The sequence below is a fragment of the Leuciscus leuciscus genome, assembly GCF_965113295.1.
Source record: "Leuciscus leuciscus genome assembly, chromosome: 22".
Lineage (NCBI taxonomy): Eukaryota > Metazoa > Chordata > Actinopteri > Cypriniformes > Leuciscidae > Leuciscus > Leuciscus leuciscus.
Genome location: NC_138746.1, coordinates 6,418,655 through 6,479,602, shown reverse-complemented (window position 1 = coordinate 6,479,602; position 60,948 = coordinate 6,418,655). Strand labels below are relative to the sequence as shown.

General features: G+C 37.1%; 2 protein-coding genes across 2 annotated transcripts; one reads left to right on the top strand and one right to left on the bottom strand.

The window, feature by feature from the left end:
- Positions 1 to 331: 331 nt before the first annotated feature.
- On the top strand, positions 332 to 19,485 carry prkg2l (protein kinase cGMP-dependent 2, like). Its single transcript, XM_082153527.1, has 19 exons — positions 332 to 425; positions 1,908 to 2,437; positions 3,413 to 3,579; positions 3,689 to 3,802; positions 4,471 to 4,576; positions 4,917 to 4,980; positions 5,087 to 5,164; positions 7,410 to 7,504; positions 8,079 to 8,147; positions 8,915 to 9,013; positions 9,108 to 9,258; positions 9,396 to 9,535; positions 12,637 to 12,726; positions 12,912 to 13,053; positions 14,022 to 14,185; positions 14,985 to 15,107; positions 16,118 to 16,180; positions 17,948 to 18,014; positions 18,484 to 19,485. The coding sequence occupies exons 2-19, from the start codon at positions 1,950 to 1,952 to the stop codon at positions 18,577 to 18,579; spliced, it is 2,316 nt and encodes a 771-aa protein (XP_082009653.1). The 5' UTR covers positions 332 to 425; positions 1,908 to 1,949; the 3' UTR covers positions 18,580 to 19,485.
- Positions 19,486 to 29,252: 9,767 nt separating this feature from the next.
- On the bottom strand, positions 29,253 to 59,235 carry LOC309486172 (uncharacterized protein). The gene is made up of 8 exons (XM_082153401.1): positions 58,849 to 59,235; positions 50,474 to 51,273; positions 43,698 to 43,862; positions 37,816 to 37,984; positions 37,004 to 37,131; positions 36,043 to 36,164; positions 32,814 to 32,917; positions 29,253 to 31,635 (listed from the first exon to the last, which is right to left on the bottom strand). Exons 1-7 carry the CDS (start codon positions 58,925 to 58,927, stop codon positions 32,824 to 32,826), a joined length of 1,557 nt encoding a protein of 518 aa, XP_082009527.1. The 5' UTR covers positions 58,928 to 59,235; the 3' UTR covers positions 29,253 to 31,635; positions 32,814 to 32,823.
- Positions 59,236 to 60,948: the final 1,713 nt, after the last annotated feature.

The window sequence follows — 60,948 nt, the reverse complement described above, 5'->3', positions numbered from 1 at the left end:
ACAGTACTATTTTCATTTTTGGGTGAATTATTCCTTTAAGGCATGCTTTTGACACAATAAGAAACATTAAAAAAAGAAATCCAAAGACAAAATTTGTCATGAAGAAAATAATGTTCCAAAAAAAAGAAAATTCTAAAGATGTATTCATAAAAAATTGCGCGAGAACATAATCTCTTATGACAATAGCTGAAAGCTACAATGAAACGTTTCCCGTGTCGTGTGTAATGCTACACTGCCACCGCTAGATGTCAGTAGAATCCACAGTTCCGCATCAGCGCTCAGTCTCGTGAAGACAGTCCTGTTGCTGCTGCATCCTGTCAGCGCGCGACTCAGACTCAGACCGATCGCTCATATGAGGACAAGCAGCGTTTCTCAATTATCCACAAATAAACAGCTGTGGAAACTCTATTACACCCTGACAGGTGGTAAGTAGTAATTCAACATTTGCCTGTCCGCTGCGTTTAATTTCGTTTAATATCAAATTTGCAGAAACTGTATGTCATATTTTATTCAATTTGTTCGTTTGTTAAGGTCTTTCAAGTTCATGGTCTTAAATGACAGTCTAATTGTTCCTTCATCTTAAATCAAATCTCTCGCTAATGCCAGGTGTAGTCTTGATTAATTCAATTTCGAATGAACATATTCAGCTGCTCAGTTCAAAGAATTATCCTCCATTCATAGTCAGTAATGTTGTTATTGGTCTTTTTTTCATTAATGTCACATCATTATTGTCATGTGTTTTAAATGTTATATATTTACACAATTTATTATTTACGATATTACGTAGGCTATATTTTCCCCTGGACAATAGCAGTGTAAAATTACAGTGTTAATAGTTGTTTTTCGTGTAGTATTTACACAAAATGTAGAAAAAAACATTCAGTCTCATGCTTCTAAATAATATTTGATCAAATAATTTGTTTTAAGGAAACTGGTAGCACTTTATTTTACAGTCATGTTCCGCATGTACATACTATGTACTTATTATTACAATTACAATAACTGGGTTATAACTAGGCACTAACCCTGAACCTGTACCCTTAAACTTAGGCTATATTACCCAGTACTTTCTTAGGCAAGTACATGTACTGTAAAATAAAGGGTTACAATTTATGGTTACACTTTATTTTAAGGTGTCTTTGTTACACTGTAATTATACATTTAAGTATTAAGTAATATTGAGTAACTACATGTAACTACAATAGGGTTAGGATTAGGGGTAACACTTTATTTTACAGTGTCCTTGTTACATATTTTACATGTACTTACCATAGTAATAACAGTAAATAAGGCATAATTACATGCAACTACCCCTCAACCAAACCCTAATCCTACTCTAACCCTATAGTAAGTACATGTTGTTAAATAATATTACTCAGTACTTAAATATACAATTACACTGTAACAATGACACCTTCAAATAAAGTGTAACCGGATTAGGTTTGGTTTGGTTTAGGGTTAGTTGCATGTAATTATGCACAATTTATAGTTATTACTATAGTAACTACATGCAAAATATGTAACAATAACACTGTAAAATAAAGTGTTACACACTTTTATTTTGAGGTGTCAGTGTTACCGTCTAATTATGCATTTAAGTACTGTGTAATAACAATTAACCACATGTACTTACTATAGGGTTAGGGTTAGCCGCATGTAATTATGCATAATTTATAGTTATTTCTACAGTAACTACATGTAATGTGTAACAAGGGCACTAAAATAAAGCGTTACCAAGTAAAGTGTAACCAGGAAACATAATATAGCCTAGTATTTATAAATGTTTCCTTTTTTTTAAATAATTTTATTAAATATAATTTAGAAGCATGAGACTTAAGTAGTGTATATTAAATTGACATGCCCTGTCTAGATAACCAGAAAATCTGTATTTTGTCTTCTGATTGCAGTGGCCAACCAGTGAACACATTTAAAAGCCCAAAGGCCTCTCTATGGTTCCTAGTCACTCTCTGATCATGGGGAACGGTTCGATCAAAGCTCCTCGACTAGAGGAGACCTGCCTGTCCTCCGGTATAAAAGAAGCCCCTATATGGGAATCTGTGGAGCCCCTGAAGATGAGGATCGCCCATCTGGAGGAAGAGTTGGCACGGAGGGACCAGGAGTTCCGTGCGCAGGAGAAGCGGTTACAGAGCCTCCAAAGGGAACTAGAGGCAAAAGTTTCCCAGATCGATAAGCTCCAGGATGCCATCGGGTATAACAGCCTCGGGCGCTCCCCGCCGGCACCACTGAGGCACAGCCGCAGACTCCTGAGTGTGATCAACCAGGGCTCCACACGCTTTCACAGAGTGGCTGTGGAGGTGCATCGACGCCTTAAAGCTAAGGAGGGCGTTTCAGCCGAACCTACATCGAGAAACTTCTGTCATGACCACAGGGTCCATCACATCTCCACTGAGAGACCTCACATCCGCAAAGACTCCAGGTGAGTGTGCGGAAACTGACTGCACCACTGGATTGTTTGTTTCATTATGGAGTCACTGGAATACTGACTCCCCTGGAAAGGTGGAGATAGGAGTAAGGTTTAGCCAAGCCTTTGTAGTGTCTCCAACCCCCGAGCGGGCTTGAAAGCCTTGATTTCCATAACACACTCTGAAGGGGATGGAGTGGCTAAAGAGAACACAAACCGTGGGCTATTTGTATGCATGGACAGGAATCATTACTGTTTTAATTAAACACGCTCTTGATGGCAGTCTACAAATCTCCAGCACTAATTCATTCATAAGATCCATTTGAGGACAGTAGAGAGTTTCAGATGTGATAATGAGAATCAGCCATAGTATAGTACTGAAGACAAAAAAAGCATCTGAAACTGACATGTAAAATGTGGACGTGTCCCCAAGTCAAGATTTTTCAGCCCTGCAAAAGAAGGAATGAAAAATGTATGCTTTGTTATGCCACAGGAAGTAAATTTATCCAAGAAGTAAAATTCCTCAAATTAAGTCTATTTACACATTTATACATTAAACATATAATTCCAAACTCGTATACTGGCAAAAAACACCAATAAGTATAAAAACTTGCCCATATTTTAGATTTATGTACTGCATTCCGAGTCATGTGATGGCTTTGTGTGAGGAACAGAACAAAACTGAGTAAGAATTAATAAGAATAGGAATTGTTCTTATAATAAGTAATAATAATTTCATAATTTCTCTCTGATCATCTTCCCCTCCGCCTCATCATGTATTTTCGTTCGAAATTAAACATATGCTGCCATATAATATTTAGACATTCTTGCACCAGATTTGAATTTTTTACTTAAGTTGATTTCAGTTTAGTTTGTTCCTCACACAAAAGTTGAGAACACTTGAAATGTAAAGCATGTATCGTAGCACTTTAGACAATACAGATTTTTTACAATACAATATACAATACAGCATTGCTTCTTTTCCTGTAGCACTAAGAAACTGATCAATGAAGCCATCATGAACAATGACTTTCTGAAGAAGCTGGAGCCTCAGCACACTCGAGAGATGGTGGACTGCATGTATGAGAAGATCTTCCCCGCTGAGCAGCTGGTTATTCAGGAAGGAGAGCCGGGGAACTACCTCTATGTGCTTGCTGGTAAACTCCAGATGTTTTTGTTGCCTGCTTTTCATACTTTTCGTATTTTTGAAATCAAAATATTTCACTGTACTCTTTTTTTTTCTCTGATTTGATTATCTGTGTTTAGAGGGTTTATTAGAGGTCATTCAAAATGGAAAGCTCCTGGGTCAGATGCGTCCTGGGACAGCCTTCGGAGAGTTGGCCATTCTCTATAACTGTAAAAGAACAGCCACAGTCAAAGGTGTGTGTGTGTTCCTGTTTTGGTGTATTTTTGTTTAATAGTTTACAGCAAGATACTAAAAAACAATTGTATGAGTAAAAAAGTATAATTTTTTTTTAAATTGTGGACTGAACTATTCCTTTAAGGATCATTAAGTAAAAATTCTGTCATCTTTTATTATCATCAACATTTTTTTATTTTTTTTACAATGAAAGTCAATGTGGTCTAGTGTTGTTTAGACCACAAAGTCTATGGACAAAAACAATTGAAGCTTTCTTCAAAATATCTTCTTTTGTGCTTTTATCAATCCTTTTAAGAATACTAATAAATCTGGCTAAATGTGAGCGCAGTTCATAATACAGTTCATATTTTGATCTTTTAGCATATGTGCCTTGTAGACTGTTTGAGTGTATTGCAATGCTGCAGTGATACTGGTTGAAAAGTTAATAAAAATTGCAATGTCAATGTAATAATTAAATCCTCATTTATTTTATTTTTTCATAAAACATTTACTTTTTACTTAATACAAGTCCAAAGCATTACATTTGGATGCAGTCTGCAAAAAAATTGGGTTATATCAAACATGACCTTTTTTCTATTATTGTTGACCCACTTTTATTGCAAACATTGGATTTGTGTCATAGTTATAGATTTGTGAAGTGGAACTGATGGTGATTGCATTTCATTAGCTGTGACTCAGTCCCACATCTGGGCTCTGGACCGGCAGACGTTCCAGACTATCATGATGAGATCCACTCAGGCCAGACATGAGGAATACTTCAGCTTCCTGCGCAGGTACATTCATGCCACTAACATTTGTGCATATTTATCAGTTGTCAACTTCACACACACTAACAAACACACACTTCTCTGCGTGGCTGTTTCAACACACATTCAGCGCTTATTTAAATGCGTATTGTAGACCTACAGTAGTCACAAATGCGTATCAGTGCATCATAAACTGATGTAAAAATGTAACTGTTAAAATAATGTTGGTTGGCGCAAGGGTTGAATGTGTTATAATGAAGAATTTCTGTCGTTATTTTTTGTGCACCTTTTGACATAATTTTTACGAATTCGATTGTATGCTGTTTACCTTTAATGCTGATTAAACATATTGTTACTTTTTTTTTAGTGTGTCTTTGTTGAAGGATCTACCAGAGGAGAAACTTGCCAAAATAATTGACTGTCTAGAAGTTGTAAGTTCTGCTATGACTGTCTATAGCATTGTCATTCGTTGGTAATGCATATTTATTTCTGAAATTAAATTAAACAAAATCATATTCATGTTTCAATCTTTTTTAGGATTATTTTGACAAAGGAGAGTACATTATTCGTGAGGGCGAGGAAGGAAACACTTTCTTTATCATTGCTAAAGGAGAGGTATGCATTATTGCATTAAGTATTAATTTATATATAATCCATTAAATATTATTTTATTTCAATATTGTAGCATTGTGCAATCTATCTGCTTTGCCAACATGAATATGCCTATAGGAGTCAGCAGACACACGGCCCATAGAAGCCCCAATTAACTAGTGCTTAAATGGGAGTCTATGGCAGATACCTGTACCATTGATTGTAATGGAGCAAAGATTGAGGTTAATTGAATAAGAGACTGGAGATTAATTATTTTGAGTCCCACCCAGAAGCCATATTTCACTAGTAACCTGTATGAGTATGACTGTTACTTGCATGGGATAAGAGGTTTTTTCATTGGACATTGAGCTGTCAATCCATATATTTTAGAGAAGTCTGGCTTCTCTATATGATCATAGGTGTCAGAGTTCTGTGTAGTTTCATTGTGTTTTCTGTTCATGTGTCTTAGTTTATTGTATATCCTTTTATTTTGGCATTCTTCGGGACCTCCTTAGTCACTGATTATTGTCACCTGTGTCTTGTTTAGTTTCCTTGTTTGTTTTTGTGTATTTATACCCCTGGTTCTGTTCAGTTCTTTGTCAGTTCACATCTGATGTTAAGTTTGTTTAGTAGTATTGTTCTCTGTGTATTTGATAATCTCTGTGTTTATTGAAAGTTTCTTTGATCGATAGTCTGTGCCAGGCTTCTGCTTAATACCACTGTGTATGCGTCAGATAAACCATAATGAAGAAGGACTCTTATCTCCAGAATTCCTTACGCTGGAGGAATATGTTGCGGGCTTCGTGGATCTATACAATGAGTCACACTGGGACGATGAAACTCTAACTCTGAAATGAAACGCGGTGAAACTCTGCTGCTGTTCCATCGATAGCAGCAATCTTACTGGCCGCTCCAGACAGGACTAGTGATCCCAGCCCGGAGTGTCGCAGATGGCATGAGAGATCTTCCGCTATGGAACTGAGTTCGACGCCCGAGCCCACCATGAAGATTGAGCCCGAGCCAACACACGCCACGGACCATATGTGACACTTGCCAGCGAATGGGTCTGTCCTGGAGCTAGAGCCGGAAGCCTCCTCCATTCTGAGACTGGAGCCCACTACCAGGTCCCTCCTGGAGCCATGCCGTAGGGTCAGTTCTTTCCTGATCCGGTAGAAGTGTGCTGGTTCATCCACCTTATCATGGAGCCATCTCCCACCCTTGTCCCCACCCCTGAACTTTTCCCAGAGACTTCTCTAGATTATCCTATTCTCTCTTCGCACCTTCCCACTCCGATGTCCCCATCACCATTGCTGGCTCCATCCAGTACCCAGGACTCACTTGCTCCACTGGTTTCGCACAGTTCCTTGGCTCCGCCCCCACCACAGAATCCCACCTACTCCCTGGCTCTGCCTCAGGTCTCCTCTCCGTCTGCCAAGCTCTTCAATAAGGTTCCCCTGGCTTCACCTCAGGCCTCCAGGCCCATGACTCCACCTCGGCCTGTCAGCCCATCGGCTTCAGCGGGTTCCTCCTTCCTTCTGATTCAGCTTTGGTCCTCTCTCTTTCGGGTCTCTCCCCGTTCTGCCAAGCCCCCATTGTTGCCTTGGTACCATAAGCCGCCTTCCAGCCCTGCGATCGGGTCCGTCGGCCCTTCAGTTATGCTGGGGTATGCCCAAGGCTCTGTCCATGAAACCCAGCACAGCTCTGCCTTGACTCCTCCCTCCGTCAACTCCGCCATGGTGTTCCCATCGATCAGCTCCTCCTGTTTCCTGTCCTCCGCCCGCCCCTCGTCTTCCTCCTAAACCCTCTCCCTGAGTTCTGTCAACCTTCTGTCAGGGTTCTGTGTAGTTTTATTGTGTTTCTTTTCATGTGTCTTGGTTTCTTCTATATAATTTTTAGCGTTTTTCATGACCTCAATTACTCCCTGTTTGTTTATATAGTTACTCATTATTGTCAACTGTGTCTTGTTTATTTAAACCGCTGGTTCAGTTCAGTTCTTTGCTGGTTCACATCTAATGTTAAGGTTGGTAGTGGTATTGTCCTTAGTGTATTCAACTGTGGTATGTGGTATTCAACTAATGTATGTATTTATTAAAAGTATCTTTAATTGATAGTCTGCATCATGCATCTTCTGAATATCACTGCGTAATATGACAGTAAGGAGATTTCAGATGTAGGACAGTAATTCCAATTGTGATGGCGGTGAATTTTCTTATTCATACAAACAAGAAGTAAAATGTACAGTAAGATGTTTTTGTGTGTTCTTTTCCAGGTGTCAGTAACACAGACTACAGAGGGCTTTTCAGAACCACAGGAGATTAAGACTCTTGGAGTGGGTGATTACTTTGGGGAAAAGGCTCTCATAAGGTTTGGAGAGGGTATCATTTTGAAATGTTTTTAACAATATTGAACACAACCAACAATGACTCCTTTGTGACTGTGGACTTCCTGTAGGCCAGGAAAAAGACTTATTACATATCTCTACAATGTCCACAGATTGTTCGCTAAGAGCTGTAAGAAACAGATTCTGTAGGAGTGGATGTGGGAGGTGGAATGTCAGTCATCTGAAAAGATGTTCATTCTCAATGTACCATTGTTGAAGAGCACACTCAGTACTGAAACAACCACAGAGATGCTCACATAGGCCACTTAGACACAGGAGAGCCACTTTTCATATTCACTAATTTGTAATAATGATTTAGATTAATTTGAAGCTGAGATGAAATGCTCTCAATATGGAACAAGAAAATGTTTTTCTGGATGCTTTCAGTCACTGTTCATATATATATATGTATGTATATATATATATGTATGTATGTATATATATATATATATATATATATATATATATATATATATATATATATATATATATATATATATATATATATTATCCAAACTGGCACAACATCATTACATATGTCTTATAATTCCATTTCAGTGAGGATGTCCGCTCGGCTAATATCATTGCAAAGGAAAATGACACACAGTGTTTGGTGGTGGATAGAGAGTAAGTGATGATTCTTCCACACTAACAAGTAGGGTTATCACCATATCATAATTTGAATATCACACATATCGTAAGTTGTCAATACCAATTTTGATACCACAGAGAAAAATAAATAAAAATGTTATTAAACATCCTGTGTTATTTAAAAAAATCTAATATTAATGCCGTGTCATGTAGCCTTCAGGTATTTCTTGATTAGGTATATCTTGTTTCAGATTTTTCAAATAATTATCAAAGAAAACTGTTTATTTTACAGTAATAAAATAAAAGAACAAATAAAAAAATAATAAATACATAATAATAAAAGGATAATAATAATAGAATGATAAAAATAAAAAAGATGAAATTGTCTTTGTTATTACTCTATTGGATACATGTCACTAATAAATTGGTGGTTGTCTGGTATAACTTTTAAATTATAATTTTATAGCTTTTTTGCAGCTTTTAAATTAGTCTTAATTATTAAGAATCACTGATTAACCTTTTTATTTTAATATAGACTACTGCTACATCCCTACTAACAACATACAGTCAAAATAAATGGGTATAGGATTTACTTTGTTTGAAACAATTTTCCCTCAGGAATTGAAAGTAAATTTTACAAATAATTACAAAGAAATGAAAATAAAAAACAAAACAAAAAAAACATTGAATTAAACTGTAATCTTTGTTTTATTTACAACTTTGAAAAATAAAATTTTACAGCATACTATTATTCTACCTATGACTAAAACAGTTACTATCACTGTCTCCGGATTTTTAAACAGTAACTTCAATCAGATGGTGGGAACCTATGAGGAACTGCAAGCCTATCTGAGGGAGTATGTGGAGCAGCTTTCTCTGAGTGATGAGATGAGGAATGCCATGTAAGAACACACCTAATGGAAACAGAAACAGCTAACTACTGTAGGCCTACTCTATTCCTGTATGTGACAGTCACAATCATTTCCCCACATGCAGGCCTCAGTCGCCTCTTTACGAACGCTCTCCAGAGGCTGCAGAGTTCAGGAGGCTGAAGGAGAAGGCTGCTGGTTTGTCCAGTTACTCGTTCATGAAAGAACTTCAAGTAGTGGCCACACTAGGGATGGGAGGCTTTGGACGAGTGGAGCTGGTTAGATTTCATTTATACAGAATACATATAACTCTGATGTGTGAATATGTCTAGTAAAAAGTTTTGCACCAATGGCATGTAAAAAAAAAAAAAAAAAAGTGTTTTATATTGTTTATTACATGTATTTTGTGTCTTAGGTCAAGCTTAAAGATTCAGAAGATACTGCGTTTGCTTTAAAGTGTATTAAGAAAAAGCACATTGTGGACACCAGGCAGCAGGAGCACATCTATTCAGAAAAGGACATCCTCCAACAGACCCGTTCTAACTTTATTGTCAGGTCAGTCTAATGAGCATATCTTTCCTGCCGCATACTGACATATTGTTATTGGAGAAGTGTAAACACACAGGAATAATAGTACAATTTATATTCATATAATCCTCAAGAGTGATGAACGTATCTGTAAACAGATTGGGCTCAAGAACAAGACTTAAGTTCCCCCTGAAGGCCACTAAATTAATTAATGAATTAGTTAAATCAATATAATGGACTGAATGAATGGCTTGCTGCTAGACCGCAAGACCGGTGGGAGAAACGTAGGTAAACAGACTGTTGTTTGCTGTTTGTTAATTAAGGTCTGATGGATGAACTTGCCCTTCGATTAGACTTGTTTATTAGATAATGTTGTGTCAATTATGATAAGACTTTCCGGTGTTTTGGAAGCTGGCAACTTTGATATTTACTTATGTCACTGTCACTAGGGCTACAGACACTATTTACGGAGATCATAGCTGTACATAGAAAATGGCCAAACAGAAAATGGTCTTGACTTTGATTATGTGTTCATACAGGGGTCAATGACATGATGCTAATTTCTTTTTATCTGGATTTATTAATTTACTCAAAAATACATAAAACATGTAGTTCATCATACATACAATGACATAAACACTCTATGAACAAATAGAATTTCTGAATATGTTTTTTAAATATATATATATATATATATATATATATATATATATAAATTCTAAAGTGTCTAATTAAAAGGATGATATTCTTTTTTAAATAAAACCTTATTAAGTAGTTTGGCATTTTAATTTATTATTATTCATTGATTACTATTGATTTCATATTATTGATTATTATTCCTAAAAGTAATTAAGCAGTATTGTTCAAGTTGTATATATATATATACAGCGGGGGAAATAAGTATTGAACACGTCATCATTTATCTCAGTAAATATATTTCCAAAGGTGCTATTGACATGAAATTTTCACCAGATGTTGGTAACAACTCAAGTAAGCCATACATACAAAGAAACAAACAAAAATAAGTTCAGAAATTAAGTTATGTGTAATAATGTGAAATGACACAGGGAAAAAGTATTGAACACATGAAGAAAGGGAGGCGCAAAAAGGCATGGAAAGCCAAGACAACTGCTGAAAACTTACAGTAATTAAAAAGCAATCCAGCCCCCTGTCAGTGGAAATTAATAACAGCTGGTTCAGTCCCAAATGATGGCCTACAAAAAGGTCTCATTGCCAAGGTGTCACACAAGACACATCTCATGATGGGTAAAAGCAAAGAGCTGTCTCAAGACCTTCGCAACCTAATTGTTGCAAAACATAATGATGGCATTGGTTATAGGCGCCATTCTAAGCTTCTGAATGGTCCAGTGAGCACTTTTGGGGCCATAATACGGAAGTGGAAAGACAATAATTTCACCATAAATTTGCCTTGACCAGTGCTCCTCGCAAGATTTCTGATAGAGGAGTGAAAAGAATAATCAGAAGAGTGGTCCAAGAGCCAAGGATCACTTGTGGAGAGCTTCAAAAAGACCTGCAGACAGCAGGTACTGTTGTCTCAAAGAAAACAGTAAGTAATGCACTCCACCGCCATGGCCTGTATGCACGCTCACCACGCAAGACTCCATTACTGAAAAAAAAAGCATGTTGAAGCTCATTTAAAGTTTGCTGCACAACATTTGGAAAAGCCAGTGAAATACTGGGAGAATATAGTGTGGTCACATGAGAGCAAAATTGAACTGTTTGGATGCCATAATACACACCATATTTGGAGGAGAAATGGCAGTGCACATTACCCTAAAAACACCATACAACTTGGTGTTGGCTCTTGGACAACTCTTCTGATTATTCTTTTCACTCCTCTATCAGAAATCTTGCGAGGAGCACTGGTCAAGGCAAATTTATGGTGAAATTATTGTCTTTCCACTTCCGTATTATGGCCCCAAAAGTGCTCACTGGACCATTCAGAAGCTTAGAATGGCGCCTATAACCAATGCCATCATTATGTTTTGCAACAATTAGGTTGCGAAGGTCTTGAGACAGCTCTTTGCTTTTACCCATCATGGGATGTGTCTTGTGTGACACCTTGGCAATGAGACCTTTTTGTAGGCCATCATTTGGGATTGAACCAGCTGTTATTAATTTCCACTGACAGGGGACTGGATTGCTTTTTAATTACTGTAAGTTTTCAGCAGTTGTCTTGGCTTTCCATGCCTTTTTGCGCCTCCCTTTCTTCATGTGTTCAATACTTTTTCCCTGTGTCATTTCACATTATTACACATAACTTAATTTCTGAACTTATTTTTGTTTGTTTCTTTGTATGTATGGCTTACTTGGGTTGTTACCAACATCTGGTGAACATTTCATGTCAATAGCACCTTTGGAAATATATTTACTGAGAAAAATGATGACGTGTTCAATACTTATTTCCCCCGCTGTGTATATATATTTAATTTGTTTGCCAAATCTGAGGTTTTTAACCCCCCCACGCCACATGACATTTTTAGAGCCATTAAAATAAACTTGTTGAAAATGGTATAAAAGCTTTCAATACGTCAACTGGTACATTTCTACAAACTTGGCACATGTGTTTTAAACCAAAAGATTTGTCCTTTTCTTCATCTTTTTTTTTTCACATGATTGGAACTGCTGAGTGTGCTTAATGCATTAAATCTGCATTCAATCTAACTATTTAAATCTACACATTAAACCTGAAATTTGTCGTTTAGCAGACACTTTTTTCCAAAGTGACTGGAGGCCACAGTGGTCTCAGAGCTCAGTAACCTGCTCCTTTCCTTCAAACAATGTGGTGGAGCAGACAGAGTCATACTGACACACTAGACATTTGTCTTATATCTGTCACAGTGGTGTCAGTGCCATTGTGCTTTTCATCTGTGTCAGAAAAGGGGCTTCTACTTTGCATGTTTCTAGGAAACTCCTCAGGGAATCTCAAACCATGCTTATATCCCTGTCTGAGTGTGTGCTCTAGCTCATTTTATTGCCTCTCTGGCATTTGTAGACGAAAAGCTAGCACAGCTTTACATGCAAGTCTAGTTCTCTATGAAAGCTAGCAGTAAGAAATGCTAAAGAGACACTAATCGAGTGTGTCAGGCTGCCCTTGTGTGTTTCAGGTTGTTCCGGACATTCCGGGATGATAAGTGTGTTTACATGCTGCTTGAGGTTTGCTTGGGAGGAGAGCTGTGGAGTGTGCTAAGGGACATGTGAGTGTAGGTTGTTTTGACACTGTGCATATTGCATATCACAGCCCACCATCTTTGATAAACATGTATTTTTATCACATACACGGTTATTACTGACTTATCGCTAATTGATTCATAGCTGCTAATAGATGTAGAATACGTAAGTCTCTTAATTTAGGACGTCATGATGTTTTGATTTCATTTAGGAGTTGCTTTGACGAGCACACTGCCCGTTTCTGTACTGGATGTGTGCTGGAAGCTTTTGATTACCTGCACGGCAGAGGCATCGTGTACCGAGACCTGAAGCCAGAGAATCTTCTTCTGGACGGGGAAGGCTATGTCAAAATGGTCATTTTACATACATCCCTAAATACCATGGTGAAAGGTCCAAAAGTCTGAGGCCACATTAAAAAATGTTTTAATGTGGTAATAAAACAAAAAATAATAATAATTATGTAACATGAATAAGAATTATTTCAGATTTTTTACTATTTCAAGGCCTCGAAGCCAGTGATGGTCTTATTATCGGGATATACGAGGGTCCGTGGCTCTACCGTTGGAGAAAGCATAACGGCTAACTTGGATCACGTGTGCCTTGATAACCAATCACATTGCACCATTGACGTCATTGAATTTCGTTCAGAGTTGTGCTTCAGTCAGTCACTGTTTGCGGATACCATAACAATATATGAGAAGTGTGTAAACTGAATCATACCTGTCGCGCAATTGTCTGTGACCTCATATAAAACAGCTTTTTTTTCAGTGTAAACTCTAAAAATTAATTAATCCAAAACGAACGTTTAAGAGCAAGCATGTTGAAGATTAGCCGATGGGCTATCGATTCATAAAATAAGCCGTTTTCTCACAAAATCAGTTTATATTTAGCGTGGTGACATCACATCACTCCTTCATTGACATCCAATTTTTTTTTTAAACGGCCTCTGTTTTTTGCTAACCTTGCAGGCTTGCCTTCAAGTTGCTTTGTCGCTGCTCTTAACTAATTTTTAACTGATCATGTGACTACAGACGGTAAGATGTTTTAACTTCTATTGAAAAACAAGATGCTCTTTGGATCATTCTCAAATAATTCTGGAGAACAATATCATCAGGTTTTACTTCTTTTTTTTTAAGTATATTTTCAATTAAACTTTTCACGCAGAAATGATAATATCATTTGTGATTATTTATAATAAAATAATTTTCACTAGTGGTCTCAGACTTTTGTACCTCACTCTGTATGGGAGTCTGCAATATGTAGCGATGTCTCAGACATCTGAGCATCCTTATTATCTATGCTGTTTTTTTTTTTTTTTCAGACTGACTTTGGCTTTGCCAAAAAGATCGGACTAGGTAAGAAGACTTGGACGTTCTGTGGCACTCCTGAGTATGTGGCTCCTGAGGTCATCATGAATAAGGGTCATGACTTTGGAGCTGACTGCTGGTCCATGGGCATCCTCATCTTTGAGCTCCTAATGGGCAGGTAATCATGTGTGTTTCATATCATGTGTTTCATCCACCAAATGCTTCCACAGGACTGAGTTTGTAGGCTGACTTCCCAAAAATGGAAATATTGAAAAAAATGAAAACTTTTAAAGCAACTTCTGGTTCAACCAATACTGGGACGGACAAACAATGGAAAGTGTTTGGTAGAAATAATCAGTTTCGCATTTCCATTTGGTGCCACTAGTGGCGCAGAAAATTGCACATTTCACCTTTAAAGAGCACAGATTTCCCAGACCTTCAGAGAATCGGTTCGGTAGCTGAATTGGCACGGCCTTCCCTGTGCCTCTGCCAATACTCTCTGCACCATGTTCAACATCCGTTTTATAAAGGGCAGGGCTCTCTTGACCAGAGCAAATGGTCCTCTACAGCGAAATTAGCCGTCATGGCTTTCACTGTGTACTCTATTGCCTCAAGCTTCAGTCAGCATCACCATGACAACAGAGTATTGGGGATGGGACTATGTAATATATGCAGTTGCAGTGTGATTAACCAGCTGGATGAAATCGTTATGATGTAATGCCACATGAAGTTTACATCTTCTCAAAGCTTACTGATGCATACTGTTAGCTGAGCTCATTTATTTACATTCTTGTGCACAGTTGCGTTATGCATTTTTGTGACATTAATCATGTATTGTTTTCTTCAAATTCACAAAGTGAAATACATTTTAGGCATTGTCTGCCTTATGGTTTAATTTGAGATGTCTAAGTGGCTTAAATTATGATAAATGACCTTTGATTATGTTTGAAATATAACATCTCCCAAACGACTGTCAGCCCTCCATTCACAGGCTCTGATCCGATCCGGATCTACACTATGGTTCTTCATGGGATAGAGAAGGTAGACATTCCCAAGAGGATCAGCAAGCGTCCAGAGGATCTCATACGGAGACTTTGCAAGTATGTTTCTATTATGTTTCTATTATGTAGTATTATGTATTATGCAAGTATGTACATTACTGTGCATTTCTTTTGAAACATGTTGTCATGTATTTAAATATAATGATAAAGTTGCAAGATTACATTTAATATTATATTAACTTTAAATGTAATATCAAATATTATAATGAAGTACTTTACATGTGCTTTTGTATGTTAGTCAACACATCAAAATAAGTGTACTTCTTTAAAGCACAACAAATTATTATAAAAATATGATTTAAAATGTAAAGTAAAACATTTAATATGCCATTTTTACAAAGTGCACTCTTTAAAAGTGTACTTAAGTGTGTTAAGAAGAAATATGGTCATAAAAGAGCACATTTAAGCCGATTTCTAATCCGTCCAAATCGAGGCACCAATCAGAAACGTTGAGGCGGGCTTTACACAATGACGATCGCTCTGATTGGTTTTAGGTCTATCCAATTGCGCCCAGAGGCATTTGAGCGACGTCCGTTGGTGACGCCCCTTTGGAAATGAGTTATTAATGAAGCTTTGCCAGACCATAACTCAGTTACTACTGAGAATGGTCTGGTTTTAACCAGGCTATCTTTGTCCACCAATTTTAATCAATTCTTTCTGAGCTTGTCACAGTAGATTGCTAACTTGAAGCATATGTGCGGTGCTGCCATAAAATTGGGCATAACATAGTCTTCTTGACTGGAGTGTGCTATTGAGGCCTTTTTATGCTGCCTATGTAGGGAGCTTACTAGATTTAATACTTACCCTAAACTTGACAAACTGTAAACTTGTTTCTCAAATCTGATTGGTTGATTAGAAGGTTTGTATCAGGATCAAAAAATATGTTGCACTTGATGAAATAAGATTCTGCATGTATCATGCATGTGTCAGTATCAATGTGTCCCTGTCAATGTATGGTATATACAGTATGTTTATTGTTGTGACTTTTTCTCTTGCTTGGCCTGTATGAGAACAGTCAGAAACTCACTCATCTTCCTCACTGTCTCCAGACTCAATCCAGCAGAACGGCTTGGGAATAAAAAGAATGGCATCATCGACATCAAGAAACACAAGTAGGTCAATTCACAAGTTCACTTAATCATATAATCATGTGAAAAATATAGTTAAACAGGTTAGGTGTGCTGTCCTTGGTTAAAGGACACTACAAGTGAAGATTAAATACAATTAAGTGTACTTTTTTATTACTATTTATTCTTACTTAAGAATGTTTCTTAATATTGATTTCATTAGGTTTAGTGTCATAACTCCGTCTCTGTAGCCAATGTTATGAATCCACCAATCCTGGCCATACATTTTTGTTAATATTAACTTTATTTGTCTCACTGTACACTGCAGGCCTTACACTCTCATATTCTCATGTAAGTGTTTCATTTTTCAGCATTAAAGAACATTAGACACACCCGGGAGTAGACTGAACCACTGATCCATGTGTCTGATTACGGGTTGTGCATTGTTGAGTCTGTTTTGCTGCTGGTCTGTTCGCTCTTTTGTATGTCACAGCACAATGGGTAGCTGAGCTAGCCTGTCAAATTAGCCTCAGTGCATTCACAGGGGGAGCAATTAGTGACCAAAATGAGACGCACAGCTGTTGTCATCTTCCACAGAGCAGTGAAGCCGCAGACAGCAAGGTGAAGCACTGTCCTTTAATAGTCACACAAGCGATAGAGCCTAAAATGCATGTGCACTGATGATGCTCACTGGACCAATAACAATCAAATGGGACTCACCACACCTATTATGTTACTAACTCTGTGTGTTTGTACTGAAAAACTGTTGTTTTTATATTCATTATGCTTGAGTATTCTTATCACGCAGGGGTGATTCAGGTAACATACACAAAGAGCTCAACATCATTTCTATTATGTCTCTAAATTATGTTCAGAGCATTATGCAAATGAAGGCGCATGCTCTTGATACAGGCATGAATATGCATGTGCAGGTAACAATGTGTCGTCAGACGAGTGAGATCTGAGATATAAAACCGTTCAAAAGTCAGATCATTTTTACAAATAAAAACCCTGCAAGGACACGTTAAACTGGTCAAAAGTGAAGACATTTATAATGTCTTAATATACTGTTTTCAACATTGATAATAAGAAATGTTTCTTGAGCAGCAGATCAGCATATTAGAATGATTTGTGAAGGATCATGTGACTCTGAAGACTGGAGTAATGATGCTGAAAATTCAGCTTTGCCATCACAGGACTAAATTACATTTTAAAATATAGTAAAATACTGATGTATTTACAGTATCGGTATTTTTAATCAAATTAATTCAGTCTTGGTGAGCTTCTTTCAAAAACCTAAAAAAATATTACCGACCCCAAACTTTTGAACGGTAGTGTATCTTCAGAATTTTATAGTCATATTATGAGGAATCAAAATGTTTGTCTATGAAAATATACAGTAACTTTCAGAACTCAAAACATCCTCCCCCGTGCAAAAAAGACCATTAAACTGCAAACATGCAAAGAGGCTGTTATGGGGCAGTTTAAAACTATTGAAAAAGAGAGCGTGTGAAGAGAGCACTTAATACGAATGCATCTTAAAGGAACCATAGCAAAAATAAAAGTGCACATGGCCTGTTAAATTCTAAAGGTTAGTGAGAGTGTGGAAATGGGCATCAAAATTAAATAAATTTTGAAGCAGTAAAACATTTTCTAACAATAATAGTGGACAACAGGGGAAAGAAAAATAATAATGTACAATATGTTCCCTTGAAAAATGTTCTCACTACACGGAAAGTGATAGATGAGGCTGAAGATGTGTGCAAATGCTGTTACTGTGGAGGTTTAGTTTGTTCCACTGTTTTCTCACAGGTGGTTTCAAGGCTTCAACTGGGAGGGACTCAGACGGCGGAAGCTGATGTCTCCTCTGAGGAGAGAGGTGAAGCATTGCTCCAACAGATTTTCGGCTGTATCCCAAATCGCATACTCTCTTGAGTAGGTGCTTATTTTGAATAAGTAATTACTTTGCAAACTCTAAAAAGTAAGTTATATACAGTATGAATGCGTGTAGTATGAATGTAATCCGGACGTACTGTATTCGCCATGTTGTCATTATCATGTCAGTTGTGTCGCTTCCCTGACATTCATAAATCCTCTCCTATGGCCTCGTGGGATAGTAAAGTGTCCATTGACTGCACACTTCAGAATCTCGCCGGAAGTAGTAGGTCATCCAGGCACTTTTTGCCTTATCTTTTATAAGTACTGAGAATTCGGACACACTACTTCTGTCACATAATTATTTTGCCTCCTATATAGCAGGGAGATTTGCAATTTAGGATGCAGCCAATGTTTTTACATATGTCTTGAGAAATGAAAGCCAGTTATCCTAAACTTCTGGTATTTTCCAGCTAAAAGGACCTCTGGATCACAGCCATTTCGACATGTTTCCCCCTGAGCTTGAAGAGCCTCCAGATGAAGTCTCTGGCTGGGATAAAGACTTCTGAAATCAAGCTGTTTCTATGAGCCTGTTCTGCAGAGCATCGCTGTGCTCTCAACTAACTATTTTCAGACCGCTTCACTGACCAGTTTGCCTTTATAAGATCTAATATAAAGTGATGGTGGACAGTGTCTGGACTGGAGAAGTCTCAGTATTACCTCGATGTGCTTTATGGAGCATTCTGCAACCTACTGACTTGTTCAGGTGGACAAGAATCTTGTAAAATCTCATTTTACAAAATGAAAGGTTATTGCAGTGATATCTCATTATATAGATAAATCACTGATGCCTTAAATCTGTCTATTTGTGACATTTAAACTTCATTTTTTTAAGACCTAATATGTCATTTATACATTTTGATGGAAACGTCCTTTCTTTAAATTATAACTTTATTACACTAACAATATTTTATGTACAGATGTAAATAATTTATTTTCTGTTGTACTTATTGTGGTTTGTCTAAATTAGTGTATTTCATTCTTTGGATCAGAGTCTAGATATTTCACTAATGAGAAAAACAACACTGTCATCTACTGGTAAAAATCTGCAAGCACAAGCAAGAGAGACTTCACCAATGTGTTTCTAAGTAGCACTCAAAGTAATCAGTGTTCGTAAAGGTTGCGCAGATGGATCACTTAAGATGTAGTACACACACGGTTTTGTGCTTTTTATGCTGGTCTTCCACATGCAGGTGCTCAGACCTGCGCAGATTCTGTGGCATGTGCTTTTAAGAGAAGCTTCATTTTTTTCTAACATAAGAGAGACTGGTATAACATAATAGTTGAATATTTCTACATTCCGTGAATCACACAAAAAATCTGACCAAGTCAAATATCATCGCAAAATAAAAAGAAATAAATTAATAAATTTAAATTAAGCACATTGTCCCACCAAATTAGATTATTGTAATGCATCCACGTAGCCTAATGGTTCCCATTGTCTAATTAAATAGACTCCAAATAAATACAATACAATAATGCAGAGACCGTGTGGTTAAGCTTTCGAGTGATGAAGTTTTAATATTTATCACAATAATACAATAGTATTGCAGTATTCAAATTACTACCATAATTTTAAAAGAGAAGATGAAAAAACACATGTAAGCCAGTGCTTGTGTAAACTTAAAATTCATAAACTCACACGACACATGAAATATCCTCTCAGAGCACCGGAGACTATCAGGACCACCACAGGAGGGAGACACAGAGCAAAGATGACATGTTCACTACAGTAAAGTACGCCCCCACTGTAGTCTAATACAACAGTTAATTATACCCTTACCGGACACTTTGCTTGTACCGAAATGGACACCCTTTGCCTTCAGAACTGCCTTAATTATTCGTGGCATAGATTAAACAACGTGCTGGACACATTCCTCAGAGATTTTAGTCCATATTGACATGATAGCATCACACAGTTGCTGCAGATTTGTCAGCTGCAGATACATCAATCGAATCTTCCGTTCCACCACATCACAAAGGTGCTCTTGGACTGAGATCTGGTGACTGTGGCCATTTGAGAATAGTGAACTCATGTTATTTCAAGAAACCAGATTGAGATGAATTTGAGCTTTGTGACATGTAGCGTTATCCTGCTGGAAGTAGCCATCAGAAGATTGGGTACACACTGTGCTCATAAAGAGATGGACATGTTCAGCAACAATACTCTTTGGCTTTGATGTTTAAACGATGCTCAATTGGTCCAAAAGTGTTGCAAATATCCTCCACACCATTACACCAGCAGCAGCCTGGACCGCTGATACAAGGCAGGATGGGTCCATGCTTTCATATGTATGCCAAATTCTGACCCTACCATCTGAAAGTTGCAGCAGAAATCGAGACTCATCAGATCAGGCTACGTTTTTCCAATCTTCTATTGTCCTATTTTGGTGAGCCTGTGTGAACTGTTTCTTATCTGACAGGAGTGGCACAAGTGTGTTTTCTGCTTCTGTATCAAGGTTTGATGTGTTGAGCGTTCAGAGATGTTCTTCTGCAGACCTCGGTTGTATTTGAGTTACTGTCAGCTGAACCAGTCTGGCCATTCTCTTCTGAACTCTTGCATCAAGAAGCCATTTTAACCCACATAACTGCTGCTCACTGGGTATTTTCTCTTCTTCGGACCAGTAGATCAGCAGTTTCTGAAATACTCACACCAGCCTATCTGGCACCAACAACCATGCCACGTTCAAAGTCACTTAAATTGCCTATTCTGATTAGGGCTGTCAACGAATATTCTAAATTCGAATATATATTCGAATAGTTTTAAAAAACAGAAATTCGAACGTGAAAATTAATATTCGAATGTGAATTTCGAATATGGAAAAACACGCCCGCGGAAGCAGAGGCGCGGCTGTCTCCTTTGCGAGTGGGCGCGAGTCTCCGCAGACTGCGCGCGCACCTCCCCCAAACGGACGAGGCGTTTATACTCGACGCGCTCGCCGTTGTACTATTCTTTGAAACGATAGGGGGCGATTCGCGCTCGTGCGGACGCGTCGAGTATAAACAAGACTTGAGGGACAGGTCACACGAGTCGCACTGTCTAGCACAGCGTCACTGCTGAAAGTTGACAGTGCACTAAAAGACAATGGAATAAATTGCAGTAAGTTTTTCCTTTTTTTAATACAAGCACCAATAATGTAAGTAGCCTTTTTCTTTTTTAAAAGCACTTTATTTTTTATGAACCTCAGGGTAAAAGTTCTTTGTTGTCACATTTCTCGGAATTGTGTGCCTCATTTTATTTAAAGTTAAACAGAAAAGTTCCATGTTTACCACAGCACAGCTCGCTCGGAGCTTTCAATGTCGGTTCTATACTGTAAAACTTCAATTAATGTTAATACATTTGTTTCAATCACTGAATGAAGCCTGCTATATTTGGGGCAAGAGTCGCGACCTTAAATTGCTTGCACAAAACTCTTGATCAGCACTCAACATGTGCTTATTGTTGTTCATTTAAACCGTTATGAGCAGAGAGAGCGTGAGCGCGAGGGCGCGAGAGAGAGAGAGAGAGAGAGTGCCTGCGAGTGAGCGAGACTGAGGTCTGCGGTCTTGGCCATTAGTTTATTTACTTGGTTTTGTGTTGGTAATACATTGTCAAATTATGTTTAAACTTAAATTAACTACCTATACAAGTTATGTATGTCTCTTTGTATTAATTTGTCCTGTTATTGACGTAATGCGCGTCATTGAAAAAATGCGCAACCAGATGTTCGAATAGTTCGAATATTCGTGTGTTTTTTAGAGGGAATATTCGAACGTCATTTTTGAGCAATTTTGACAGCCCTAATTCTGATACTCAGTTTGAACTTCAGTAGATTGTCTTGACTATGGCTGCTTTGACAAAATGACTGCTTTTCCAAAACTTTGGCAGCTGACTTGTTGCCTCACTGCCTTATCAGGCAATGACTTTGTAGGCAGTGTTTGCGCATAAAGATACCTCACAAAACTGATTTCAGATAAACTTCTGAGGCAGCGTTATAGTTTAACTCAACTTTCACGGAATGAAACGCAAAGGGTTGTGGGATATCAAAGGAGACATCCTGCCTTCAAAAATCTATCAGATGAAGGTATATCTCATGAGACAGGAAGTGAAACTTACAATGGATTCGGACGGGCCTTAAAGGGATAGTTCACCCAAAAAAGAAAATTCTGTTTATATTACTCACCCTCATGTTGTTCCAACCCTGTAAGACCTTCGTTCATCTTCGGAACACAAATTAAGATATTTTTTATTTAATCTGAGAGCTGGATCACTCCTCCATAGGCTTCTAAGGGATTGAAACTTGCTGGCCCAGCAAAGTTTATTAAAGACATCGTTAATACAGTCCAAGTGACTACAGTGGCTCAATCTTAAGTTTATAAAGCGACGAGAATACTTTTTGTGCACAAAAAGTAAACAAAAATAACAACTTTATTCCACTATTCATTTCCTTCTCTGTGGGCCTCGAGTGAGTTCACATAGTAAAACTGCGCAGCGCTTCTGTGTTGTACGTCACACGCATCACACACATGACCAGCGTCGGCCAATAGTGAGCCTTCATACCTTGGAATGCATCCTCCGAAGGCAGCATTTTTAAGCTTTCGGACACAGGCACAGCCCATGTCTACTAATGCATTGAGTAGCTGCCATGTGATTGGATGATTACATATTTGCGTTAACAAGCAGTTGAACAGGTAGACCTAATAAAGTGTATATTACTTATGCCGCGTTTCCACCTTAGGAACTTTACCCAGGAACTAGGAACTTTGGGGTGGTACTCGGTGTGTTTACGCCGCAGGAACCAGGGTCTAAATGAAGTTCCGGGTAAATATTTCCCCCTCTGTAAGTCCCTGCTGGCCAGGTAGTACTTTTTTAAAGTTCCGGAACTTTCGGGGGTGGGACTTGTGCGCTGAACATGCTGACTGGTTGAGTTCATGCTGCATTGTGATTGGTTGACTTCACGCAGCATTTTATTTTAGACCGTTCTTGGCTTCGTGCAGTAAGAGTTGTCTGTTGTCTTCTGCAGTAAGAGTTGTCAATATGGAATTTAATAAAAAATATGACCGCTGGACTGACGTCGAGGTCCAGGCTTTAATAAGCATATTTGCGGAAGAGGAAATCCAGCGGGAACTGGAAACGGCATTCCGCAATGAAAAGGAATACCTGAAAATATCGATATTATTTTGATGGATTCATTTCTTACCAATCTTGTTCTTTCTGCCCGATGGCGCGTGTTCGTCCCAGCCATCTCACGGCAATGTCCGCAATAGCTGATAACATACGTTGTCTAATTTTATATCTAGCATTACAAGCTTTCTGAATACGCTTTAGTATCAGTGCTCGTCTCTTTTCTGCCGTTTTGTTAATTACCTCGTTAGTAAACCAATACATCACTCACAAAAGCAGCACAGCTTGAATCTCCTCCATACTTAAAACTCAAAAGGCGCTCAAAACTGATTACTGTCCGTTGCAGATTGAGAAGAGCAGTCGCGCGTAGTAGTTCAACATCACCAATTTGCATAATCTTCCCGGTACCAGAGCCCGTCTACGGAGAGCCTGTCCACTCCCTATTAAGCCCTATTGTACCGAATTTTGGTTGTAGTACCACCAGAGTTCCACTGGGGGCGCTTGCCATGAGTGCAAAATGAATGGGAGTCAATGGGGCTAGACGGCTAAATTTGTCTCTTTCACCCGATTGCCGTTGAGAAATCTCAGATGTGATTGTAGATTTTGCAAGTTCAACATGGGTTTTAGGTCGAAAGTTGAATGAACGAGTACTTATGTCGTTTTGATTTCTTACAGGTTGAGTTGTTGTTGCCCATAACACGCTAGCATTCTGCTAATGACGTCAGCATTCTGACGTCACTGACATTTTGAAAGACTTTTTGAAAGCAAATAAGTGACTCTAAAAAATCTAACACCCAGCAATGTGTAATTTCTTTGCATCTCCTTTCGAATACAACATTCAAATTACTAGACAAAAAATTATATCCTGAGAAAAGTGGATTTTGAGGGGTATACCGCCATTGACCTCCATTCATTCTGCACTCGTCCTGTGAGCGCCCTCATATGGAATCAGAGTGGAACTGCAACCAGTTCAAAAACCGGAAGTGTAGTGAGAGTGAAACTTCTCGCCATATTAGACATTCTCTGCCGGTACTTTAGACCGCGGTGTAAACGCAGTAAGCAACCGGTCTGTGGCAAAAAAAGTTCCTGGGACAAATTGTTCCGGGTAATTTAGGTGTAAACCACATTTATTCTGACTGATTCATAAAGTATCACTGTAATAATATAATTTATGATATATATTGTACAAAAGCCTGTCATAGAAATCAAAGTTGTTGGCCACACGGACTGATTATAGTGTGACACGCAGGAAGACGATTTGGTGAACGTTCATCTATACACGGTTCTCTATGCTCTGTATAATGCGTTTATGCCTTGATGTAAGTACATCTGCATATGTATGTTTATTGAATGTATGTTGTTGATGTCCCGCGATCGTTCTGCGTTTGCCATCGGCGGGTTTTGAGCGCCGTAGCGGCCGTAATTTGCCGCGAGAGAAACGCCCTAATCAGTATTAGCATCGGCAGTATTCTAAACTGCGTCACCAATGTTGTTTACATTAATAATGTATCATTGCACAATTTATCATGATTATTTGCATTGATAAGGCTGTTATTACTTTTAAGGATGCAGACTTGAGTGTTTAATCATTGTTTATTGCATTCGTTTGACTATCATGCCAGTGTGTATATGATTCTCAGAATATGATTGTAATTATATTTCTTTATTGTTCTTTTAGACCATTAATACAGACATCATTGCCAAAGAATAACTGATCTAGATGACAACGCAAAGACTGTTCAATAAATCCATCTTTGTGAAGAATATGTTCTCCGACCCTTGATTCTCTGACCGGAATCCCGTCCATATTTGGCCGCCTCAATCAGCATATTATAAAGTTGTAGCACGCCTCCGCTACATATATCATGCTATCTGAATTACTTTCTTTCTAAGAAACACAAAAATAAATAATGGGAAGAGTGTGATGTTTCTTTTTTTCTTCTTTTTTTTTTTATTATGGGGAGCTATCTTACTATTACAAGGTCAATATTTGGCTGCCATATTTGTGCCTATGCATGGGGGGCTGCAGGGGTCCATTCTGTGATACAATTTTTTCTGTTTTTTTATATGCTAAAAAAATGGCTTCCTGCATGTTCGTTATACATTTGATTTACATTTTATGAAAAAAGATATGAATATTAGTGACACTGGTGGCCGAAGTGAACTGCAGCCAGCAACTTCTCGTGCACGTGCACGTACGTACGTAGGCTAGACTGAACGTGATTTAAGGCCACGATATAATTCACGCGAAGTTCTTTTTAGTTCTTTGCTTATAAGTAAAGAGGTTAGAAATACCTTTGCAGCGACATTGTAAACGAACATCCAGACGCTGTCCACGCTACTGAGAGTGACGTTTAGATGAATATGTAAATATGTGCTGTGCGCTTTCCTCTCATTAACAAAATAAACACAACAAAACATGGCAGCGTGAGAAATCAGCAGTTAAAGCTCTGCAATTCACTGTTATCATGTCGACAGATAAGGTAATTAAAAGGACTATATGAATCTTCAAATCACTTTTTTACCGACTTCCTATAAGTTGTCTATGAAAGCTGATTTTTGCAGATTTTTATGTGAAGGAATCGGGGCGTTTTTGCCGGGAAAATCAAAAGAATGTAACGTTTATGCGCGCTCCCGAGAGACTCTCTATGACACATGAAATGATTGCTTGAGGCCAGTGTTCAGGATAATCCCGATTCCCAAAAGTGGAATGTTACTAATGTCAATGTGTCATGCAAAGAAAAGGGATTCATTTAAACTATAGTCTCACTCACATAGCCATATCTGTATAGTGTATAGTAACAGAAATAGGCTAGCCTCCTTTATAATAAAACATAATGTTATTTTTAAAATAAATATAAATGCAGACAAATAAATTAAATACGTGTCACAGAATAATTGACCCATTACATAATACGGATTTAATTCTGATGTTCTCTGTGGATATGTCTGGAAATCGTTGCTACAAGGAAAAACCTGATTTGCTCCCTCAATGAAATGCCAAAGCAGTCTGCAGCTGGATCTCAGCCAGTGTGTGTGTGTGTGTGTGTGTGTTTCAGGACAGTGGTGGCCTGAAGTGGGATATGCTTTGTGACATTAGTGGAGATCTCATCCAGCTGGCCAGCCATACTTGAGGAAATGCCAAGAGGCAGGGGTTGAGCTGTTGTCATAGCGATGCATCAAGTATGTCCTCTTTCTACCATTCTGCCAATCAGTGTGTATTAATCTCAGTATGACTCAGTTCTGCTCAATGAGCAAATCACAATCTCCTGCACAGGAGGAAATTATTCTCTAGACAGATATAAAAAAAATCTGTGTGCCCTGGATGGGGAAACATCCACCTCCTTTAGGATATTGCAGATCTGACTGCAGAGTTGTTATAAGTTTATTTTTTATAAATTGAACACTTTCATTTTTTGTATATTTCAAAACAGCAAATCGGAATCTACTTTAGTTGTGGTAATTGACACACAACATACACAACAGTGTGATTATAATGATTAATTTTAGGCATTTAGTAAGGCATCACTATTATGATAACTGCATAGTGCGTTTCACAATGCAAATAGTTACAAATAAAACTATGCATAATACATATGTGATCCTGGATCATAAAACCAGTCACAAGTCGCACAGGCATATTTGTGGCAATAGCCAACAATACATTGTATGGGTCAAAATTATCGATTTTTCTTTTATGCCAAAAATCATTAGGATATTAAGTAAAGATCATGTTTCATGAAGATATTTAGTAAATTCCCTACTGTAAATATATAAAACATTTATTTTTGTGAGTGAATGCCGTAAAATCGCGAAAATAAATGTAGAACTTAAAAGACGATTTTCTCAATGTTTCGATTTTTTTGCAACCTCAGATTCCAGATTTTCTCGGCCAAATATTTTCCTATCCTAACAGACCATACATCAATGGAAAGCTTCTTTATTTAGCTTTCAGATGATGTATAAATCTCAATAATAAAAAAAAATGACCCATGTGACTGGTTTTGTGGTCCAGGGTCACATATGCGTAATGTTTTGTTATACTGCAAGACTTTAACATTTCTTGCAGTTTTGTCATGGACTCCTTTTCAAAAACAGATCAGTCGTTTTCCTGTTAGATTTTTTCACCTGCACTGACCCACTTTTGTATGTTCTCTGTATTAAACTACACAAAAAGATATAAAATAATAATAATGCTGCTCCGGTGTCGCCCCACTGGAGCACAAGTATGCGTTTCTGTAAATCATCAGTCACTGGCACACATCCACTTTATATTTCCCTGAGTCATTCGTCTGTTTCTGTGGTATCTGTAGATGCAGAGGGTGGGTATGACATATTTTATGACTCCATTGTGTTGGGAGTTGCTGGAATGTGTGCAGCTACACCGGCCCTCCTGAACCTCTGAGGGTACAAAAAGAGGGCTCTCATGTTCAACAAGTCTCTCAGCTCTCATAAAATGTTCTATAGACTGCCCCAAATACATCAATTGACAACAATTTTGTTGTATTTCTGGAGAATTCAATTAAAATGTGCTGTATCATGCTTTTGTTACCACAATTTCCTGGTCGGAAATTAAGAAAGGTTAGAAAATGTGGCGTTAGTAATATGGCCTTGCTCATAAAATGTTCTAGTGACTGTTACTATTATTACTACTAATATATATTTAGTTTTTACTTCAATGCTACAATTCATTCATATCCCTCTGGTGCTTTTAACTATTGCCACACAATGACTAAAGTTGACTGACTTTTACTCATGCATTACCGCTATCTACCAGATGGAGGCGCTAATATCAAGCGTGCTCAACTTTGCCATGTTGATAAACAGCTTGACTCTCAAGTGTTGAGATTTTATAGTACATTTTTATGAGTGTGGTGCACACTTATAGAGTCTATGACTTCATAAGTCCCACATATGCTATGATTTTACATTTATTGTTTACTGTGGTGGGGAAAATCACATTAGACCGTTTATTTAAAGCTGTTCTGTTTGTGCAGCAACCGCTTGAACTGTGCTATCATCTGTATTAAAGGGTTAGTTCACCCAAAAATGAAAATTATGTCAGTAATTACTCACCCTCATGTTGTTCCAACCCCGTAAGATCTTCGGAACACAAATTAAGATATTTTTGATGAAATCTGAGAGCTGGCTCACTCCTTCATAGGCTGCAAGGTAATCGATATCTGCCAGCCCAGAAAAGTTAGTAAAGACATTGTTAAAATAGTCCAAGTAACTACAGTGGCTCAACCTTAAGTTTATCAAGCGACGAGAATACTTTCTGTGCACAAAAAAAAAAAAAAAAGACTTCATTCAACCATCTCTTCTCTTCCATGTCATTCTCCTAAGCTGTTGACGTAGTGTAGCAGTTCTGGGTTGTACGTCAGAACATTGGCTCACTATTGGCCGACACTGGTCATGTGTGTGATGCGTGTGATGCTGTCACTTGGACTATTTTAAACATTGTCTTTACTAACTTTTCTGGACTGGCAGATATCAATTACCTAGCAGCCTATGAAGGAGTGAGCCAGCTCTCAGATTTCATCAAAAATATCTTAAGATGTGTTCTGAAGATGAACGAAAGTCTTACGGGGTTGGAACAACATGAGGGTGAGTAATTACTGACAGAATTTTCATTTTTGGGTGAACTAACCCTTTAAGTGAGAGAAATCTGAGATTCTTCATACTGAGAGTAATGCTTATACTTGCTGTCATTCTGCCAATGAACTCATGACCTGGATTCTGATGTTTTCTCACCTGATCCTTTAGGCACTGCATATCTTATAGTCTAAATATTGACATTGAAAGGTGTACCTCCCAACATTTTGATCTAAGTCATTATCAAATTTCATTTTTATCTTTTGTAAAAAAAAATTTAACTATGACAAAATATTACAATTGTTCACTCACAAATCTATATTCACCAAGAAATTGAGTATTCTCTTCCATCTAATTTTATTTTACATCATTATTTTCCCTTTTTGGGGCTTTGTAAGAATCAGAGTATGTACAGTATATGACTATAAGGTCTATTTTTTAAATACAGTACATCAGTACATGATGAAAGAAATGTAAACCAAATTATGTTATTTAGAAATATCTTATTTATTAAAAAATACATTTGAATAACAATGCAATATGCATAATGAATTATTCCGTCCATTTGGTACACTACAATACACAAGATGAGTACAAATCGCTCGTCATCATATAATTTTTCCCTAACAGACAAAGAATTCTGCCATACATCAGCTCTCATTAATTTTTACACACAGATCAACACCATTACTCAGAACAGTGACTGAAACGATAGGTCAAGCGTACATCAGAAGACAGTACTACATGCTTTAATACACTCTCCTGGCCAGAACAATATCATGTTACAAAAGTTTGATTAGAAAATGTGTTTCATCTTTCACACGGATGGCTGCAAGTGGTCTGCAAAACAGCTAGACCTTATCTAGACATCAGTATTTTAGTACCTCACTCACCCAGCTGTCAACAAAGACAGTCAAACACTTAATGCTCACTTTCAGAGCTTAACCTAATGTTGTCCAGTATACCTGACTGTTTTCACTGTGGATTAAGTTTAGAGTGCAACAGTTTGGTTCTGGAAGTACTCCATTCATTTTCTCCATTGGGAAATTGATTTTGAATGATAAGTTGTAAACCCTTTAAGACAGACCTAGTCTAAGCTACGAGTTTGTTAATCCATGGTATTTGCTTCTCCTGAAGTCGTCAGCCAGCATTATTTCAGCTTATTTTTAAAAGAAGTGTTTAACAGCAGAATTCCTGGTGAAAAACTACATTATTACTCATTGTTGCTATACGGAATATTAGGCGTATAATTTTTTATATAATTATATATATATAATATTTTGCAATTAACTCAAAATATATTGCTTTTATATATAAAATAAACATTAGTAAATTAGTAGTTTTATATTTCTCCATCATTTTTAATTTGATTATGCTGTTCGCAATGCTTTGTGGGATTGTAGTTCTTTCCCTCACTAAAGCTGTTAAGTACACAGTCTTGTACCTTTTGTCTTTTTGTCCGATTTTCTAAAAAAATGTTGCGTAAAATCCAAGTTTGTAGTGTTGTGATTCAGCTCGTAGCTGATTGGCTTGGTTCATGGCATATAACTCTTTAAGAAAGACAAAATCCCTATGGGAAAAATGAGTGGGGAAATAAAATCTTCCAGAACCAGCGCAGCTTAAAGAGAGCGTGGGCACTGTTGCACTCTTCATAACTTTTTAATTTCATTATTGTCCCTGAGGTCGACTAATAACTTCAGCAAAGTTTATGACCATTGAACTTCTCCAACTTTTTTTTATTGTATTTTATCTATTTATTTGATCTATTTTCAAACTTTTTTACATTTTTACTGTCATTAGTTCTTCTGTTGTTTATGATTAGCAGCACTTATCTAACTTAAATTAACTCACTATGACTGGGCATAACGTTTTGGGTTTCTGAAATCATTTTTCTGATAGTGACAGTATGATTATACTGCTTTAATCCAGCTCGGTTTGGTTAGTTCACTGTATATTGCATTTTATTCGGTTTAATTAACCATTTATGTCTTTAGACTGAAATTTGGCAGGCACATAGGAAGCACTTGTTAATTCATAGTTTAGAATGATATTTCAGGTTCATACTCTGGGCATTGCTTCATTTTTAGGGAGGCGAAAGGCCGCACACATTATATAACCTCAGACAAGGCGAGCAGCGTACAAAACTGCCATAAGTAATTTACATGTTATCATAAGCCCCATCATCACATTGATATATGTCTGTAGATGGAGGAATTCACATGTGGGAGCGCCCCTCTTCCACTCTCATCCACACACACTGTATGATCCATGCATCATGTATACATACATGCATATTTGTTATGTCTGTATATACAGTACACACTTACACATGGCAATTCTTATAATTGTGGTACAAAAGAACGTATATCAATTTATAGCATGCGTGGTCAACATTTGTTATAAATTGGGTGTATTTCAAGTATTTTACAATTAGGACAGTGTCTGGTAAATTGTCCCAGACAGAAATTTACATTAGACTATATTTAAGAATTTACAGTAATTCCCTTTTTTGGAAATCGCTTTCTGTAAAGCATCTTTCCACGTTTATATAGTCTTTAATAGTACCTCATTAGCTGACAAATCTAATGAGTGCTTTATAGAAATGTCACGTCACTCAAACAAGCTCCATCAACAGGTTCCATCAACACCTTAACACTTGCATTAACATATACACATCTCACCTAGTATTATATACAGTACAATACCAGTATTTTTCTCTCATTACTCAAATCCTGTTCATCTTTTTCTTGTGCATTCTCTCCCATTTTGTTCCTCAGTCTGGAATAACCTGCAAACTGCAAAAACCATCACTTTGTCCTTTTGCTTTTTGGAAAAGCTGCCCCATCGCCGGCCATCTGCTCAATGTCTGGTGAGAAAACAAAAGCTGAGAGTTAACATGCTGCTCATTCACTGTGTGCGTGATATCAGTTGTACTGAAACAACACTGCCGAGAGATAGAGCCTTACTGTCCAAACAGTGCTAAAACAACAACTGACCTGGAACACAAACCCTCCTCTGCACACTGGTCATCACTGGGGACCAAGCACTGAACACTTTGTTGTTTATGTTTTATATTGTTTCTGTTCTGACCTCTATTTCTTCTTCCTCTACTATGGGAGTCCATGACAGACCATATATAACTGTATGATGAAAAGTTGTGAAATTTGGTTCACTAATTAAGGCGAATAGTATGAGCAACTTGGGACCAATTAGGACCTTTAGGGTCATTTGTTAACTTTTGTTTTTTGTTTTTACAACTACTCAAATTTTTTGACACAGTCATTTCAAAAGGTGAAACTCACCAAGCTGAGTGCAATGAAATCAACAGTGCCATTTACAAACAGGAAATTAGGCGATATCTCTGCAACTTGATAGAAAACTGCCTCTAATGACTAATTTAAAGGGATTGTTCATCCAAAAATGAAAATTCTGTGATAATTTATGTTATTCCAAACCCATAAGACTTTGTCTTTGAAACACAAATGAAGATATTTTTTATATTCTCTCATTAAACCAGTGAGATTTGTTCAAATGCCATTTATCATATTTGATGTGCTCTATGTATGTGTGCTGATCAGTGTTTATATGTGAATAAAAGCCTAAATTAAATCTGTTCATCATATAAAGCATCATATAAATGTTTTTAAGAGGACTTGGATTCAACCAAAACCAAACCAAATTCAAAAAATATCTTAATTTGTGTTCTGAAGATGATATTTGGGGTTTGGACTGTCATAAATTATGTCTATTTAAATTTTTTGCTCAACTGTTTAAGGTAAAATTATAACATTTGCAATAATTGGCATTAAAATCGGATTTTTTTCTGAGGAATGCAATGTACTCAATGCCATTAATGTGCTTGGCCACACAATTTTACATTTATGCATTTCGCAGACACTTTTATCCAAAGCGACTTGCGGTGTCTTCAAGATAAATTTGGTCTATTTACTAGTCATACATGTTATTATTAAATTGTCAGTTTTTGATCTTCATGTTCATAGGTATTGCACTAGGAACTGGCAGATGATGTGTTTTTTGGCCTACCTGATCAATACTACTGTGGCCACTGATAGTCCAGTTTCTGATGGCCCAAAGCGATCATGGAGTTTCTGTTTGTCCTGGGGCGCTCTGCTGACATCACATCTGGGCTGTGGGGAAGATTGAAACCATTTTAGCAATCTTAATCGTATCAAATTCGGACACATTTGCAGTCATTTGGGATTGGATTTCAAGCATGCTTTCCTTATCATGGCAAATATTGGGAAACTACTTAAAATATTTTATGTTTTGAATAACCTTTTCTATATAGCATCAAAGAGAATGTTAATGCCTCATTAAGTTGGTCTGAACTAATGGAAGACAGTCTGACCTAATTTTTCAAATTGCATTGCACTTATGCAACACACTGAATATTACGAAATGAGAAAAACAAATACTGTCAAAATACAGTAAGCGTATTGTATGAATCACCGGTCCATATGGATATTCCTCAGAAAATATCTACTCTCGGGAGGAGAGTGCGTTTAGCATAGCTCCCATATCTCATCTAATGAGTGAAAAACATGGGGAATTCTCCTACTCCCACCAGCATACCTCCAACCTGACACTGCAGCCCTGGAACTATTCATCTGAGTCTGTGCCAACCTGTGTGTGGGATCACTGCTAACTTGGAATAAGTTGAGATTCAAGATGTCTTTTGTAGAGGAAAAATACATTTTTAAGGTATTCGTCCCTAAAACGCTCTTCCTTATGTCACAGATAAAGTGTCTGTTATTAGTTCAGAAATTGATATAGAGCTGCAATTTGGTCAGCAAACTTGGATCTAGCTTCTAGCCTTGCAGGAAACCAATAAGCACCTTGGTTAACCAATCAGTGTCGCAGTATAAACTGATTTATTAACAGTGAAAAATGCGGTTTAGTAGATGTACTAACAGCAAGTATAGTGACTGAATCAGGGTTGTTATTTTTAACAAACTATGAAAAATTATAGTTTATATAAAGCTGAAATTAAGTTAAACTTAAAGCTACACTGTGTAGGATTTTATCCAATCTAGCGGTGAAATTGTATATGACTACCAACTGAATATTACTTTCAAAAAACAGCTGAAAACCAATCTCTTCCGTGAGCACTTAACCTTATAGAAAAAAAAAAAAAAAAAAAAAAAAAATTCCTTTCCCTTTGAAACATCACTTATCAGGCTTATGCTACTCTGAATAATACCTGAACTTCGTATTTTGAGCACTTCCTGCGTTGTTGTTGCTTTTGCCTCTTTATGATGACTCGCTGAATTTAGTCCTAATTTGTAAGTCGCTTTGGATAAGGGCGTCTGCTAAATGACTAAATGTAAATGTACTTTCTAGCCCCTCCCATTCCGAGGGCTTTTTAACTCCTAAGGTGGCCGTATTATTTCAAATCTGCTGGCAGTCATGAGTAATTTCCCCCTCGCATTCGTCACAGTGCCACTGAGTGTAAAAACGCGAAAGGCGAAGCTTGAATTTCCAGAGATGTCCCTCTTTGTCAAATGTATTTTCAAGATGGATGTGCAACATGGCTTCCGCTATTCGAGCGACTCGGTCGTATGTATTCTAAATTGCAGATTATACACTTACGAGAATACTTAATTAGTTGGTTGAAGTGATTACACATTAATGATAATGTATAATTTTGAAAGAACAAAGTGTTTTTTGCTAAAAATCAACTTAAAATATTACACAGTGTAGCTTTAAATTAAAATTAGAAATGTTGTTTTGGCAACTGACTGAAATAAGTTCAAGTTTAAGTAGCCAACTAAAATGACTAAAACTGAAATAAAAATAGATTAGGCCTAAAGCTAAATAGACAAATTAAAAACAGTAATAATACCGGTGCACTAATATGTATTCATTCATGCTTAACTAATGTACAGATAATCATGAGTTCATGAATGACTCATGAAGAGCTATTCATGGTATCCCGTTGCAGACAGCTGAAAGTTGAAATATATGGCTTCGACCCATTGTGAATTACACAAATTTTCACTATTAGTTAATACTTTGATGACACATTTAATTATTAGCAATTAATATAAGACTTAAACTATTAATCAATCATTAAAAAATGGCTTAGTTCTTTGTGAGTCATACATGAACTAGAGGTCATGTGTGCATTAGTTAAGCATGAATTAAAGGTGCAGTAAGTGATTTATAAGAAACGCTGTTGAAAGAGAGAGAGAGAGCAAGAGGGAGATTTGAAGAAAGACTGTAGAAAGAGAGATGGCTGAGAGACATTACAAAATAGAAAAGGTCAGAGGAATGTCACTGGAAAAAGAAGGGTTATGATCAGGCAAGAGCTTTAGGACCCGTGTTAATATTAGAAAGGCTTTCCAGCGCTGGAGAGACCTAAGTGGGAAGACCTGAAACCGGATGCCAAGGTTGTTGTTTCTGCTCCATAACTGAGTAACATTGGTTTTGGTGTTTCACAGAATCAAGATATGCTGTTGTTGTAATGTTAGCTGTAGTAACAGGACAGTGTTTAGGGTCACTGTCTGTCTGGAGCTGCTGGCGACTAACTACCAACTCTTACTTGTATTTACTGTATGTTTATTTTCCGTCATCTTCGCTTTATTTTCCATGAAGCATTATATTGCTGCTTATATTGCTTTATAGTGTTACCAAAACTAATAAAAATTACAAAAGCATATTACAAAATCATTAAAACTTAAAAGTTATCTTTAAATGAGAAAAAAACAATTCAAAATACTAGAAAATAATCCTGGACTGAATGAGATCCAATACCTAATCAGTGTTCTGCTCTCTGCTCATTCATACAACGTGGTGCTAGTCACCGACTACCACATGAGCCCAGTGCTGAGGTATTTAAGAGGAGGCAGCATTCAGACGAGATTAGGACGCCCAGCAGTTTACCAGCGTTCGGTTGTGATGAGAGTCTTATCTTGCATCATGGACACATAGTGAGTCATAACATCAAAAGAGCAGAGCCATTAGTACTACTTGTGTTTGTGATGCAGTTTCCTAGAAGTTACTGTAGTCCAAATGGGAACAACACAATAGGGCAGTGTGCAAAGCTTGAATTAATTTCCATTCTGATTCATTTTTAATATCAAAACTAATTGTCTGTGAAATAATGTTGATCAGGCTTTTAGAAATAATATATATTCTATTTATTTATAAAATAACATTCAATGAGCCTTCAGAGGGAGATCAAATCTGACCCTTGTTTTGAGTGCTAATGATCCGAAACTCCTGAATTATTATGAAAACAGGGATGGAGTACCGGTAAAGCTGTGGACATGATCTCTTCAAGGAGCCTGAAGTCAGTCCCAGCCTGCTCTGGTTCCTCAGTTTAGTCTTCTTCACCAGTTCCTTTACTCTTCCCCAAGTATAGTTCTCACTCAACTACAGACACACAAAGGTACAAAATTATTTTAAACAGTAAAAATTCTATAGTTAAAACCTTTTAATTGGTTAAACGTAAGTTCCTTTATATATGGCGAAAAACTGAAATGGATCTAATGGGAAATTTGATGTAATTTTACACAGTTGTATGTACAGTTTGTAGAAGTGATCATTTTGTAATTGACATTCCCAGAATTATATGTATGACACTTTACATTTGATGTTTCTTCTTAGTTTTTTTGTTATCAGTTATATAAATTAAGGTTTTGTTACATCTTGTGTTGTTAAATTATTATTGCATTATAGCCTTTTAGTGTCGTGTGTTACCATGATGGTGTTTTGTATTTTTGTATATGACACCATGCACTTTTTATATAATTATTATTTACTTAAGCTTGTGAAAAAAGCTACTTGTGATTAACTTTGATTCATCATGTGGCTTTCTCTTCACCACCTTTTTTTAAGTTCTTTAAAGTTACAAAACAGATTTTAGTACTTTTGGAATATTAACATGATTTATCAGTTAATGAAATATACAGTTGTGCTTAACTATCCCTCTTATGTCATCATTTCCACATCCCTGAAGTGGAATGCTTTGTCATCTAAATAATTGTCGCTAATGTGACTAACAGTTCCAACTGGCTCTACTTGCATTCCTGAGCAGCTTCATTTTCATTTTCTGTTGACTAAACTACCACAATCGAGAGTCATTTAATGAGTAAACCGATGCATGAGACAGAGAGGCTTGACCAAACATTCACTATAATCCACTTCCCCTGAGTGTTGAGAGATGTGTGTTTGTGAAAGTGATTCAGTGTGCTGAAATTCAACTGCCTCACCCGTCTATGAGGAGCAGAGAGGACCTCAGCGCTGTCGCTCAGGTACTTGGCTTCTCCCTCTGTGTAGCTTCTTCGATTCAGACCCCTTTTCCAAACGGGAAGAGCAGGTTGACAGCCCATCTCACCATCTGTACAGGAGAAAACATGCTCGTAAATAGTTCTCTCTATGAGAAGAAATGACTATGTACTCTTGTGAATTGGTGATCTATGACTTAACTCCATGTCCTCTGAAGGGTGTGGTGCATATAGATACTGAAACATACATAAGCTCTGTTTTCCCGCCCTCAAAAATTCCCAGAATCCCTGAGATATGCTTCTTCTCTCTATATGGAATTCCAGAAATTCCACCTATCACTAAAAGTGTTCATTTCCCATTTCTCCAGAGACTAATGTTTGGTCGCCCACCCACCTGATGGAACATGAGATGGAAGGAAAGCAACCAGGAAAAACATGACTTTAGTGCTACGTGGACAGCAAGGGTTTATATGCGGGACACTTAGAGGGGGTTATCTAGATAGATGGATAGATAGATAGATAGATAGATAGATAGATAGATAGATAGATAGATAGATAGATAGATAGATAGATAGATAGATAGATAGATAGATAGATAGATAGATAGATAGATAGATAGATAGATAGATAGATAGGTCTGTCTGTCTATTTACATAATCTTCTATAATATTCAAACTTCAAAACATTTTTGAACTTTCATCCATGGCTTTTTCAAACCAATCATCAGCATTTGTCAATGTAAACACAGATTAATCGTATCCCTGTATGTATGACTCCAGGTGTGTTTACACACTGACCTCTCACGCCTGTCCTGAGGGGGATGCGCGTGACCTCAGGGATTGTGGTCAGGTCAGACAGCGTGCTGCTTGATGCTGTTAGGCTGTAGTGATCACTGTGAAAGTGTCTCTTGAGCTCTTGGAAGGCCAAGCTGGCGGCTCCACAGCTGCAGTGGTGTATGAAAAAGTCCTGAAAAAGAGTTTGAATTGAGAATTTGTCTCATACATATAATATTGAGGCCATTTTATTTATTCATTTTGTTAGATATCTATTTATGAATGCATATGCATACATTGTAAATGTACACATTTGTAAAGCTTTTGTTTTGTATAGATAAAATGCTCCAAAACAAATTAAAATGTGGTCATTTGGGATAGAAGAGCACTCAAAATAGTTCACTGCATGAAATCTAAATTCAATTTGTTGATGTTCACGCCCATGGGTCAAGGATGATAGCACATACTTGGCCCGTAGATTAGACATCTGGTTCAGATTTATACAAGTGTAAAATTACCGAAGCCCTCAAACACGTCCATTCACTGACAAAATCTATGTGAATAGATTTTTATTTCAGTATATTTTGGGTTTTCTTGCGGCTACATAAATGTTACATTAAAAATATGGTTAATTTCTATGTTATCTGATGTTATCGTTATCTTACATGACAAAATTTATCCAGCTGTGATATAGATCATATAGTAACTGTTCTTCTTAAAGGTTACTCTTTTCATGGAAATATCAGTCATATTTCATTTAAACATCAAGGTTTACTTCTAAAATATCTTGTGAGAAAGTCATCTTCACTTGAGTCTCTTTTTTTTCTATTACACATTCTGTGTAATAGAAAATAATCGCTATAATAGCTATAAAATGATGATAAGAGCTCAGGTAATTAGGTCTTGAAAGAATTTGATGAGAAAGTTTAAGTTCATATTGAGAAGCAAAAGTCTCCATTTGCTCTACAGTTCAAATTCACTCTCAACAGTTAAATCATGAGACAAAATCAAAATGACCCTGATTTTGCTTTTCCTTTGGGAAATGTCTTAATATGGGTCACTATTTTAAGCATTTTCCTCATGTATCCCACATCATCATTTGCACCACCTCAACAGCTGAAATCTGCTGGTGTCATTTCCACCAATCTTTCTTATAGTTACACATTCTTTTCCAAACCAGATGTGCAGTGTAGTAGATATGACTTATGCATATTAATACACAATATTAAAAATATAAGAACCTATGCTTTTTAGAAGAAAAAAAAAGTTTTAGAGTTTTAAGCCTCTGAAATTCACATGACAGTGTTTCGTGTAAGTGATAAGATGTTTCCCAAAATCTGTTTACCCAAGATTATCCTATTGTTTCCATTACATCTGTATTTGCATGGTAAACGCTTTCTGATTGATGAGGTGAGGATGTCATGGTGGATCTGTTTGCTAAGGATTTTGTTGTTGTTGGCACTGAGAGCAAAGACTTGCTGAACACTGAACACTGATTCCTCTGTAAGTATCAATGCATCATAAAGATCTTTTGATGTATTTGAGAAGAAAGAAGCATGAGCATTGAACATGGACTCTCCTTAAAGAAAGAATTCACCTTAAATGTCCCATAAACCAAAACACCAGATCCTTCAACACATCTTTTGATCGGTTTGGTCACGGCTGATAACTAAAGAGATCAACATGTATGACTAACAAGAGATTAAGAGGACACTACAATGGTGGTAACTGCATTTTGTTTGAGTCCTGAATGCTTTTTATGAGTACAGATGAAAGCATCCTGTGTGGGTTTAGGGGTAGGTGGGTAAAACAGCCAGAGAGGAGACTGGCGAGACAGCTTGGTCCATTATAGTGGAGACTGAGACACGTTTCAGGAGTTCCCCTGCCTTTTGATGTGTGTAACAGCATGTTTCTGCCTGTTGCTTGTTCTCCAAAGACACACACAGCCCAGGGAATCGAAGACCCAGGGAGATCACACCGTGTGGTCCATAAACTATTCATGTGTCACAGTTTTTCTTCTTGGAATTTTAAGGAATTAAGAATTTGATAATTGACATTCAACTGAAAAATATTTGATTCCTTGACGATTCCTCTACTTTTACTACAGAGCATTTCACTGAGTGAACAAGTTGTTTGACTGATTCAGAGATATTTCATAAGTTTAAATTGTATCAACCTGGGGCCTTATTTATAAAATGAGCACAAAAAAAAACATCCTACATTTGATCTTGCGATCATTTTTCAAATGTGCTTATGTGTGATTCAGAGAAAAAACCTGCATATGTCTCTTCTAAAAGTAAAATCTATGAATCGCAAATGATCAGTGCACAGCTGAATGGTTTCAGATCTCTTGTCTTCTAAACGCCCCCTAATTAATGTCATTAACGTATAAAAGAGCACTAGTCAACGTCCAAATCCTTTATTTGAGAATGGTGAGTTGCAAGAATTGCTTAGATTTCCAAATACCTGCAATACTCCGACTCTCTGCCACAAGGAACAGTGTGTACATCTGCTTAGACCCTGACGTGGCACTAAGCACTTTTCCACATCAAAGACCATTTTTATAAATATGAACGTTGGCGTGGATTTTGGCGTACACACACTCAAATCTTCCCCCGATCTCACAGGAAAAAAAAAGGTTGGATTTGTGTGAAAATGTATAATTTGTATGAAAAAATGATGAAGCTCCATCCCTAAACCTATACCCCTCAGTGGGAGGAGAGCATATCGTACATAAACGTACACATGCGTTTTTTATGGATTTATACGAAGTTGCAACAAATCAAAATAGTCGTGAGATTGTGTTGGATGAATCTTTTAGTCTTTTGACCAGTTGGAACCAGTTCTGAGAAAAAGTGATTCCCAAACCTAAAACTAAGGCAAAAATATTTCATGCAAGCACGCATGCATGGTTTCTGTAAAAAATAACATTTTTTAAAATGTCCTCCTTTCTTTTGCCCCTCTTTCTCTCGTGCTTTCTTTGATGACTTTGAAGAGCAGGCTCCCCACTGAGCTCACTCACTGTGACCATGTAAAGTCTTTTCTGGCCCCAGGGCCCGACCTGACAGAGCCAGTTTAGAGTTGACTCTCTGAAAAACCATGAACAAAACTGTTCTCATCCAACAGCACAGCATCCAGAGGTCAGGAAGACGTCTACGCAATATACTGTCACAGCCTTTTAGTCAGTAAGCAAAGCACTAGAGAGAAGAGACTGGGGTGAAGGACTGGCAAAGGGGAAGGTTTATTAAATACGTTAGCAAATTTCTCTCAGGAATTATAAAAATGGGTTTTATCCTCCATCACGTACAGTAATAGAAAAAAACAAGAACACAGAGTGATATTAAAACCTCCCACAACAATGAAAGTATTCTCTCAACCTATAGCAGTTTCACTGGCTATTGCACTATGCACACAAGGATTTGAGTATTGTACAGGATTTGATATTCTGTGATTTACTGATTTTATTTTGAAAATATTTAAAAATACATAATTAGCTAAATAAATGAATGTCATGAATAAATTTGGGACATTTTCAATTCTTTTCCTTTGAACTATTTCCCTGCCTTTGGCGGAATTTCCCGGCAATCCATATTTTTACTGTTATACGGTATAAGCATTGCTTATCTGTGGCGGTACTAGGCCTGGACATGCTTAATGCCCCCTCTGTAAACCCGAATAAGTTGGCAAAACTCAAAAAGTGTGAGGTAACTGATTACGTCAATTTTTTTAAGTTGAGAAATTCAAAGTTTAAGTAAGCAGAACTGGCAGATTTTTATTTTGTACTTATACATTTGAATGGCTCTTAACTTGAAATAAAAACCACATAGAACCAAACAGAAACATCTAAATTAGCATGGCAAAATATGAAACACTATCGCCCACTTTACATTAATCTTGTACAAACAAACATTATATACAGTAACACTTAATTTGAGCATTTACCCTCCCTTACGACTGCGAGTGTCATGGCAAAGCATGCTGGAAAATAGAATATCCCAGCCCAGTTTCAGTTAAATTTAAGTTTGTCTTAATTAAAAGACATAAAGACAAGTTCATAAAACTCAAAACAATGGAACAATTCAGATTACTTAAAATGTGTCAGTTTTGTGAACTCAAAACAAAAATAAATTTCTAAATACTCATAAAAGTTTTTTGAATTTAGGTTTACCTTATTCAAGCCAATTAATTATTTTGAGCATTAGGGCCCAGATGGATTTCCTATAGATTTTGTCAATGTCACTTTTGTTAAAAGTATAAAAGTCATTAAAAAAGAAAAAGAAAATTTTAACTAACTAACTCTATCATCAAACATTAAACCACATATAAATCAAAACTGCCTAATGTTACCAAATTAAATGTTGACCCATGAAGGGGTATATGGAAGCTATCTACTATCTACGTTTGATCATCATTCTGAATCCGATACGGACAGCTTTTTGTTCAAAATGATGTTTTTTATTTTATGGAGAAAAAAAATGCATTAAGCTAGAATAAAATTTTGTTTGTTTGTATTTTTTGTTTTGTTTTGTTTTTTAAGCAAAGCCTCTGTTCTTTCTTTTGATTTATTGCATGTTCAGATTTTCATAAAATAAAATATTCTGGGGGTCTCGTAAACGTTTTTAAAAAATGCTGGCGGGGAAAGAGTTAGTATATAGGCTTTATCCCATTTCTGGGGGTTGCGCCCAGCTTTCTAACTTGCATCCGCATTCAACAAAGACAAGCTCCCTTCCTGGTCTCAATATTTTGGAGCTATGTTACTAATTCAGGAGAGGTACAAATCCAAAGGGAAAAACAAAGGCCGACATGTTAGAAAAACATCCATTACTTTATACAAAACGTTGTAAAAGTGTTAGGTTTTTCCTGTGGCTTTTGGCTGATAACATTCAAGCCAGGTGCACTCTTGTTCTTGTTCAAGCACGTTTGCTGAGTTTTTATGGGTTCCACATTGGTAACTCAATTGAATCTGAACAGCTTTATGATTTACCAGAATTCATTCACATGTTGGCATTTTGCAGTAAAAAACTGCTAAATGACATAAGGTAACACTTTAGTGCCGGGTCCAGTTCTCACTATTAACTAGTTGCTTATTAGCATGCATATTACTAAGATAGTGGCTGTTTAGTACTTATAAACCACATATTAATGCCTTATTCTGCATGACCATATTCTACATCCATAATCCTACCCAATACCTAAACTTAACAACTACTTTACTAACTATTAATAAGCAGTAAAGAGTTTATTGAGGTAAAAGTCATAGTTAATAATTGGTTAATAGTGAGAATTGGACCCTAATCTAAAGTGTGACCTGACATAAACCTTTCTGTTTGCCATTTTTTTAACCATATTTTGTTTAGCAAATTTATTTTTGTTAGGTATAAATCAATACTCATCTGCTTTTCAATCAGGCCTTTCATCAAACAAAATGCATTTCATGACTGAGAGAGCTTCTCTCAATGACCCACTAAACAAAGACACAGGAAAAGACTTTCGTCCTGAATTATGTCAACATGGGACGCATAAAAACAAATGAAATCCATGTGAGGGGACATCAGGTCTTTTGAAACGAATACCCCATCTGTGTGCGGGTCGAAAAGGGCTGAACCCAGCAGCTCTGTTTATTAAATACACTTTTATCCGTCATGACTGAAAACCCCTAAACCCCACTCAAAAGACCTGGATTTACATTGACGCAGTATGAATCAATAATCCTTTGCCCCAGGCATCAATATGGGGCTTTGACCCACAACAAATTGTAATTCCAAGACCTCATCTTTCAAACCCAGACCTACAGCAATGTCTTTAACCAGTTTCAAATTGAGAAGTATGTTTTCAAAACTTGATCTACACTTTTTTTATTCTCCGGGCCAAGCTTATAAAGATGAAAACTGGCAGGCGATTAATACCTCTTTAGTCTTGATCACTCGGCCATCCTTCTGCAGGCCACAGATCTGTTTCTGTAGTCGGAGGTTGTGTTCCTGTAGCTGACCGATCTTCTCTATAAGTTGGCAGATGTGCTCTAGGTACCCCAGTCCTGAGCCCAGTGGGTTGGACTGATTGGCCTGGTTCACCTGGTTGTCAAGACAGAGACAAAGAGAAAAATCATTACGGTTAACTACTCATTTTATTTCAATTTTCATAAAACAATGTAAAAATGGGGGTCTGTAAACATATTCACGCTGGCTGGGACTGTTCCCTTAGGTAAGGACCCCCCACCCATCTCTGGACAATAGGTGGGCTCTAAATAAGGGGATTATCTGAGATGTTTATGTACACTATAGGGGGTTAAGCGACTTTTGTTAAATAAGTCAACAAGAACAGTGTGAACTGTATCCTATTGTTTGAAAGCCAATGGCTCATTTGATGGGCTAATGAGCACAGAACAAAGCAAAGGTTCCCACAGTAACTGATAAAGATCATTCCAGGTGTTCAGGTGAACCAGAGGGTCTTAAACTGATAAGCACCATGATCTCCACCCATTATTTAACACTAAAAGTATTTTTCTGGAATCAGCAAGTATCTCAATGGAATCATTAATAGGATTTATCACAGCTCTGGAAACAAGTTTAGATGAACAAGATGGTCTAAGAAAGAGTTTGCCAACTAGTCCGCTGCATTTCATTAAACAAATTGACACATTCCTGGAGACCAGCTATCATTAGACAACTGTACATCATTCATTTTTTTAACCAATACTGACACTAGCTATGTTTTCATCCACTTATTTTATGCGCATTTTGGGATATCGCTTAAAAACTGCTGGATGGAAACACCAAGATGTGCATAAATTCTAAAAAATGTGCGTAAAGAGCGCATGAGCTCGTTTGAGTCGGAACATGAGCATAAACTACAATGTAAATTAATTTACCAAATAAATTCCTCGATGCGCATCAAAAAAAAATCATGTGATTTTGCGAGATGGGACGGCATATCCGGACTAACCAGCGGACAGATCTTTTTGCACCACATCTGACATGCTGTTTTGGTTGTTCTGAAATGCCTGAGCAAAGCCTTTCGTCAAAGTGGTTCGGTATAATTACCTCCCAGAACCCTTACAAGACTGGGTTCTCAAACAGCAGCATCTGCCTCCAATAGCAAGATAACACGTTTATTGAGTTTCATCTGCACGCTCTGAGATGCAAGACATTTATTATATACAAAAATGATTATATACAGTGGCTTCTCCTACTTTTCTTAGTGATATTTAGTGCCAGTTTATCAGGAAGTGACGATTTTGCTTTCTTCGACTCACTGGATGGAAACGGTGCTTCATTCGCAAATGTTTTATGCGATATTCCAATTTGTGGATGGAAACATAATTCGCAACTTTGGGTGGAAACATACTGTTGCATAATGAAATGGCTTTATGAAAGAAAAAAGAAAAAAATCCAAGTCTCAAGTGTTTGGACCCCACACAACTAAAAGCTTGAATTTTCTTTTGCTTTTGAAACTGAAGGTAACTAGTTTAAATGTGTGATTTATCATTAGGAAACGTGTTAGATCCGGTTCCTATTGCTTATTTGTTGACTCATCCTTCCATCTTTGGTTGTAGCTGCAGATGCTCACGTTGTTGTAAAAAATTCAAAGGAAATTTTGAACAAATATTTATACAATCATCAACATTCCAAAAAGTGTCCCAACAAAAGCAGGATGTGAGTTCAGGTCTCGGGCTTTTCCACCCCGAAAGCTTTTCCGTGCCACTTGCGTCCAATCCCAGTCCCAAAGCCCAGCGTTAATGGAAACACAGGGGCTAAACAATAGAGGACATGACGGAGATATGAAATACTAGGAGCTGACATCACTCGTTTCCTCAGAAAGAGTGTGAGATCCTCGGCAGGTCACGCTTCTGCTCCCTTGAACATGAACTTTTCTCATGCTTCTCTAGTAACACTGCACTATCACACTTAACATATTTGATTTAGATGGATCATATAAGACATTTCATTTAATTTGATGTCTACTTATACTCTGTAACTTTTTTACACCTAAAATTATACAAGACCTTGTTAAAGTAAACAAAACTTGTTAAAGTGTCTCTTTGAGGCTCTTTCAGGCTTGGACTTGCTTAATCATGTACAATAACTACAGTCTTTCTCTACACATTTGTAGACAGGTGGCTCACAACCAGGTGCTCTCTCATAAAGCAGCAACCAGCACTGATGCTTGATGTGGGGTAGCCAAAGGAAAGTAATTGTTCCAGGCCTTTATGACTGCAGAAACATGACAGATCTTATCTGCTTCCCCTTGCCCAGGATCCCTAGTGACCCAGGAGAAGGGAAGACACAAATGTTTGGGAAAGCACCACTCCCTTTCTCCCCCTGATTCTCTTCTCATTGTGAAAGATCTGCGTTTCTCATGTGCGTTTCTGCACAAACCCTGAAACAAAGCGGGGAATGTTTTCTTATACACAAAAAAAAACATGGAGATGATTTTCTATAAAGCTGTTAACACTTAAGCTTGACGTTGTGGTTATTGATGATTTAGCTCTTTCTGCTGTGAGGATGTGGTTTTTAAACCGTACACTGAAGATCAAAACAAACTGGGGAAAACAATTGTGCATATGCCTCTGGGTTGGATTGCAAAAACAATATTTTTCTAATTACATAAGCTCTGTATATGAGGGAAGATATTATAAACCTATTCAGGCGTGTCTGAGAAAATAATCCTTTTTTATTTGAAATATTTCACTGGGTCTGTTTTAAAGCAATACTAAATATGACACAACTGGAGAGGAATGAGGAACCAGATGTGTATTCCGAGATATAGGAAAAGGTATCTATGGATTTTTATGGTGGTAACCAAGAACATTGAAAACAATGGTGAGTTCAACATATAGATATAGAAGCTGATTAGATGAGATTTAGAGAGAACAAAAATGGTCACTTCCTGGGAAATTGGCGCAAAACATCTGTAACAAAAATGGAAGTTGCTGGAATCGGGGAAGAAATACTGGCTCTTTTATCCTAAATCATAAATGCGCAGATGAAGCGTGATGAGAGATGCTTCTGAGAGGGAATTAAAACACATCATTCAGATGATAGACTTTGGCTCAGGCATTTCAGAATGATCAAACCAACATTTGAGATGCTGTGCGATGCGTTTGGTTCAATGCGATGCGATGCTTCCACTGGTTAGTCCAGACAGTTATCCAATCACATCCACATCCTCCAAGTCACATTCGTTTTTTTTGTTATGCATCGAGGGATTTATTCAGTAAATGTGTTTCCATCATAGTTTGTGTGCATGTTTTCTTATTGGATAAAAATCAATAGAGCGCGTACCTTTTTTATGTGCATTTTTAGAATTTATGCACATCTTGGCGTTTCCATTCAGTATTTTATTTTATCCCAAAATATGCATAAAAATAGGTGGATGGAAACAGCTGTCGTAAAACTACACAACGCATAATTCCTCTAGAGTCAGACGATTATTCCAGGTTCACTTGTTTTTTTTTTCTAAAGATTAATTTACGGCCCATCACAACCCAATACTGTGACCTCGGGTGATACTGTTAAATCCTGAGGGAGATACATGGTGCTTGTGTTCTTCTTGAAGTTAGCACTATATTTTCATTTATTGTACTGGCGGTTATGAGCCTTAAACAAAGCTGAGAACTAATATTGTTGGCTGATATGATCTCTCACAAAACAAGCTTTGTGTATTTATCCAAAGACGTCCTGCTAGATGTGTTGATATATCCTGTGTTTTTCTGTGTATCTGAAAACCATTGAAAATCCTTTAAGTGTCACGACCTGTTACGTCACATTCCGGAGTGTCAGCCAAAAGTTTGAGGCTAGATGTGGCACACACAGCGCCGGTCTCCACGCTTCATCTATCATTAGATTAAAGCCTAACACTCGCATTATGGAAATGTTGGCGTTATGACTGTGTTTATGTGCTACAGCTGAGGAATTCAACTCCTCAGCTGTAGCTGTCCTGGGGGTGGCTGAGGAGCTCCAGAAGGGCAACAGCAATTACGCTGTCTTCATTCCTCCCTGATACCATATTTCGCTCTGCTCCACACATCCGTCAACTGAGACACAAAAATGCTTTTAATGTCCCATTATACCACATACAGAGAGACTAACATATTCAAGCTAGCTGGCAACCAGCCGAACACATGCATTTGATTAACATATAAGAGTCTAAATCTCTTTTACATGTTTTATAATTCCCAATGCCATCTTTAAATATTGCGAATGAGCCTTTCTACAAGCTGTCTCTTCGCTGGTCCATATCTGATTGCTCAGGGCCACACATAATTTGAGCTCACAGGACTCCACAGAACTGGAAGTTGTACAGCATCTGCCCCCTGTGCATTCATTTCTGAAATATTTTGGCTAATTTGATTATGCTTTCATCTATTTACAAGGAGTTTTGAGTTATGGCTGTATAAAGGGTTTATTAAGTGCAACTGTGACATGGTTTATGTCACATATGGGGGGTTTGGAATGCTGAAACACCTTCTTCTGTGTTTCACAAAAGACACAGTCATACAGGTTTGGAATGACAATGAGGGTTATTAAGTGATTTATTTTTATTTTTGAGTAAAATATCCCTTTAAAAGCGTAGAACTGTTTGCTCAATTTCCCCCTAAATAAGTGCAGAAAAGATGATATGTTATAAGTAAACAATCAGTCTATTGTGATTGGCATACACCTGCTGTACAGTTAAATCTTCACTGTAGCTCTGTGTCCTTCCTACCCTCATAAGTTGGGAACAAATCAGATTAGAAACGAGGAGGAGGGAGGCCCTTTGAAGTCGCCATGTTTGAAGCGGATGGGAAAAAAGCTCATAGTCCTTTTTCAATATCCTCTTCCTCAGGCCACAGAGCTCCATTTAACAGGCAAGGGAATTAGCTTATTAGCTGTGGTGACAGGTGATGATGAGGGCCGAGTTTACCGCCCTGGCTACCTGTCATCGCAGCTCCCATAAAGTCGACCATTCGTCAAAAAAAAAAAAGTCCAGTCACTGGCCACCAAAAGACCTAGGAGCTATCAAAGAGGCATTATTTGGATAAATATGTGAGTAATTTGAGCTATTTGACACCTGTTTGATGCATCCAGGGAGGCTTGGACGAGCATGGTGGACTGAGGGAAACAGTCCAGATGAGAGGCATTGCACTGGCTGTTGCAGCTGTAATCGACTCAGCCATCTGCATGCTCTCTCAACACAGATGAACAGGTGCTGTGTGATGTGGCGGCCACGTTAAAGGGGAGAGATCTGTACAGCAGGACATCCTCTCAGCTCTCAAAACTGTACTCCAGCACACATCTCAGGCCCTGTTTACACCTGCTATGAAGATGCGTTTTGGTCGATCGGATCAAAAGTAGACGAGGGAGACACACTGGCCACTGGCATTTTAATACGTCTCTTTTGTCCACAACTTATGTCCTGATTTCTTCGAGGGGAGGGTTTATAGGGCTTTCGATCTAATGGACAAAATAAGCTCATGCAATTTACATATGAACGTGCCCATTGACGACGGAAAAACACACAGAGAGCATCAGCTTTCTGCTCTGGAAGCCGCAAGACCACGCCGAACACTGAGTGCGTGTTAGAAATCAGGAATGGTGAGAGAACATTGTGCTTGGTACATTTTTCGTCTTCAAACCTAACTTGGGTCTCCAGCCGGCAAAGTTTAAAATCCCGTCTGGTTAGTGCGCGTCCCATAATGTTTACGCATCAAGTCCGTAGGCAGAGAGTTTGTCGGTCTTTTGTGGCTGTTCGAACACATTCGACCACATAAATGTCTACTATATGGAAGCAATCCGGTTGAATGCGTTTTCGACTACCTGGAAGTGGTCGAAAGTGGACAAGCTCATAACGTTTTAGACCCAGTTGGAAGCGAGCTGAGGTGTGCTCATTTTTGTGTGCTATATTTTCATTTCGTGGGGAAAAAAACTTTACAAATCAGCAGAAATACTAAAGGAAGCCGTTTCTTTAGAAAGAAAAAAAATTCTACGGAAACACTGCTGACAGGAAGGCTTTTATCCTGTTTTCCTTTTTGGTCATAGCATACACACTCAGTGATGAGCTGATGACGTCAAGCTGCGGAAAGACCGTCATTACGGCTAATGAGAAAGGATATGCGTGTGCTTCTAAACTGTAAACAGAAGCTATTCATTTTACCATGTTCACAATGAACATTTCACTGACACTCTTCATCTCTCAAACAGCTTAATTTCACATTCTGCACTTGCATCTTACATTTTAAGAGCCCAGGACTGTTTTCAGTTCACATAATGTCAGTGAAGTGCTTAACTTCTGGATGCAATTAGCATTATATTATGTTGTGTTTAGCAGTGGTAAACGATCGTTGTGAACTTGATTGACAGGAAGAGCATTTCACTCTGATTTTCACTGGGGTATGAAACAACTTAACTTCAAAGACATTATTTAGACTGCGGATCTCTTAATCACACTGCAAAAAAAATCTTAATCAGTATTTTTGCCTTGTTTTCCAGTAAAATAGGTAAACACCAGATGTTTACTTCTATTTGATAGACATTTCTACATATCTGTAACTGTTTTTACAGTACACGCCTTTGTTTTTGAAGAAAAATACCTTATCTTATCTTTAGAAAACATAATTCTCCCATAAATGCTGTGTAATTCATAGCAGTGAGGTAAAAAAGAGCATAATGTTCTTGTTTAAATCACATTTAAATGCTTGCTATACCTCACTTAGCCTGCAGCACTCTTCCATGTACTCATCCAAGCTGTCGCTGGTTGTGCTTTTCCTCAAAGGCTGTTGCTGAAATTCAGGTCCTGTTTCGCCATCGTAAGCTTCAATAGAACACTGGTTCCTTGACATCGTGTCCTCAGCCATTGCAGTGCCTGTTATTTCCACCTGTGCTGATATGCTTTCAATTTCATCTTCACAGTTCTCCATGGTATTCCTCAGGGTTCTGTCCTCGGACCTCTCTGAATCTGCTATCAGGTCTATTAAATCATCAGCAGCAGCATTCTCATCCTCTCGTCTGTCTCCCAGAATGGTAAGAGTATCTTGTTCAGCACATTTACAAGATATTTGTTCAGTTTCCAAAAAGACTGAACTGTCTTCAAGAGGATTGTCAGCAGGTACATGAGAGTTCAGGTTGCCAGAGTCACATGAAGACCCTCTACTGTGGACCACAAAGCTTTGCTCTGAACCAGTTGGGGTGGATGGGGAAGTTGCTCCACTAGTCATCTCTACCCCAGAGTCCTCAGATTCAAATTTATATAATCTTTGAAGCTCAGAATCAGCAAAAATCGAAGATAGATAGTCTGTTTTTGATTCAGTCACAGTTGTATCAGGAGCAGCGCTATGGATGGAGATCACCTCATCAGCCTGGAGAGGCTCTCTGTTATCCTGCTCAGACATTGAAATGGAGATGGTTGAAATGGAATCCTCAACGTTTAGTAGTTTTTCAGGGAAGTTGTTGAGGAGCTTCATTTTTGTTAGTACAACTTCATTCTCTAAAACAATATCCCCTTTACCTGCAAAACAAATAAAAAATATTTTAATAATTTTGTACTTTCACAATATTAAAATCATAAAATACCATCAGTTCATAAAATCCCATAATCATTATCTCTATTAAAGTTATTTTGAAATTTTGTAATGCGCAACTAGTACCAGATGGAAATGCAAAAATTATGATTATTTTCAGAAGACTCCCCCTGTCTACCAAACAGATTGCCCCAACCAAACTCACTCCCATTGGCTGGACAAAATGCTCAAACAAACAGCAATATTTCAATATCACCACAGAGCCACAATGTTTACACTTTTCAGGGAAACCAACTATCTTCTGGACTTATATCTGTCTCTAAACATTAAATTGGGATAGGGGAAAATATTTCAAATTGCAAAAAAAAAATAAAAAATGTAGCAACTTTAAAGCATTGGTATTAGAAAAATGCTCACTTGTGTAGAGACAGTAGTAAAGCTAAATTTCACTGCATACTTCAGCTCACATTATTGAAGTCATTTAAAAGAATTTGTATGCAGACGTGCTTTCCTATGCAGAAAGAAGAGAGCTTATCTCACCACTATAAAGCATTCTTTAGCTTCAGTTTTCAACAAAGAGCCATATAGTTCTGTCCTGTTCTAATCTTTGATCTGTGCATTAGCTTCATGATGAGGCTCATCTCTTCCATAGTATTAGAAATCTAATACATTTCAGGTGTCATTCATATAATTTCTTTATCTCACTGTTTCCATAATAAAAGTCTGTGCTTGCATCTTCAACTGAAAAAAGTGGAGGACTTTTACATGCACTTGTCAGTCGAGATAAATAAGACAAATTAAATAAATAAATATATATATATATATATAGCACAGTTCTCTTTTAGTTTTTTATTTATTTATTTGTTGTCTCTTGTTTTGTTTTGCTTTTATCTTGATTGTCAGGAAGAGGTGTGACGAGAGGCTCTCAGTGGAGTGGAAATGAATTGTTAATTAGATGATTCACAGGATATTCATTCTGAATATTTTTAGAAGGAAATGCATCACTAATTTACATACTGTGAGGAAATTGGCTTTTAAACAGCTTTTAGCCTTGACCTCAAAGTTTGACATACTCTTCACACCGATACAATGTTAGGTTAGAAATCATATGGTAGGCTAAGTTATTTCATGAGGCCTTGAAAAAGATAACAATAATAGCCACTTTAGCCATTCCCAGCTCGATAGAGTGTTTTTTGTGTCACTTTTAATAATAAGCACTCCCATCTGTTCTAAGAGAAAATAATTTATTATCTTTTTTTTTTCAGATTGGATAGTAACTGTGAAAACACTGATAGTGTTTCAATTACGTGAGTTCATACCACCTTTGCTTCTGCTCCAGGTTTTTTCCCATTCAAATCAGTGCCTGTGTTTTTACAGTCCTTTCTCATAAACCCATGTGTGTACACAACACCTGGACTCCAGTAACTCCCGTGTAAAATCAACTACAAACAGACTTCGTTGTTCAATTTTATCTAATCTAAATGAAAATATATATATATATCTTGCCACATAAAATTTCTCGTACCATTTATACGCCAAAAATTTTTTTTGCATGCGTATGATACGCACTTTATGGCGTGTAATACGCACGCACTACACACCCCTAATCCTACCCAATGGGTTTACAATGCGTATCATTTGCATGCAAAAAAAAAATGTTGCCGTATGAATGGCACGAGAAATTAAATTCGTGCTATAAACGCACTTTCATGAGATCGTGTTGAACAAACAGGTCCTGTTTCATATTACTCTAATCCTTTTTTTGCTAACTAGGTTGAATTCAAGTTTCCAGGAACGGTAATGTGTCTGTCCATGTTGAGTGCAAGAAGACACTATAATATCTGAAGAAACATCCATGAAATACAGCAGCATTTTAGTCTAATCAGAGTTTACATTAGTGGGCTACTCTGCACCATGCCATGCAAATGTGAAACATAAGAGACTGAAAAAAAACCAGTACATTGTCCGATAATTACCTACAAGCAGTCCCAACATGAAACCCAAGCATACAGTAATTGGAGTTCTCTATGTGAGGCCCTGAATAATATTTTAGCTAATTTACTTCTACAGGTCAATTAGACCGACCCATTGGGTCAGTCTTTCATACACCCGTGCTCTCCAGCTGAGACTACAGAACTGCTGATGGTGGGACATTTTTGATGCCACTCAGTAGGGGCAAGTAGTCAGCATCTAAATCCCCCTCGGTTTTCAATTAACATCGCTCAGACGTGGCCGCTTGTAAAGAGAGATCAAAAAGCCCTCGCTAGCCCCTGGCAGCCAGGAATGTAAGTAATGCTAAGGTCCTTCATTCTGCAGAGAATAATGCATTGAAAATAAAAACAGGTCAATGATAGTGTTGGCGGGAATCAAACCCCACATATTTCTGGTCCTTATCGCTCGGGAGGCTGCAAAAATCTGATGGGGGATTATTTCAGGAGTGAAAGGCAGGTACAACACTATAGGAATATCGACACATCATTTTGCAGACAGTCTTTGTCAGTCTTCTTTGGATGCCACATAAGACAAAATACTGCTTAGTCCATCATGATACTTAAAAATTAAATTATGGCATAAAAAGTCTAAACTATGAGATACTAAGTCATTATGAGATAAAAAGTCGAAATTACAATATGCTGTCATATTTGTGAGATAAAAAGTCAAAATTATGACATACTAAGTGAAAATTGAGAAAAAAAAGTCATTACATGAAAAGAGTTTTCATTTATGTAATAATTATGATGTTTTATCTCATAATTTTAACTTATGTTGTAGTTATCATTTTAACTTTTATCTCTTATCTATAATTATAACTCAGTTTAAACTATTTTGACTTAGTATGTAAGAACTTTGACTTTTATGTCATAATTTTATCTCGTAATTTTTTATTTCGTAATTTAAACTTTTTATCTCAAAATTATGACTTAGTATCTCATAGTTTAGACTTTTTATGCCATAATTTCATTTTTAGACTCAAAATTATGACATAGTATGTTATAATTTCGCCTTTTTATGTCATAATTATTATTTTCCAAAGCATGATTTCTTTTCCTTGTGTGGCGGAAATGGGCCTCCATAATCTTTTGCGGTTGCTTTGTGCATATTTTCTTATTCACTGATTTCTTCTCTCTCTTTTAAAGCAGCGCTGTTAGTCACATGCCACCTGCAGTAGTGTTTTTCTTCTAGGTCAGCGGAGAATGTTTTTCACTGTGTACAACTGGCAAGTTCCTCACATTTTTGAGCTGATAAAATACTCTGTTCACATTCAGGAATCCTGGAATCATCTGCTCCAGTGTAAAGTGTGTGAAGGTAAAAATACTGATATTTTCCAGATGGATATTATAGGTCAGTGATGTTTTTAAGGCAAAGTCTAATAAATATTTAATTTGAAGAATTTCTGCAAGACATAACTACTCAAAACATATTGTGTCAATTATCTGTCCTGAAAGGGAGAGGAAATAAAGTCTGCTTCAATAACCAAAAGTTGCTGCTATTCATTTGAGATGAAGAATGTGACAATCATTAAAGGCCCTCGATAGAAACATTCACAGGGACGAAATGTGAAGAATTCACAAGCTTCGACAAGAACATGTTTACTCCATCTGGCCTCACCCACTCATGTTTACCACTTTTCAACACTGCTATGTTTGTGAGTTCTGCTTTACTAACACAAAATGAGAGGCTACAGACTCAGTTTAACTGGCATTATTAGTATCATCAGTCAGTATGATGATATACAGCTATGCACTCTTGACAGTGATGGGAAGTCTGATTCATTTCTCTGAACCGGTTCATCAGTTCTTTTTACATCATCACGTCTGACATGACGTGCAACTGAAGCCATATGCAGACAGACACCCTATTTTATCATAATTATAAGGGTGTTCATTGCCATAAATATTACGTACTCTGATTTACTGCTCATGACTGATAAATGGTCTTGGATACATCAATTTTGTCTACTTTCATGAGTAATGCCTTAAAACTTAGCATGCTGAATGTGGTAAGTGAGCTCTGTTTAGAAATCTTCATTTGTAAACCAAAAATAGTTGTTAGCATAAAAAACCCCAGCTTTTGTTGAATTGAAGTGCAGCGTTTTTCTAAATGAGTTTCAGCTATTTGACAGTATTGTTAGGGGATGCAGTGGGATAAGTATAGTGGGACGGTCTTGTCTGTAGACACATCCATTGTGATTATGGGTGGAGAGGTCAGAGGCAGGCCAGGGCAGGTCTTCTATTTTTACAGCCAGGAGAATGTCAGAACCCTGTTAGCACATGGGTGGCCAGACTGAATGACCCCGAGAGCACGTGAGCTAATAATCGGTTTGCTAGAATCCATATATGGACAGTTTTAACATAGCATTGAAGTTCTGGCCTTACAAGCCATAACACAGGAATCTATATATTATATTTAATAAATACAAATGTTTAAGACTTGCATCAGTATTACATTTTTTTTTTTTTTATATTAAACATTTAACCTATTTTTCACCCTTTGTGCTAAATCATCCCGTTAGAGTGGTTGAATGGAAAATGAAGATCTGCATCATTTTCTCACCTTCATGTCGTTCCAAACAAATGGAGATATTTTAAATGAAGTCTGAGATATTTCTGTCCCTTCATTGACAGGCTGCGCAACTACCATTTTGACATTTCAAAAAGTTCATAAAGGGATCGTAAAACTAATCCATATGAATTGAGAGGTTATTCCAAATTTTCTGAAGAGACACAATTGCTTAATATGATGAACAGATTGAATTTAGGCTTTTATTCACATAAAAACATTAACTCACACATCATGGTGAATGGAAGCTCAAACAAGTTCGCTTGATGTGAGAGAACCAATGAGGTTCATTCTCGTGTTACGCAGAACGTTTGAGCTTCTGCAAGAACCAATGAGGTTTGATCTGTTCATCATATAAAGCGGTCGAGTCTTCAGAAAATTTGAAGATTTGTGTTCCAAAGATGAACGAAAGTCTTATGGGTTTGTAACGACTTGAGGGTGAGTAAATTATGACAGAATTTTCATTTTTGGGTGAACTAACCCTTTAAGTTCATCTGTAACTTTAGAATGACAATATTGTCTTTGAAGTATATGTTCTGACAAGAATTTATGGCAAAAATATACATTAATGTCATTTCTATTGAAACTTGTATGTCATATATTTCAATTGTAATGATGAATATTTGTAATAATGAAGTTGCAATTTAGTTAAAATTTAAGACTAAAATTATAATCGAGTATGCACAAGTGCTTTAGTATGTAAGTCAACGTATCAATATAAGTGTACTTCTTTAAAACTTGGAAAACTTTAATAAAAAGATTATTAAAACAATGATTTAAAGTGTACTATAAAGAGAAACCTTTAATTTGGCATTAGAGCATTTTTTTTAAGTGTGTTAAGAAACAGTCCTGAAACATACAGTACTCTTAAGTACACTTAAGTTGCCTTTTATTTCATTATCTCCAAGTATAGCTTTTTAAAATATATACTTTTAAGATTTGAAGTACACTAAAAGTGCAATTCAGTACAATCAAGTGCACTTCTTTTTCCCAAGGGGCAAAAAACACACCCAAAAACAACTAGTATAATTGAGGTGAATTTCTTATGGGCAAACCGCACATTCACGATTCCCAGCTTGTAAATAAAGTTGTAATCCATTGCCTTTTCTGCCTGAATTGCTCCTTGCTGAAGGAGGTGACAGAGGCCAGATGTCAGGTTTGATGAGGTGTGAAATACAGCCCTACACCTTTTCTCCCTTCTTCCTAATCTAAAGCCAGCAGACCTTTAGTGCCTCACACTTCTCTGTCTCTCTCATCACAATGCCAGAGCTTTTTTCCTGTGCTCCCCCAAGGCAATGGTTTTGACCCTAAGGAGTCTTTCCAGAAGCACATTATCAATGTGAGCTGAACGGCCCAGTCTTTCATTATCTAACAGAATTAGGATAAGGCAAGAATGTGCGGGAGCAGTAACATCAGTCAAGCCTTCAGGCAAACTCACCCCACTCTTCTCCCCCATCCCCTTTTTTTAAGAGAGAGTCAAATTTGATTTTCTACTTACAGTTTTCCACTTATGACAAGTACAAGTAATGCAGAATTGACAAACAACAGTGAAGAATTATTTTTCTGTGAGACCCTCTCAATCTGATTGTCACTACAGTAATGGTGACATCTCTCGTCTTGTCCCTTCAGGACAGCTTCATATCCGTATTACCTGACTGAGTCATGTGTGTCTGTGATTTCACACACTGGCTGATCCTACGCATGAAGAATTTGACTCTGTGCCTGGTTGCAGTTATGAGTCACGTATAATATAACTCAAGTAGAGGAGAAGAGCCCCTCTCAAGAATCTGTCACCACTAAAACATTCACATCTGATATCACTCTGTTTCTTATGTGAGTTTTGCTTGAGGTTGAAACACCTGTCTACCTCAATGTCTTCCTCTATGGTAACACTGATCATCTAAACTGTCATATATTGAGACTCACAGCTGCTTATTAAACTAATTAAGTCTGTATAAGACATAAACATTCACATGAGAGACAATCCCATTGATATCTGTTTTGCAAGGTTCCAATTACAACCAAAAAGGGTTTATAAATGTTTTATTATAACTTTTTTAAGTTACACAAAACTCTGTATTCTCTAGTTCTTTTGAAATGTACTGATGCTTTATAAGCCCAGAAACCAATAGATGGATGATAGACAAAAAAAAAAAGTTGCTGCCTTAAATTTACTATTAACTTGGATGTTTAAGTCATTTCAACTTAAATTACATTAAACTGAGTTGAATCTTGTATAACCAAAAAGTTGAAAATTGCTTAACTTATTTTGATATGTCATAACTTATTGATCATATTTTTTTTTTCCCAGTTAATAGAAACAGATTATGTATTCAATTCATTTCTCAATAAATTTTTTTATATAACTGATATTTTAGGTTTTACTATATGTTCATAAACTGTTTCAACATTCTGGTTATATGATGATGTGTAGAAAGGCATCTGAAACAAGAACCCTAGATTGAACAATCACAACTACAATTGCATAATATAAAGTCTAGACAAAATGCTTCTGTGATTTACACTAAAACAAAACAAATGGTTTATAAATTGTTTCTCATTAAGCTGATGTTTGATTTGAATTTCTTGCTAATTAAACACAAATCTGCCCCTTGTTTTGCCACATGTTTTTCTAGTTAACACCAAAGCAACACTTACAACTGCAGCTGAAAACAACATTGTATATATAATAAAGTCTGTGGCTAAAGCTTGTGGGTTTTCTATATGAGCTCAGCTTTTAGAGTTAACTTAATTGTAATGACATCAGCCCAACTACCTGTGGAACTCATCTGATGATAGTTAGATGAATGTTTCTTTGTAGATAACACTGTTCAACCAAGCAGATAACAACTCATAGTTCAAATTACAGGTTTCTAAATATCCTCCAACACCTCAGCCAGACAAATTACTACCTGTGCTGCAAATCCAGGTGTTGCATGGAGCCGACTGGGTGACTTCATGCATTCAAAGCAAAAGATCGCATATTGAGTCACACAACTTACCTTTCCTCCAAGGAGCAAGGATAGCAAAAGACTTGTGCCAGCTGAACACCATGCTTGGTTTCCTCTTCTTAAGACTCATTGTTGATGTGCAAAACTTCAGTAGCTTTCGGTGTCAAGAGGAAAAACCCCTCCTCAGTGGCTCATTCAAGCACACCTCATACCTTAATGCTGGTTGATCTTCCTTCTCCTCAACTGAGTGCTCAAATTGTTCAAATGTTCCAGAAATCTGTGCTGCTCGGGGTATATCCAGTTTTGAACATACTGCCGGAAAAGTTTCATACACGAGTGTATGTGAGAGAAGGAGGCTGGTTGTGAAGGAGTGTGTGTGCTGTGCTCTCACTGAGGAGAATGAGCAGACCATCAGCAGCTGGAGGAGGAGGGGTGACGGACTGCCAGATGAAGGGAGGGGAAAGACTCCGGAGAAACCTTTGTGTGCGTGTGTAGAGAGAGAGAGAGAGAGAGGGAGAGATAGTGGGAGAAGTTGGAAAATGTGCAATCATATACCAATGAATAAGATTTCTTCTCAGAAGACATTGCTTGAGGAATCCAGCTCATTAAAGCATACTGTTATTGTACAAACTTGGGTTTGAGGTCAATCTACATCCACTAAACTTTGCACAGAACTGTTCTGACTTTTTTCTACATGTATTTTGCCTTATTTTCTTGCCCCCCCCCCCCCCCCCCCACACACACACTTTCATGACTGTTTCTTTACACGCTTTAAAAAGTATACTTTTTACTTTAAAGTGCATTTTAAATGATTGTTTATATTAATAAACAAAGCATATTAAAGTAGGGGAGCGCGGGGCACAACGTAACACGGGGCTAGTTGTAACACACTTGTTTTAAATACTTCCACACATGCTAGCATGACGAAACTTGGTGTATTTACTATCAACACTATATAAAGAAAAATTTGTGCCAAAATAAAAATCTTTTTTGGAACATATCCATTGACATTTATTAAACCATAGCAAAAGTACATTTCTTACTTAAGTTAATTTTTCATCTCTATTTTTTGTGTTTATTTAAAATTAGACAAATCTGATATTATTTTAATCTCCCATATGTTATTTAACAGTTGAGATAGTTCTTTAATGCTTTGCTAACTAGCAGAAGACACTAGCTGGGTTTAAATCCCAGTTGTGCAGGCGGGGGCATGTTGTCACACTGCGTTACAATGTGCCCCTATTAGAAATATGCTATTATATTCTGTACTTTTCTCAATTCTATTGAGAAAACATGAGAAAAAGGTGAATAAAGACTGAGAGTCAATGTTCAGAAATGACTAATTATTAATATGTTTTGAACTATGTTGTATAGCTGTGTTTTCCTGTCTTCGTAGTCAAAACTCAAAAATGAGTTTATATTTAATTATTAAAAAATGCCATTATTTTATATGAAAAAGTTAATAATTGTATTTTATTTAGAAAATATTTTAGTTTGTCTTGTATTTTTTTTATTAGATCAGATAACATTTTAAGCTGTCATATGTCATGTTACAATGTGCCCCTCACATGTTACAATGAGATCCACCTATGGGGCATGTTGTCACATTTCACTTCCATTCTTTCGGGGTATGTCAAGAAAAAAGTATATACTGTATTAATAAAACAAAACCACATAATTGTACTAGACATATATGGTAAATTAATGTGGGAAAAAATAAATACTCTGAACCATAAGTAGATTTACACAAACTGAGAAAGTCAAAAAGCGTTACTTTGTGCCCCGCTCTCCCCTACATGTAAAGTACTTGAAAATTTGTATAACTTTAGTGTGTAATTCAATATAATATTAAAAGTAGCTATACACAGTATTAAAAGTAAATTGCAACAGTATCATTACAAATGTGTAATTTTAAATATTTTTAAAAACATGACATACAAGTTTCAATAGAAATGGTCATATATAAATACACTTCTTTAACCACATTTCAAAAACAATGGATTAATGAAATTACATATAGGCTAAAGATGTACAAAGTCCTATACTTAAGTGGGTCAAAAAACACTTTAAAATTTGGCTAACTGCATTTAATATAAATTTAAGCTATAATACATTTTAAGTGTCCAAAAACATTATATTCAGTTCAAACTT

Coding starts and splice junctions, on each gene's coding strand:
- LOC309486172 (XM_082153401.1), bottom strand. CDS start 58,927: ATGAGTCTTAAGAAGAGGAAACCAAGCATGGTGTTCAGCTGGCACAAG. Junction 43,863..50,473: donor AGTGCTGCAGGCTAAGTGAG/GTATAGCAAGCA, acceptor CTTGACAACCAG/GTGAACCAGGCCAATCAGTC. Junction 36,165..37,003: donor TCTCTGCTCCTCATAGACGG/GTGAGGCAGTTG, acceptor GTGTGTCTGTAG/TTGAGTGAGAACTATACTTG.
- prkg2l (XM_082153527.1), top strand. CDS start 1,950: ATGGTTCCTAGTCACTCTCTGATCATGGGGAACGGTTCGATCAAAGCT. Junction 15,108..16,117: donor CTCATACGGAGACTTTGCAA/GTATGTTTCTAT, acceptor CACTGTCTCCAG/ACTCAATCCAGCAGAACGGC. Junction 16,181..17,947: donor ATCGACATCAAGAAACACAA/GTAGGTCAATTC, acceptor GTTTTCTCACAG/GTGGTTTCAAGGCTTCAACT.